The 72,089-nt window shown below is 38.4% G+C and overlaps 2 protein-coding genes, 1 long non-coding RNA gene and 2 pseudogenes across 12 annotated transcripts; 3 read left to right on the top strand and 2 right to left on the bottom strand.

Annotated features, from left to right (window-relative positions):
• Positions 1-503, top strand: part of LOC139042226 (uncharacterized) — an 865-nt pseudogene extending 362 nt beyond the window's left edge.
• A 4,597-nt stretch (positions 504-5,100) lies between these two features.
• Positions 5,101-30,059, bottom strand: ZNF461 (zinc finger protein 461). 4 transcript variants are annotated; one of them, XM_070499027.1, is made up of 6 exons: positions 29,922-30,059; positions 27,467-28,421; positions 25,826-25,917; positions 16,737-16,863; positions 15,839-15,934; positions 5,101-6,798 (listed from the first exon to the last, which is right to left on the bottom strand). In XM_070499027.1, the coding sequence occupies exons 3-6, from the start codon at positions 25,832-25,834 to the stop codon at positions 5,408-5,410; spliced, it is 1,623 nt and encodes a 540-aa protein (XP_070355128.1). In that variant the 5' UTR covers positions 25,835-25,917; positions 27,467-28,421; positions 29,922-30,059; the 3' UTR covers positions 5,101-5,407. The 4 variants fall into 4 exon arrangements, with proteins under 4 accessions (XP_070355128.1, XP_014704272.2, XP_070355129.1 ...); XM_014848786.3 differs by lacking the exon at positions 29,922-30,059 and adding an exon at positions 18,018-18,059 and having other exon boundaries at positions 27,467-27,612; XM_070499028.1 differs by lacking the exon at positions 25,826-25,917.
• Positions 29,881-32,741, top strand: LOC106836088 (uncharacterized; annotated as a pseudogene).
• A 5,788-nt stretch (positions 32,742-38,529) lies between these two features.
• Positions 38,530-42,790, bottom strand: LOC139042179 (uncharacterized). The gene is made up of 2 exons (XR_011498562.1): positions 42,580-42,790; positions 38,530-41,473 (listed from the first exon to the last, which is right to left on the bottom strand). It is a non-coding gene; the product is annotated as an uncharacterized lncRNA (long non-coding RNA).
• ZNF567 (zinc finger protein 567) lies at positions 42,723-68,109 on the top strand. 7 transcript variants are annotated; one of them, XM_014848740.3, is made up of 6 exons: positions 42,723-42,837; positions 43,897-43,994; positions 45,851-45,924; positions 59,256-59,382; positions 59,653-59,739; positions 63,430-68,109. In XM_014848740.3, exons 3-6 carry the CDS (start codon positions 45,916-45,918, stop codon positions 65,148-65,150), a joined length of 1,944 nt encoding a protein of 647 aa, XP_014704226.1. In that variant the 5' UTR covers positions 42,723-42,837; positions 43,897-43,994; positions 45,851-45,915; the 3' UTR covers positions 65,151-68,109. The 7 variants fall into 7 exon arrangements, with proteins under 7 accessions (XP_014704226.1, XP_014704225.1, XP_070355089.1 ...); XM_014848739.3 differs by having other exon boundaries at positions 43,897-44,216; XM_070498985.1 differs by having other exon boundaries at positions 42,827-43,211; positions 43,897-44,216.
• The last annotated feature ends 3,980 nt before the right edge of the window (positions 68,110-72,089 follow it).

Raw genomic sequence — 72,089 nt, 5'->3', positions numbered from 1 at the left:
ACCTGGCTACTTTGGCCTTCTCATGATTCTGAATTGACAAGCCAAGAAGAGGGTTACTGTACTGAATGAGTGATTGGCCCTGATTACCAAGAGGAAATTGGGTTGCTACTACACAATGGACATAAGGAAGATTATCTGTGAAATACAGGAGATCCCTTAGGGTGTCTCAGTCCTACCATGTCCTGTGATTAATGTTAATGGAAAACTACAACCTAGTTCAGGTAAGACTGCTAATGGCTCAGATGTGTCAGGACTATTTGAGTCATCCCGCCAGACAAGCACTACAACCAGCTAAAGTGTTTGCTAAGGGCAAAGTGGATATGAAATGTGCAGTGGAAGAAGGTAGTTATAAATACCAGCAATGATCACATGGCCAGTTGTAGGAATGTGGACAGTAATAGTATGAGTAATTCTTCCTTATTTGGTTATGAACATTTGTAGATATATAACCAAATATTATTTCCTTTCCTCTCTTATCCCCTATTGTCTAACTTTAGATGTATTAATAATAGTTAACTTCATATCACAGTGTTTGAATTACAGAATACAAAGGAAGAGTGAACCTCACCCAAAGACTCTATATCCTTTCCTGGGGAAAGAGCATATTTTCCGTTGTACGCGGGTTAATGTTTCATGTCAGGTGGAAGTATGACTTCGTTATTGTCTTTATTTGAAGAGTAAGTGTGATTTAAGGAACTGTGTGTGGGTGCCAAGTTGATAAGGGGTGACCTGTTATGGTCAGTTTTATGCATCAACTTGGCTGGACTACAGTTACTTAATCAAACACTAGGTGTTGCTGTGAAGATATTTTGTAGATGCAACCAAAATCCATATCAGTTAACTTTAAGTAAGGGAGATTAGCCTAGTTAATCTGGATGGGCCTGATTTAATCAGTTGAAAGGCCTTAAGAGTGGAGCTGAGGTTTCCCTGAAGAAGAAAAAATTCTGCCTGTAGATGGCAGTTTCAGCTCATGCCCGAGAATTCTAGCCTGCCCTTCCTGATTTCAGATTATCTGGACAGTCCACAATCACGTAAGTGATTCACTTCAGTGAATCTTTATATGTATTACTGTTTCTGTCCTCTGGTTAAACACTGACTGATGTAACAATCTTCAGCCTTTCCCCTTCCAGGCCTCTGACTAGACCAGTTACCCCAGGAGTATGATTATTCTTCTGTTCAACAACTTCTCCTTCCACATGAAGTGGATGACCAAATGCAATGCCTGAAGTCCCACCCATTAAGAAAAATGTCCCTTGCCAGTGCCTTTCAAAGCCAGCCCTGTGCGAAGCTGCTGTGTAACGCTGCTGCTTTCCATTTCAGTTTGCACCCACATAGAGAGCCAACAAACTGTAAGCCAAGCTCCGCCTTTTTCTCTCTCTCTCAGCTGGTTATATGGGACTACCATATGTCCCTATGAGTGATCTGAGAGAGGGACACTGGTGGAATTGTGATGGGTGACAAGCTCATGTAGATTGTGTGTGCCCTCTAGTACTTCTGTGTTCAATCCTGAGTGTATTATTCTCATTTTTTTTGAACATTGCAGTGAGATATCTGACGTTATCACTTTGTGGTTCTGACAGGACCTAGTTCACAATAAGCAACCGAGGATGCACGGTGACTTGATTTCACATGGCCGAGGATTCTATCTCCACAGGACCCAGCAGCATGCCAGGAGCTTATTTTCAAAAGGTGTGTAATTATCTGCTCTAGATGACATGTCCTTGCTCATTCTGTATTGGTTTCTCTGATTGGGGCTTGCCATGAGCTCCACACTCTATCGTTTTCCATCCGTCATATCTTCGACAGTATACAGAATTTCAGATCATATAGCTCAAGTGGCAGGGGTACTTCACCTCAGCCAGGACCTGCCTCACAGCCCTTTCCTGCACTAGGCTCTACTCAAACCTGGCAGCATTCTTTGTCACTCAGTATATGGGTATTCTAAGGTGTTGAATGTGTGGCTTTCAGATCACAAAGAAGTCTACCTGTGTACTTTCTTCTTAATACTAGAGGATTCATAATACAGCAATTTGTCTTTTGCTTTACTGAAGTGGCAAGTCTTTGAATCTTTGTAGGTTTTTCTTATCCTCTGGGGAACATCCTTTCCCCATGCTCTCTCATCAGATTAATGTCATTGATGTAATTAATTACTGTGATGGTCTGCAGGGTGTTTAGATGGTCCAGATCTCCTCATGCTATATTTTGACAGAGGTAGTAAAATCATGAACACATGTTTTGTCTCTCCTTTGCAAACTCTTTCTGATTCTCTTTCCTCACTGAGATAGAAAATAATCGTCATTAAAATCAATGACTGTATACTATATACTGGGATCCATATTAATCTACTATAGTAAAAATACCACTTCCAGAGGCTACTACTAATTGGTAGAGCTTGCAGTAGTCTACAGCCGTCTTCCAGTTACATTCACAGACTGGTGTATGAAACAGGCATATGATAGTGAGATATAATAGTGACCGCCAACTGTACGTCCTTTTGATCTTTAGGGTGGCACTATCTCTCCCATTTCCCTGGGACGTGATACAGTTTTTTATCACCGTTGTAGTTTGAGGGGACAGTGGGTAATCTCAGAGATTTTGACTTGGTCTTTTTCACTATGATAGCTCTTATACTACAGGCCAAGGACACAATATGTGGACTAACTCCAACTCCAAAGGAGGTCAATACTATAAATTCAGAGACCCATAAAATGACCGTCAGATGGTCTGTGGACCCAATAGACACACTGTAAGCTAGACTTTGGCCCAGAATCCATTTATTACCTGCCCTCACATATGCCTGTTCTAACACGTGGACCATGACAATGCTTTAAGGCTCTGGGTGTCATTGTCAACTCAGACCTTCTGTTTGGTAGTTTTTAGGATGTCTGGGTATTCTCCTTTCCAATGTACAGTTGATCAAGTAAATGGTCATAGGTGCCTGTGGCAGAAAGACTAAGATGTCCCTCAATGATCCCTGACTCCTCTTATTCATGCCCTTGTGTTATCCCCTTCCCTTGAGTGTGGGCTGACTTAGCAACTTATTTCTATGCAATGGAATATTGCAAAGGTCATAGGAAGTCACTTCCCTAACTTACAAAAGATTGTGACTTTTTTCTTTCTAGAAGCTTTTTTATTAACTCGCTTTTGCTGGCTTTGGTGTAGCAAGATGCCATATTGGAGAAGCTCAAACAGCAATGAACTGAGGGTGGCCCCTGGCCAACAACCAGCATGACACTGATGTCCTCAGTCTAATAGCCTGTAAGGGAGTAAATCCTTCAAATAATCATGTGAGCTTGAAAGTGATCCTTCTCCAGTTGTGCCTTCAGGTAAATCCTGGCCCAAACCTTGATAGGCAGCCTTATGAGAGACCTTGAAGTAAGAGGACCCATCAAGGCTATGCTTAGATCCTGAACCTCAGAAGCTGTGAGATAATGACTGTATGTTGCTCTAAGCTGCTAAGTTTGTGGTAGTTACACTGCAACAGATAATACAGTGTAATAAAGCGTCTGATACCATTTTTGATGTTTGCCTGATTGTCCCCTCTTTTGGTGCAGGTGAGAAGTTCAAACCACACAAATCCCAGCCTGTGCATGGGAACCCTTACATAACCGATCCCCTAAGCACAATAAAAACCCAAGTCAGTCTCCCCTCCCTGATCTCTCATTTTGAGACCAGCGTGGACTACAGCCTTGCTCTCCCCAGAAAGTCTCATTATGTGGGTAATAAACCTTTCCATACCCTCTTGGTGGCTCAGTTTTGGCACTCAAACCAAATTTTGGGTTGGGGGTCTATCCCACATCTTTAGGGCAGCTGCAAACTGGAGCAGTGAGCATAGCATCTAGGCAATGACCATTACTACCGGGGGTTTTTCTTCTCATGCTTTGGCTTGCTAACTAGCTGTGCTGCTTTTTGACAACTGTCCATTTTTAGTTGCTGCTGGCTAGAAAGCATGCTGTTTGACCTGTGCTGCTGTGTGCTGGAGAGTTTATGCTTTGAGCTTTGCGGATTTATGGCGTAGCTGCTGAGTCCTACAATCCTGTTATAGATTTAACTGACCTAAGTCACAATTTTTGATAATTGGCATTTACAGGAATGAGACTGAGGCCCTCCTTAAGTACCCCTGGGTCATGTGTCTTGCCCAAACCTATCTCAGATTCAATCAGATGTCTCAATTCCAGCATAAGTAATTACTGATGCTAGGCTCAGGGGAATGACTTGTACCCTGAGACCATTAATTTTGTTTCAACCACACATTGGCCCCCATTCTGAAGTTCACTCAAGAGAAAGACTGATACGCTGTGCAAGATTCAGGCCCACTGGTGATTGCTTCTGTACAGGAAGAGCAGTCACCATGTGGCATGCTAAAGTCTACACTCCAAAACCAGATGGCTCACTAAGACCCTGCAAAATACCTTTGCTGGTGCTGCTGCCTATGCCTCTGTCAGCAAAACAGATTCTGATCCTCAGGTTATAGGCAAAAAACACCCATGGAACCCTGTGGCAAAGTTCCTTATGAAAAGTGGCCCTGAAAGCTTTATCCTCACCCCTTTTAAAGGGCTGTAAGACAATATCACTCTACTAGAAAACTGTAAAATAAAACAAGAAAGACTCTGGGTTTGATTGAGGGCCACAGATTATCAACACTTAGAAAGGAGGGTGGGGAGATCAGTATCCAGAGTTGCTAAAACATGTTACCTAAGGTGTCTTTTTGCGTGTGTGTGTAAGGAAGATTGTCCCTGAGCTAACATCTATGCCAATCTTCCTCTATCTTGTATGTGGGACGCCGCCACAGGATGGCTTGGTGAGCGGTGTATAGGTCTGCGCCTGGGATCTGAACCTGCAAACCCCAGGCCGCTGAAGTGGAGCACACAAACTTAACCACTACACCACCAGGCCAGCCCCCTAAAGTGTCCATTTTAAACAAAAAACTATGAGACATACAAAGAAATAGGCCCCTCCATGACTATTTACTAAGTGACAAAGGCAAATTGCCATGAAGTATGTCACTATAGGAGGTAAAACCTCTTCCACACACATGCAGTAAACCTTCATATGTGCAGGTATGTCAGAGCACGAAGAAAGGAGCAACACACACATATTGGATATCTCAGGCATTTGTGGGATGGGGAGAAATTGTTTTCATTTTATTTTTGCCACACTTCACTGGTTTCCACAAAAACAAACAATTTTATAAAATTTATTTCCAATAGTGGTCACTACAATAACTCGGAAACAACATTGAAGATAGCAATTTTTATCTTTTAATAACTTTTCCATTTTCCCACTTGAAAAAATAAATTTGACCTTCAAGGTTTACTGAAATAAATCAATACTAATGAAATTCAGTATTTTACCAAGCTTTCCCTTAAAAAAAAAAAAAAGAAAATGTGTAATTCCAAAAATCATTTCAGGATGCTAGACTAGCATGGGGGGAGGAGAGAGGAAACCTTACTGGCATCTCAACAGTATGAAGTGTCTGATGTAGATTAAATTGTAAGCTATGATTAAAGGCCTTCCCACACTCATAAGGTCTCTTCCCAGAATGAATTCTCTGATGGTGTGAGAAGCTTGAATGATAGCTAAAGGCCTTCCCACATTCCTTACATTCATAGGGCTTCTCACCGGTATGAATTCTCTGATGTTGAATAAGGTGTGAATGAAGTCTAAAGGCCTTTCCACATATCATACATTCATGAGGTTTCTCACCAGTATGAATTCTCTGATGTCTTTTGAGGTGTGAGCACTGTCTAAAAGTCTTCCCACACTCCTTACACTCATAGGGTTTCTCACCAGTATGAATCCTCTGATGCAGGGTAAGCTGTAAGCCATCGCAAAAGGCCTTCCCACATTCACTACACTCATAAGGTTTTTTGCCAGAATGAATTTTCTGATGGTGAGAGAAACTTGAGTGATAGCTAAAGGTCTTTCCACATTCTCTACATTCATAGGGTTTCTCACCAGTATGAATTCTCTGATGTATGGTAAGGTGGGAGCGATGCCTAAAGGTCTTTCCACATTCTTTACATTCGTAGGGTTTCTCTCCAGTATGGAGCCGCAGATGTTCAGTAAGTTGAAAGCCACGAATAAAAGCCTTCCCACATTGCTTACATTCATAGGGTTTTTCACCAGTATGAAGTCTCTGATGTTGAGTAAGTTGTGATCGCTGCCTAAAGGCCTTCCCACATTCCTTACATTCATAGGGTTTCTCACCAGTGTGAATTCTCTGATGGAGAATAAGTTCTGAGCCATAATTAAAGGCCTTCCCACATTCTTTACATTCATAGCGTTTTCCACCATTATGAATTTTCAGATGTTTAAATTGTGAGCAATGAATAAAAGCCTTCCAGCATTCCTTACATTCACTGCACTTGTTACTATTTTGAATTCTCTGTTGTTCAGTAAGGTATGATGTATTAACAGTTTCTGCACATTCCTTACATTCAGAAAGTTTTTCGTTAGAATGAGTTCTTTTGTGATGACTAAAGAATAAATGGTAACTGAAGTTTCTTCTACATTCTGTACATTCAAAGATTTTCTGTCTATTATAAAATTCCTGAGTGAGTAAAGTATGTTGGCTAAATATGGGCACGTGTTCACGGTTGATAATAAACTGCCTGAAATAGCCCTCCTGTTGTCCCTGTTGTCTCTCAAACTGAATTTTGCATTCCCAAATATCTCTGAAAATGTACTTCTCAGGATTATGGCTTTTAAATTGTTCCATGATTGCCCACTGGGATGATTCTGTCTCATAAATTCTTTTTGGAGATAACTTCTTGGGCTTACACCTGGACACCAAGTCTGAAAGATAAGAAAGACAATTTAATTGTTGGTTTTGTGTTACAAGAGAAATAAAATATCTATGGTACAAAAGAGAGATAACTGAAAATAATTCACATAAGAAATGAAAGGTTTGGAGAGCTCTTAAATATCGTAATGCAATCGAATGAAAAAATGGTAAGGAGGACACAGAGAAATGAGAGCTCATGATAAAAGTGAGGGAGTTAGTTAACAAGTCAAGGCAATTATTCTGAAATTTTGATCTGCCTCAGAATCACCTTGGGAACTTGTTGCAAGTATGGATATTAAGGAAACATTCTAGATCAACTGAATCAGAATTGACCAGAGTCAGTTTTGGAATGAGATCAACTCACTCAGAATCTACAAGAGGCAGCCGGCCCCGTGGCCCAATGGCTAAGTTCGAGTGCTCCATTTTGGCAGCCCAGGGTTTCACCAGTTCGGATCCTGGGCACGGACATGGTACCGCTCATCAGGCCATGCTGAGGTGGCATCCCACATGCCACAACCAGAAGGACCCACAACTAAAATATGCAACTATGTACTGAGGGGATTTGGGGAGAAAAATAAAAAGCGGGGGAAAAAAAGAAGATTGGCAACAGTTGTTAGCTCAGGTGCCAATCTTTAAAAAACAAACATACATATGTATATATATATATATGGAATAGCCAAAACATTCCTGAAGAAAAACAAAGTCAGAGAACTTCTCTGACCTATGATAAAGAATTATCATCAAGACTTGTAAATTAAGACAGTGTGGTATTCACATAGGGCTTGACCCATGCAAAGACCAGATACAGACCCACATAGGATACACAGCAGAAGGGTGAGAAGAAAAAATAAATTATTTAATGAATGATATTAGAACAACTAGCTATAGATATGAAAAAACAATTACCTCTGATCCCTACCATACACCATAAATACATAAAGATAAACTCTAAATGGATTAAAGACTTAGAGAAGTTAAAGGAAAAACTGTAAAGCTTATGGGAAAAAATAAGGATATAAATATGAAAAACACCTCAAGGTAGAATGGATATCTTAAAGACAAAAAGGCTAACTAGAAAAGAGATAAACTAAAAGAAAAATGGGAATAAAATCTGAATAGGCATTTCACAGAAGAGGAAACACCAATGTTAAATAATCATACGCAAAAATGCTCAAACTCAGGAAGCAAAGGAATTCAAATTAAAATATAATGAAATACAATTTCATATTCATTACAGTGGTAAAAATTAAAATGTCTAAGAATTTCATCTGTTGTTAAGATGAACCACCAGAATTATCACACACAGCCAGCAGTAACATAAATTAGTACCAACACTGAGGAAAAGAATTTAGTGTAATATAACGTTGAAGATGTACATGTTCTATGATGTGGCAATTCTAATTCTAGTAAATAGCCTGAAGAAAATCTTGTAGGGAGACATGTGTAAGAATAGTCATAGCACCATTGTATATATTAGCAAAATTTACAAACAATCCAAATTATAACAGCCAGAAAATTGTGGGATGGAGTATTAAACAGCTGTGAAAATAAACTCAGGCATAAAACAGTATGGGAAAATTATTAGAAACCATGTGGTACGAAATAACCAAATCACAGAAGAGACATAAGCATTATCATTTTTAAAAACTCAAAAACAAGCAAAACACAATAAGATAGTGTTTAAGGGCATACACAAGTGTGGTAAACTATTAAAAAACAGAATAGTCATAACAAAATTCAAGATTATGGTTATCTCTGGAGATGTAGCAGGGGATGGGATCAAGGAGAAGCATGCAGGTAGCTTCCTGGCACTGATAACACTCAGCTCTTAACAACTCACCAGACAGATAAGATACCTCAGATTAAATGAAACATTCCATTCTCTCTGGAAAACACCATGACAAGACACAGAAAGCTCCGTGGTACCAGCTAGTGGGCTACACGCATTCCAAGCTGATCTTAATAGCCAAGTTGCGTGTCTGCCAGAAGTCAGTTGTATTTGTTCCCCTCCTTGTTTATACCACTAGATGAAATGAGTGTGAAAACCAGCTGTTTCACTAAGCTTACTTCTTTGGAAAGACCGGATAATGGCAATTACTTAAGAAAAAGCAAAAATAAAAACTGCTACAAGAAAAAGACTGGCTTTGGGAGGAACAAAAATGAAGTGCTGTCTATATGATCTTCCTCTTTAGAGAAATCAAAGCAAATCAAAGCAAATATCACAGAAAATGCATATTCTAAGGTTCATTTTATTTATTATTTTACTGAGGTCATATTGGCCTATAGCATTGTGTAAATTTCAGGTGTACATTATTATATTTCAGCTTCTCTATAGACTGCGTCACGTTCACCACCAATTGTCTAGTTTTCATCCGTGACCATACATATGTGCCCCTTTACCCCTTTCTTCCTTCTGCCTCCCCCTTCCCCGCTGGTAACCAACAATCTGTTTCTCCTTATCTATGTGTTTATCTTCCACTTGTGAGTGAAATCATACAGTATTTGTTTTTCTCTGACTGATCTAAGGGTAATTTAAAAAAGATTTAAAATCTCAACCACACAGATTGTGTAGACTCACATTCCCCTGCTTCTTCCCCTAAATATAACTAAAAATCCTAGAAATTACCTACCAGACAAGAACAAAGGAACTTTAAAAGATGGAATGAAGAAGGTAGACTGGTTAGGATTCTCTGGACTTGAGGAATTACCACATGATAAGTTCCGTGGGATTTCTTTTTATCTCCCATATACCCCTATAACAGGCACTGAAGAGGCCTACACACACACACACACACACACACACACACACACACAAATCAAGATATAAGTCTGTTCTCTTCAGCCAAATGACCAGGAACATGCAAGCCCTACAGACCTAGTAGGATCCCCGGCCCCTCTGCACAACCTGGGCCCCAGCAACAGTTTCATCAGCCAGCTGCAGGAGCAGCAAGAAGTCCCAGTGCCTGATCCACCAGTAGCAGCAGCAAGAGGAAGTCTCTCGCTGTCCCAGCCCCCACTTCACAACCAGGGCATTGGCTGACAGATCAATCCACTCAGAAGGGCAGCATTAGCAGAGTCTTGCATCTCCCCACTCGCCACTCAGTGGCATAAGGAAATCCATGCCCAGTGGTGTCTATATCTGCCTCTCCCATTCTGCAGAAAGTGGCCCAGCTACAGTGGGTGTCTGTGGAAGCTTTCTGTCCTTGCAGACAACACCATCAGGGATTGAGTAGGAGCTCCAGCAGTACCAGAGGTATGAAGATCAGAATAACATTGCAAGGGCTCTGAAAACTAAGCTGCCATTAGAACTAAAACCTGCAAAAGTAGGCCAGATCTATACACTAAGCCTAACAGGGTGACCACCTGCTAAAATAGAAGATTTAAATAAAATCAAGACTCTCTGAACATGGTAACTAAAATGTCCAGACACACTGAAAATCATACCGAAAGCCAGGAAAACCAAAGTCTGAAGGAGAAAAGATAATCAACTGATACCAATACCAAGATGAATCAGATGTTGGAATTATCTGAAGGATTTTAAAGCAGTCTTCATAAAAAGGCATTGACATTCCAAACTCTCTTGAAACAAATGAAAAAACAGAATATCTCAGAAAAAATAGTGGTTATAAAAGGAACTAAATGGAATGAAAAATATAATAACCATTATAAAAGACACACTGAATGATCTTAAGAGCAGAGCAGAGATGACAGAGGCTAAATTCAGTGAACTTAAAGACAGAATTCACTTAATCTGAACAACAATTTAAAAAACACACTTAAAGAAAAAGAACAGAACCTCAATCCCTGTGGGACAATAACATATCATATGATTACCAGAAAGAGAAGAGAAAAACTGTGGGACTGAAAAAGTATTCAAAGAAATAATGGTTAAAAACTTCTCAAATTTTGTACAAGACACATATCTATAGATTTAAGAAAGTGAGTAAATTCCTAATAAGAAAAATCCAAAGAAACCAAAACCAAGATATACATTTCTGAAAGCTGGACAAAGAAAAAATCTTAAAAAATAGAGAGAAACATACATTATATATTGATAAGAAAGAAACATCAATTTGAAAGACTATGGATTTCTCATGTGAAACCATGGAGACCAAAAGGAAGTGACACAATACTTTCTTAAGTGCTGAAAGAAAAGAACTGTCAATCTCAAATTTCACACCCAGTGAAACTATCCTTAAGGAATGAAGAAGAAACAAAAGGCATTCTCAGACAGAGGAAAACTAAGAGAATTTGTTTTTGCAGACTTGCCCTTAAAGAGTGGCTAAAGGAAGCTCCCCAACACAAAGAAAATTATAATAGAAGAAGGTTGAGACCTTCAGATAGAAAAGAACAATAAGGGCTGGCCTGGTGGTGCAACAGTTAAGTGCGCACGTTCCACTTCTCGGCGGCCTGGGGTTCTCTGGTTTGGATCCCGGGTGCAGACACGGCACTGCTTGGCAAAAGCCATGCTGTGGCAGGCGTCCCATGTATAAAGTAGAGGAAGATGGGCATGGATATTAGCTCAGGGCCAGTCTTCCTCAGCAAAAAGAGGAAGATTGGCAGTAGTTAGCTCAGGGGTAATCTTCCTCAAAGAAAAGAAAAGAAAAGAAAAGAACAATCGAATAGGCAGAAATAGAAGTAAACATAATAGACTATCCTTCATCCCATGAGTTTCTTTAATCCTATTTTATAATTGAAACAAAAATTATAACACTATCTCATGTGGTGATCAATGTCTGTAGAAGAAATACTTAAAACAATTATACTAAAATTGGGCAGGGTAAAGAGACCTAATGGATGTAAGGTTTCTGCACTTCACTTGAAGTGGTAAAATGTCAACACCAGCAGATTATGATTAAGTATGTATACATATGGTAATACCTAGAACAGACACTAAAAACAACAACAAAAAACCCCAAAGCAATATATTAAAAACATTATAAATACATAAAAATGGAACTCTAAAAATATTTGAGTAATTCATAGGTAGGAAAAAAAAAAAAAGAAACAGAAGAACAGGAAATAGAAGGAACCAGTAGAAAACAACAAAAAGGCAGACTTAAGCCCTAACATATCAATAATTACTTTAAATGCAGATGGTCTAAATCACCAATTAAAAGACAAATTGGCAAAATGGACAAAAACCATGGTGACTACAAGAAACTCCTTTCAAACATAATGATACAGTGAAGTTGAAAGTAAAAGGATGGAAAAATATACATCATGTAAACATTACTCAAAAGAAAGTAGAAATAGCTATATTAATATCAGATAAAGTAGACTTTGGAGTAAAGAAAACTAATAACCACCACCAACAGAGCTTCAAAATGCATGAAGCAAAAACTGATACAGCTGAAAGAAGAAATACACAAATTACAGTTATAGCTGGGGACTCAAGTATCCTACTCTCAGCAATTGACAGAACTACTACACAGAAAATCCACAAGGATACAGAAGAGCTGAACAAGACCATCAACCAATAGGATGTAATTAACATTTATGGAACGTGCTGCCCAACAGCAGAATACACAATGTTTTTAAGCACACACTGAACATTCCCCAAGACAGACCATGTTCTGGGTCATGAAGCAAACCTTAAATTTAAAAGAATCAAAATCATATTGAGTATGTTCTGCAATGTATATAGTAAAGAATTTAACCTTACTTAAAGAGAGGTCTGGGTTTTGTCTTCATCTCCAGGGAAGTAATCTCTACAAAGAGTGTCTTTGTTTATGTGGAGCCATGGCCACCAGACATTCTAATAATGGGATTTATGTTGGAGGCTTGGAGCCATGTGGCAGGAATTCTCCTCTGGAGAGACTGAGACTAAAGGTATCAGCTCTACCTCCTCAAGGGCTGGAAATTATAAGTCAGCTACATGGACAGCCAGCAAGGAGCCCCAATAAAAATTCTAGATATCAAGGCTCAGGTGAGCTTCCCTATTTGGCAATACTCCATGCATACTATCACACACAGTTGATGGGAAAAGTCAGCACTGTCCATGACCCCACTGGGAGAGGACAACTGGAAGCTCTGCATTCAGAACTCTCGCAGGCTCAGCCCTATGTACTTCTTCCCTTGGCTGATTATAATCTGTATCCTTTTGCTGTAATAAACTGTAACTGTGAGGATGACAACTGTCTCTGAGTTCTATGAATCCTTCTAGTGAATTATCAAAGCTGAAGACGGTCTTGGGAACACCTGAAATTGCAATTGGTGTCAGAAGTGAAAGACTCTTGTGGAAAGCTCCCTCTAACCTTCACATGAGACCATAATGGAATCAAACTATAAATCAATAAAAGAAAGACAACAGGAAAATTTCCAAACACTTCCAAATAACATTTCTACATAATCCATGGGTGAAAGAGAAAATCTCAAAGAAAAAAATTGTTAAAGGATTATAATGACATATATATATCCTCTATATGCAGGGATATATATATATCTATCTAGAGAACCTAAAGAACTCTGAAAATTCAACAGTAAAAAACCAATCAGATTTGAAAATGGGCAAAAGATATGAATAGACATTTCAGTGAAGAGGATATACAGATGGCAAATAAACACATGAAAAGATGTTCAACATAATTTTCCATTAAGGAAATTCAAATTAAAACCACAATGAAATATCACTATCCGCCTATAGTATGGCTAAAATGAGAAACAGATATAACATGAAATGCTGGCTAGGATTCAGTGCAACTTGGGACCACTCACACATTGCTGATGGGAATGTAAAATGGTACAACCATTGTGGAAAACAGTGTGGCAGCTTACCATACCACCCAGCAATTACATGCTTGAGCTTTATCCCAGACTTATTTACACACACAAACTTTTACATGAATGTAAGGAACATATATATATATATATATATGTATGTTTATGTTCATATATACGTGTGTGTGTTCATTACATTCATGTACTATATATATACATGAGAGAGAAAAAAGTCAATCTCAAAAGGACACATTCTGCAGGATTCCATTTGCGTAACATTCATGAAATAACATAATAATATAGATGTAGAACAGATTAGTGGCTGCCAAGGGCTAAGAATAAGGGAGGATGGGTGTAGCTATAAAGAGGTAACACGAGGGAGTCATGTGGTGATGGTACTGTCTAGCATTTTGACTACTGCAGTGGTGATACAAATCTCTATGTGATAAAACTGCACAGAGCTATACACACACACAGACACATACACAACTGAGTGCATGTATAACTAGTGAATTCTGAATAAGTTTCTATGGATTGTACCAATGTCAGTTTCTCAGTATGATATTGTATTGTAGTGTGTAAGATGTTAACATTGTGGGAGGCCAGAGGAAGGGCACATGGGACGTCCCTGTTCATTTCTTTGCAATCTCCTCTGAATCTAAAATTATTTCAAAATAAAAGTTTTAAAAAAGAAATCATCACACCTATGCAAAAGGAAAGGCCTGGCCAGGCATCAAAAATTGATAAAGGAATGACATCTTTAAATGAAAACAAAACACTTAGGAGAGTATGTATCAGTTTTCCATGACTCTGTATTCATTTCTTAGCGCTGCCATAACAAAGTACCACAAACTGCTGGCTTAAAACAATAGAAATATACTCTCTCACAGTTCTGGAGTACTACAACGAGTCACAGACGTCATCAAAGACCTCTAAACTGTAGAATGAACCTGCTCTTGGCCTCCAGGACCCTACATCTTCCTAGATGAACTCCTTCCTTCTGATCATCCCTCTGCCATCTCTACCTCCTCAATGTAGTAATTTTCTTTGACTTTCCCAATTTCCAATCAATCTTAGTTTTCATAAGTATTCCATTAGAACATCTATTCACATGTTCTTGATCCATTGAAAATGTCTTTATAACACTTTAAAAAAATGTATTCCCATCACCTAGCAAAGCAAAACTTGCATGATTTTTTTTTAAAAAGATAAGAGGGCTGGCCCGGTGGTGTAGTGGTTAAATTTGTATGTTCCACTTTGGATACCCAGGGTTCCCGGGTTCAGATCCTGGGCACAAACCTACACACTGCTCATCAAGCCATGCTGTGGTGGTGTCCCACATACAAAACAGAGGAAGACTGGCACAGATGTTAGCTCAGTGACAATCTTCCTCAAGTAAAAAGAGGAAGATTGGCAACAGATATTAGTTCAGGGCCAATCTTCCTCACCAAAAAAAAGAGAGAGAGAGAGCGAGCGAGAGAAAGAAAAGAAAAATTAAACATTCTGTTGATTGCATCCTTTGATGAACAGAAGTGTTTAATTTTTTTTAAAGATTGGCACCTGAGCTAACATCTGTTGCCAATCTTTTTTTTTCTTTCCTTCTTCTTCTCCCCAAAGACCCCCAGTACATAGTTGTATATTCTAGTTGTGAGTGCCTCTGGTGGTGTTATATGGGATGCTGCCTCAGCATGGCCTGATGAGTGGTGCCATGTCCACACCCAGGATCCAAACCAGTGAAACCCCGGGCCGCCAAAGTGGAGTGTGTGAACTTAACCACTCGGCCATGGGGCCAGCCCCCAGAAGTTCTTAAATGTGAGGTACTCTCATTTGTCTATTTTGCTCTGGTTACCTGTGTCTTGGTGTCATATCCTAGAAATCAGTGCCAAATCCAACGTCATGAAGCTTTCCATTTTCTTCTAGGTTTTTTATAGTTTTGAGTCTTACATTTAGTTCTTGATCCATTTTGAGTTAATTTTTATGTATAGCATAAGGTAAGGATCCAACTTTATTCCTTTGCACGTGGATATCCAGTTTTCTCAACAGTGTTTATTAAAGATAGTTATTTCCCCCATTGAATGGTCTTGGCACTCTTGTCTAAAATCATTTGGTGATATATCTGAGTTTATTTCTGGGCTCTCTAGTCTATCTCACTGATCTATATGTCTCTCTGTATGCCAGTACCACACTGTTTGATTACTACAGCTTTGTAATTAAGTTTTAAAATCAGGTTTTCCCTCCTAATCCGTCTAAAATAACCTTACCAGCCCAACATTCTGAGCAGCTGGCCTACTCCTTGAACAGCTTCCTGCTTCCTGATCAATGCTCACTCACCTGGGCACCGTCCTCCTGTCACTTCCCTCACAACCATCCAGGGCTCCTTCCCTTGCTCCAAGGAGGAGATCACAGCTGGCTTACAAACAGAAAGTCCTGGTTATAAGAAAAGAAATGGAGATCAGGTGGAAATGGAAATACCCCAATACTGTGATTTAAAATTGATTTTAAAAAATAAACTATAGGTCAAAATGGTACTTGATAAGGTCTACAGAAGAAAGGAGAAAGGATGAAATATTCATATCAGGTAAACTCAGAATCATAAGAAACAAAGCAAACAAATAGGTAAGAAATGTTATTTAAATTTATTTAAGCTTTCTCTCTTTATTTTGCTATGAGGAAAAAAGAAACTTCCTGAGATACTTATTCTCAGATATTTTTCAATGTTAAATATTTTCCAAGTCACAAAGTTCTTAGAATGTAACTTTCAAATGCAAACTGTTTAAAAGAGAGTACATTTGTTGTAGGAAATGGAAGTGTTCATTTGAGCTGTAACTAGTGACACTTCTTCATCCAGCCCATCATGACATTAATTTGGAAAACTAAAGAGGTTCACATCCAGGACCCATATGATTAGTTTTAACTAGGCTAGTACACCTGCAGCTTTAGGGGCAGTGAAACAAAAGAGAAAGCCTGGTTTCTTTGACCACATCGTGCTTTAATGGTACAGAATTCCAATTCTGCTCCTGAATCATCTGGAAGAAAGTCAGTTATAAGAAAGGACCAGAGGAAGGTGTGAGGATGAGGAAAATGAAGGTGCACATCCATTTAGCTGTGCTCATTTCTACACAAAGAGAAAATTCATCTAGTTATTTGAAAGGTAGCCCTGAAATCTATAGGGGAGAAAGCAGAAATTCCAAGAAACAGCTTCTGAATTATTAGAGGCAGCTAACTTTACCCAGTGAAACCAAGTTGCTGTAGTTCTCCAACATCACGTCTTTGTACAAATTCCTCTGTGCGGGGTTCAGGCACTCCCACTCCTCCTGAGACACATCTATAGCCACATCTTGGAACATCACCAACCCCTGAAATGGCAAATCGCAGTCATGTTTTTGAAATTATAAGAAACATTTTACAAAAGGAAGAAGAGGTGCTAAAGGAGGCAGTGCAGGAAAGCACGGGATAGTGAGTGTTATACACTAAGGCTGGGTGACACGGGCGAAAGAGGAACTTAAGGAGACTGAAGCAGAGTGCCTACGTGCTCTTAAACAATTAAGACACATCCTCTTGCACAGAGTGGAAAACTTCTGTTTATCAGTCATCTAGAAATTAAGAAAATAAGCAGAGATTTCCAACTAAGTTAAATAGTTGGAAAATTTGAATCTTTCCAGAATATCTTACAAAAATATCCATATTGAGAAAAAGGACTTGAAGATTTTTTTTTCATCATTATGACTATCATGTCAAAACCATTTTTACTTTTCATGCAAATTCTTACGTAAACATCTGGTGCAGATTGTATTTTCCAAAAACAGACAGAGCAACATCTCCCACCCCATATGCTCTTCTTCAATGTAATCTTGTCCTGCCCCCTACCCACCCACCATTGGTGTGGGGTCGATGTCCTCTGCCCTCGAACCTGAACCTGGGAGAACACTTGTGACTTACTGAACTTGTAGAGTATAGCAGAAGTGACTATGTGACTTGTGACGCTAGATTACAAAAATGTCTCATACTTCTGTCTTACTCTCTTGGGACGCTTGTTCTTGAAGCCCAGTCACCATGCTCCTAGGAAGCCCAAGCAGCCCATGGAATAGCTCATGTGAAAAGGAAGGACAGCCGCCAAACCGCAGCCCTGACTGAGCTCCTAGCTCACATGCAGCAACAACTTGCAAGCAGGTGAGGGAGCCAGCTTGAAAGTGGATCATCCAGCTCCCAGTCAGGCCATCACAGCTGATCCCATGTCAGAACAGCAGTGAGCCATCCCTACTCAGTCCTGTTCAGACTGCAGATTTGAGAGCCAAACTATGATTATTGTTATTTTAATCTACTAAGTTTTGGGGCGGTGATGTAGCAAAAATAGTAGCTTAACATCTTTTTTCCTTAATTGGTAGCATAACATTTGATCTTATAAATAAAGATCTCATAAACTTGGACTTGTACGGTGGACAAAATCTCTCAGGTCTTTTCTAAGGCATATATCATTCCACTTTTTGCAATTACACCTGGGAGAGCTTACCTGTTATCATCCAGCACTCTTCCTTGTACACTTTCCATGTTCCTAAGTTAGAGAATACTGATGTAGAATGATCCAGACTCACATAGACGTGACCTAAGTCTAGCATATCCAGTTCAATATAAAATTTGGTTTTGTAACTGGTGCTCATTTATTTCCTGGAAAGACCTTCAATCTTTCTATATGGAAGCACCAATCATATCTCCACCAAATCCTAATGCCTCACAAAACAAAAAGTCTCTCCACCCATGAGATCAACCTACACCAATTCTCATAATGTCTAATTGAAAAACTCAAAATTGTGGAGAAGTTCAAAGTTTCCCATGTGTAACTGATTAATCATTTTCCCCTGAGGACACCATTTCCTGGGAGGACATCTCAGGTGTGTGGCTGTTTTTCCTCCTACAATCTTCATACCACTGTCCTCCCTGCCCCTTTGCTTGTATCAGACAACTGTCCCTCAGTCTCTAAAATCTAATGTCATCACTGCATCAGACTATACTATGCATTCTCTCTCCCTGTTGCAGTGATTTGTTGACATCCAGATTTCTGCCCCTCAGGAATTTTAGCTCCTGGCTCAGTGTCCCTATCTCCAACACTACTGCTACCTTAATTCTCAGTGATTCAAATATCCACATACCTATTCCTTCTAGTATCCTGGCCTCCCAGTTCCCTGACTTCCTCTCTACTTCAATGATCTTGTCTTCCACCATAGTTCACTCACTTCTTATGTCACTACTCTAGACCTCATCATTAGTAGTAACTGCAACATCTGCAAAATATCGAGTAATCCTTCTTTCTGGTCACCTTTATGCTGTCACTCACCACTCTCATACCTCTTCTCCCCTTAAATTCTGTGTTCAGCTAATCACCCAACTTTACAATCACTCCCAATGTGAACTCTCCCTCTAGAGGGCCCAGAAATAAACCCACACATATATGGTCAACTAATTTACAACAAAGGAGCCAAGAATATACAATGAGAAAGGACAATCTCTTCAATAAATGGTATTGGGAAAACTGGACAGCCACATGCCAAAGAATGAAACTTCACCACTGTCTTACATCACACACAAAAATCAACTCAAAATGGATTAAAGACTTGAAAATAAAACCTGAAGCCACAAAACTCCTAGAAGAAAATATAGGTAGTAAGCTCCTTGACATTTGTCTTGGTGATCATTTTTTTGCGTGTGTGAGGAAGACTGGCCCTGAGCTAACATCTGTTGCCAATCCTCTTTTTGCTGGAGGAAGACTGTCGCTGAGCTAACATCTGTGTCAGTCTTCCTCTATTTTGTATGTGGGATGCTGCCACAGCATGGCTTGATGAGCATGTGTAGGTCTGCCCCCAGGAACTGAACCTGGGCCACCGAAGTGGAGCACACGAACTCAACCACTACACCACCAGGCCGGCTCCCAATGATGATCTTTTTGAATTTGACACCAAGAGCAAAAATAAATAAGTGGGACTACATCAAACTAAAAAGATTTTTCACAGCAAAGGAAACCACCAAGAAAATGAAAAGGCAACCTACAGAATGGGAGAAAAATTTGCAAAACATGTATCTGATAAGGAGCTAACATCCAAAATATGTAACTCATACAACTCAATAGGAAAAAAAAAATCTGATTAAAAAATGGATAGAGAATCAAATAGACATTTTTCCAAAGAAGCCATACAGATGACCCACAGGTACACGAAAAGGTGCTCAACGTCACTAATCACCAGGGAAATGGAAACCAAAACCACAGTGAGATATCACCTCACGCCTGTTAGAACAGCTGTTATCAAAAAGACAAGACATAACAAGTGTTGGTAAGGATGTGGAGAAAAGGGAACCCCTGTGCACCATTGGTGGGAATGTAAATTGGTCCAGCCACTATGGAAAACAGAATAGAGGTTTTTCAAAAAATTAAAAATAGAACTACCATGTGATCCAGCAGTTCCACTTCTGAGTATTTATCTGAAGAAAATGAAAACAATAACTCAAAAGATATCTGCACTCCATGTTCACTGCAGCATTATTTACAACAGCCAAGACGTGGAAACAAGCTAAGTATAATCCTGCCATTTGCAACAACATGGATGGACCTTGAGGCCACTATGCTAGGTGAAATAATTCAGAAAGAAAAAGACAAATACCATATGATCTCACTTATATGGGGAATCTAAAAACAGAAAACAAAAAGTCAAACTTATAGATACAGAGAATAGATTGGTGGTTGCCAGAACTGGGAGGAGGTGGGTGGGTGAAATGGATGAAAGTGGTCAAAAAGTATAAACTTCCAGCTATAAAATTAATAAGCCCTGAGGATACAATGTACAGCATGGTGACTATAGTTATTAATACTGTACAGTATATTCGAAAGTTGCTAAAAGAGTAGATCTTAAAAGTTCTCATCACAAGAAAAAATAATTTTAAGTATGTGTGGTGATGGATGTTAACTAGACTTACTGTGGTGATCACTTCATAAGTGACAATATATATATTAAAGCATTATGTTGCATACCTGAAACTAACATAATGTTATGTGTCAATTATATCTCAGTTAAAAAAAATCCCTATCTTTAGCTTACTGATTTGAAATGTCACTTTTATCACAGGTTAAATTACCGTATTTCTGGATGTTCTATTCTGTTCCCTTGATCTATTTATGCTCCAGTGCCATAATGCTTTAAGTATTATGCTTTACATTATGTATAATTATAAGTAATTATCTGATAAAGCTAATTTCTTTTCTTCAGAAGAGATTAACAGAATCCAGAGTCAACAATATACAATGTTTAGTATATAATAAAAGATTAATAGAAATGATTACTAGTAAAGATTACTAGAAATGAAAAAAAGGAAATGTGACCCATACTCAAGCAAAAATCACTTGGGCCAGCCCTGGTTGCTTAGTGGTTAAGTTTGGAGTGCTCTGCTTTGGCAGCACGGGTTCGGTTCCTGGGTGCAGACCTACACCACTCATCTGTCAGTGGCCACATGTTAGCTCAGGGTGAATCTTCCTCAGCAAAAAGTAAAGAAAAGAAAAGAAAAGAAATCACTTAATATAAAATATCCACAAATGATTCAGACGCTGAAATTAGCAGACAAAGACTTGTGAAATTTAGGTATTTTAAAAAAGAACCAAAGGCAAATCCTGAAATTGATAAATGAACTATCTGAAATAAAAAATTAGTTTGATGGGATCTATAGCAGATTAAACACAGTAAAAGAAAAGATCACTAAACTTCAGGACAGGTCTCTAGGAATCACCCACTGAAGCCCAGAGAAAAAAGATTCAAAAAAGAAGTGAACAGAGCCATAATGACCTATGACCCAAGTTACATAAATACAAAGAAACTACACCTATGCTCATTATAATAAAACTTCTGAACACCAAGGATAAGGAAAAAAATCTTAAAAGCAGCCAGACCTTCTCCCCCAAAAAAGATACATCACACAGAGGGGAACAACAATACAAATCAAAGATTAATTCTCATTAATAACAATGGGGGCAAGAAGACAACAAAACACTATCTATAAAATGCTGAAAAAAAGCTGTCAACCTATAATTCTATAGCCAACTAAAATCCTTTAAAATGAAAGTGAAATAAAGTTTGGGGTATTTTGGTTTGTTTTTGAGACCAAAAAAATAGCTGAGAGGATTCTTCACCAGAAGCTATGTCCTACAAAAAATGTTAAAGGAAGTTCTTTGGGTGGAAAAAAAATTGATACTAGGTAAACATTTCCATCCACAGGGAATGAAGAGTGCCAGAAATGGTAAATTTGGATGTAAATAAAGATATTATTTTCATTTCATGATTTATTTAAAAGATAACTGACTATGTAAAGGAGAAAAAGCATGTGTGGTTTAAACATATTTATAAATACAATATACAACAATAATAGCAAAGAAGATGGGAGCGGGAAATAGAAGTATTCAGCTGTAAGATTTCTGCGTTATATGTGAAATTGTATAAAATTACTGGAAGACTCTAGTAAGATTGTTTCTTTAAAGGCACACTGGATACTTTAGAACAAGCCCTAAAACAGTAAAAACAGTACAGCTAATAATGCTATGATGGAGATAAATGAAATACTAAAAAATACAAGACTAATGTAAGAGAAAGCAGGAAAATAGAAAAAAAAGGAAGAAAGAAGGGATGACAAGATGATCGATTAAAACCTAATAATTACATTCAATTTAAAGTCAATCTAGAGGTCAGCAAACTTTTTCTGAAGAGTCAGACAATAAATATTTTAGGCTCTGTGAGTCACATACAGTCCCTATCACATATTTTTCTGTTGGTTTATCTATTTATAACCCTTCAGAAATGCCAAACCATTTTTAGCTTGAGGGCGGTACAGAAACAGGCTGTGGACTGGCTGTGGCTGGCATGCTATAGTTTGCCAGCCCCTGGTCTAGATACTTGAAGGCAGAGAGTGTCTGACTGGATAAAAAAGTAGAATCAAACTATATGGTCTTACTTGAGATATAGTTAAAGCAGGTTAAAATAACAGGATGAAAAAAAAGATATGCCATGAAACAACAGTAAAAGGAAGCTGAAGCACTTACACTAATGAAGAGAGTAGAATTCAAGAAAAATAATATCACCAAAAGGAATATTTCATGATAAAGGGGTCAAATCATCAAGAAGACAGCAATCCTAAATATGCATGTACCTAATAACAGAGCTTCAAAATACATAAAGCAAAAACTGACAGAACTGTAACAGACGAATTCACAATGTTTCAACAGTTCTCTCTCAGTAATTCATACGCCAAGTGATAAAAAATCAGTGAAGACACAGAATAGTGTCTCATCACTACAAACAACTTGACCTAACTGATAAAAAGTCTACCCAATAACAGTATAATACCAACTTTTTTTTCAAGTGCACATGGAATATTCACCAAGATAGTCCACATTTTGGGCCATAAAACAAGTCGCAATAAATTTAGAAGAATTGAAATTACACAATATGTTTTCTAACCACAAAAGAAATAAGTTATAAATGAATTATCAGAAAAATCTGATAAAGTCCCCAAATATTCGGAAGTTAAAGAACACTCTTCTAAATAACCTATGGGGAAAAGAGGAAAGGGAATTTTAAGCTGGAAAGAGAAGGGAAAATTAACCCAAAGTATGCAGAAGGAAAGAATAAATAAGGTCAGTAATCAATGAAATAGCAAGGGCAAACTAGAAAGAAAAATCAGTAAAACTAAAAGTTAGTTCTTTGAGAAGATCAATAAAATTGATAAAGTGCTGGTATACTGATCAAGAAAAAAAGACAAATTATCAATATCAGGAATTAAAAAGAGTACCTCACTACATTATATGACAGGCATTTTAAGGATAATAAAGGAATATTATGAACTCTATGCCAATAAATTTGACATCTAAGTTGAAGTAAACTAATTCCTTGAAAGACAAATTACTAAACTGATTCAAGAAGAAATAAAAATCCCCAAAACCCTATATCTATTAAAGAAATTAAAATATCCCCATGAAGAAAACTCCAAACTCAGATGGTAGACTAGTTTTCTACTGCTGCTGCAACAAATCACTACAAATGTTGTAGCTTAAAACAACAAATTTATTACTTTACGGTGCTATAAGTTAGAGGTGCAACAAGGGTTTCAGTGGACTATATCAAGGCGCGCGCCTTTCTGGCATTTCCTGGGAGAGTCCATTTCCTTGCCTTTTCTACCTTCCAGAGGCCACTTATATTCCCTGGCTTGTGGCCCCCTTCTTCAATCTTCAAAGCCAGTAAGGTTGCATTTCTCTAACAGAAGTATGCGTATTCCATCCTCACATCTCCCTCTGACACTGGCTCTTCAGATAATCCAAGATAATCTCCCTACCTCAAAACTCTTAACCACATTTGTGAAGTCTCTTTTGCCACGTAAGGTAACATATTCACAGGTTCCAGGATTAGCATGTAGACATCTTTGGGGGGTCATTATTGCCTACCACAGATGCCTTTACTGGTGAATTCTATCAGACAATAAAGGAAGAAATTATACTAATTCTACAAAAAACTCTTTCATAAAATAGAGGAAGAAAGCCCGTTTTCAGATTTACTTTCTAAATTAAGGTAGGATAAAGACATTTTCACATAAAGACAGCTGAGAAGCTTTGTCACTAGATGATATAAACTATAGGGAATGCTAAGGGAATATCTTCAGGCTAAAGAGAAATGACAACAAACAGAAATTCAGATCTCAAAAAGAGAGAGCAATTGAAAATGGTATATTTGTGCTTTCTCCCATTTCTTTCCTGATTCAAGGGTTAGTGATTTATCTTATAGATTTATCTTATTAGTTATAATTATTTCCTATTCTCTAAAGCCTATAATTTTTATCTTTGTAAATCCTTTCCATATTTCCTTTTAACATATATTTTCATTATTTTTTGTTGGAAGAATTTAAAGCTATAACTTTCCTTTAGAGTCTTGCTTTCACTAAATCCCATGGCTTCCAATATGTATTGCTATCACTGATTACTAGAAATTCTTTACTTTTAGATTCTATTTCTTCTTTGATCTAGGAGTTATTAAAACAGATTTTATAAATTGTTGGCAAGAGTAACTTTATTTTTTCTGATTTTGTTATTAAATTCTAGTTGTATTTCACCGTGTTCAGAGGATAGTGTTTATCATTTCTACTTTTTACTTTACTGTGGCTTAATATTTTGTCATTTTTTTCCAAATGATTCATGGACACTTGACAAGAATGCACAGTCACTATTATTAGGATACAGAATTTTCTATATTATCAATAAGGTACATTTCATGGAGTATATTATTTAGTACTTCTATATCCTTACTAAATTTTGTCCACTTGGCTTGACTTTGACTGAGAGAGTAAATTAATGTCCCCTACTGCTGGCAAGTGTCAATTTCTTCTTCTATCTGCTCTTCTATTTGCTTTAGGAAGGTTGCTGCTATAATATTTGATGCAAGTGTATTCATAACTATTACATCTTCATTTTGAAATTTACACCTTAGAATTATATAGTGCCCTTCTTTGCCATGTTTAATGGTGTGATAGAGCCTGAATTTTAGTCTGTTTTCTTTTAGTTTCCATTTACCTGATGTAATTTGTCCATTTTTTTATTATCCTTTCTGAATCACGTAAATGTCGGATGTAGAGAGTTAAGTTTTTCTTTATGACTCAATCTGAAAGCCTTTTTCTTTTAATAGGTGAGCTAAAGCTTATATACATTTATTGATAAGACATATATTTGCTCTTTGGTCTTAGTTTTATCATATAATTATTTTGTGTTTATAAGTATACATATATCTATCTATGTAAGTATATATATATCAGTGTGTCTTAAGTCTTGCACTATATAAGTTAGTTATTTTGTGACTCTCTCTCTACAAGTTAAGTTCCACTAGGGATGATTTGTATGTGTCTGATTTTTTTTCCCCACTGATTTATTCCTAGTTACCCAGAAGAGTGCCTATCACATAGTAGGTACTCAATAAATATGTTAATATTTCAAACCAAAGTTCTGACAAGAGAAACATTAATATTTCCCTCAAAAGAAGTATTTCTGTTCTCTCCTTGTGCCTGGCAGAAGACAGCATATGAGAAATGAGGAATGATTAATTGACTAAGTAGATGAACGGTGGTTAGAGAAGAAAGGAGCAAAACAAGGAAAAACCTGAATTTCTGGCACCATCACTTACTCACTCACTAGTAAGTTATTGTAGAAGATCCAGTTAGGTAACAACATCAGGATAAAAAATGCAAATATTCATATGAACTACAGAAAAAAAGAATACTTCAGTTAGGAACAAGAAAATACCAACTTACATGGTCCATGGCTTTTTTTAGAATTCAATGTATTTATTAGTTCTCTTCTTGGTTCCACTTTAGAAGAAAATCAGAGTCCAAAGAAAGTGTTGCTGGATGAGAGCAGTTTAAAAAAAAAAACATAAGATGGTTTTGTCTCTGAGTTCCCAAAGTGCTAATTTAGACTGGCAGTTTTCTTGCCCCTTCATGTCTCCTATTCCTGGTCCCTATACACACATATGTAATAAATCAGAGAGAAGTTGGACAAATCCCAACTTTACTCCAAACAAGGAGGGAACCCAGCGACAGCAGGATGGATTCAGGGAAGACCGGGCCCAAGCTCTTTAGCAGGAGGGATTTAGAGAGGCAGACCAGGGTCCCCACACTACGATGAAATGGACCCAAGTGACCTGCTCAGACCTATCCTGACCAGATCCTCACAGAATTAGGAGGAAAAAGAAAAGGAAATGGATATTATGAAAATATCAGGGAAACAGGAAATGACCCAAAATACCTAATATACCTGTAACAGGAATTTAAAAAATAGAGACTAAAACAACAAAGAAGGAAAAGAAGAAATAAATAGAACAAAAATTTCCGGAGCAAAATAAATAGTGAGTTTTTAGTTTGAAGTACCAGTGAGAATTAAAGAATCAGACCTGGAAGCATCCTGGAAAATCTTTGGCAGTTTAATCCCTGAACACAGACAAAAAGATCTAAATATCTTCTAATAAAAATTACAAAACAATTTGTATTGTAGTCTAATCTTTGGGGAAAAAATTCCTATGTACATAAGCATATATATGCATGTTAAAGAGGGTGAAAGCATTTGCAGTAAAATGTTCAGAGTGGTTGAGAACTATAGATAACTTCTACTTTAAATAATGTAACAAAGGAATGTTAAAACTTAATATGAACATTTCAGATAAGCAGCACCTGATCATTTTAGACACTGTTTTTGAATGTGCAACAGTGCCATTCTTTACTCCTGTTCTAGGCGTTTCTAAGAGGAACGGCAGAAGTAGTGACTTAGAGAATTATGAGACACGAGGCCTTTCTAGGAGCTCAAACTTTGTGTGACCTTGAGTGTGGTGTCGAGCAGACGTTGTCTGTGACCACGGTAACAATGTTTCTATGATTCCTGGTGATATGTGTAAGATCTTCGGGTAACTATTGGGGATGAGTACTAAGTGGGTAGTTTTTTTACCGTATATGTGGCTTTGTCTGGGGCTGTGAGATGATGATACACATGGGATGGATTTTGAGATTTTGGCTTTGTGTCGTGTGTATGAATCTACAGGTGCTACTGGAATGTCTCCCTAACTGCCTGATTGCGTGAGCCTGGGGGTAACGTTTGTGTAAATGCGCTTTTCTTTTATGTAAGTAAATGGGGCTTACACAAATAACCACCCGCAGTCGTGGTCACAATCACATACGAACTCCATTCACACAAACGGTCACGCACACAATTATAGTCACAAAAGCACGATCACGAATCCAGGCGCTGTCACAACAAACACACGAACACTTAGTGCGGGCACAAACTCGAGTTTCTCACGCACTCACAGCAACTCAGTCCACCTCCCCCGGGCTGCCCCCGCACTTAGAGGCCTAATAGTCCACACTCCTCCTGCCCGGCCCTGGGGCTCCCGGATTCCTCACCTTCAGCATCCCCAGGAAGGGCTCTGGGCTGAGTCCTGATTCGACTCCAGGTGAGGCTGCAGGCCGAGCCCTGCCTACGAGACAGGACCAGGGTAGCACCTGCCTCTGCAGACCACTCCGCCGCCGGCCCCACCGGAAGTAGGTGCACAGCTGCGGCCTCTGGGAAACGTAGTCCAGGGGAAGGAGGCGGGAGCGAGCGACGTAGGTCCTCTGCCGCTCTTCGGACTGCACCTCAGCAGTTTCACTCCGGTCTGGAGTGACGCCGCGACCTCCCCGTCTCCGCGGCTTAGGTCCTGGTTTTCCGTCTCACCTGGGGACCTCGGATCTCTCTGAGGACAGATTTCAGGCTTGGCACAATGGCTGTCCCAGCACCTCAAAGGGGACGCGCGCGTGCGCTGGCTCGGAGTTGTCTGCTGCGGAAGGATCCGGCTCAGGGCGCGCGGTTGCCCTAGATTTGTTTTCTAAGTCCACACGTGTTTTCTAAGTGTGGCCGAGGGTGAGTCTGCTCGAGAGGGAGAGGATGTGTGTCACCGACTGTGCAGGTGGGCAAGCGTGAGCAAATCCGTATGTTAAACGGGTTTGAGACCGTTAGGGATAGCGGATGCGCGGTATGGCCGGGCGGGTTCAGGCGGTGGGCTCGGCCGCCTCGGTGACTGTGACGTGGTGTGACGTGACGAGCCCGTGAGGCCGGGGGGCTGAGGACGCGTGCTTGCCGGCGGCGCCACGCGGCGGCGACCTTGAAACCTCCAGTGGGAGACTGCGCTGGCGCTGCCTGTGACTGGCCGACGGGTTTAGCTGTGGCGTGTGTCCGTAAGTTCCATGGGAGAAGGGGGGAAGCTGGTCTTTCGGGACCGGGAGGGGCCCAGGTGGATGAATCACAGATCCCTGGGGAAGGGCCAGCTGGTCCTGAGCCTTACACGTGTGCTCGGGAGAGGTGTGCGGTGACATTGTGTGCCTGTGTCGGGGAGAGAGAGACCAGTATTGACTGAGAGGGGTGGAAGCTAGTCCAGATTATCTGCCAGAAGGGACAAGTCTATGGGAAAGATTTTTAACCTCGTTGAGAGGCCAGGAACTGCACCTCTAAGTACGATGGGAGCAAATGTATCTGTGAGAACAAGTGGTCGTGTTTGTGTGTGTGAGTCTTGGTCACCTGTGTGAGGTGGTTTGCACCTGAGACTACTGTCCCTGGAAGAGGGCGTTGAGTGAAACAGGTGCAGTATGTGACAGTGGTTTGTGACTGTACCCAAGTCTCCGGATGAACTGTATGACAGTGAAAGAGCAGGTGATTATAACGTTATGACTTTGAAGTTGATATGTGAGGTTTAACTGAGTGTGATTGAGTGGGAGATCATGTGAGAGATTTGGTGTGTTTTTGTGTGTTTGCAACTTAGGCAAGTTAAAATCTCGATGGAAGATTGTGATTGTGATCTGAATGTAGTAACTATATGAGACTGAAATATTATGAATGTGTGAGGTTGAGGATGAGGAGATACCTACTCTAAACCTCACTTTACTTACCTCTAAAAAGATAAGGGTTAAGCTTCTTGAAGTATCAGTTTTACTTGAAAATTAAATTTTCAGCGGAAATTTTAAAAAATCTAAGACTAAAACATGATTTTTAAAATATGAAATAGTAATTTATTGTGATAAAGAATGCAAAATGACCATGAAAGAAGGTTTCAAAAAAAAAAATCTCTGTTATAGGGTAACTGGGAATATGGTTGGTATTCTTTGGTGGAGGTGAAATAGATGGGCAATTTACTAAATTCTTACTCCATCTGTATAAGCAGAAGAGTTCTAGGTCAAGTGAACAAAAACCTAACATGAATAATAAAAACAGAGTGTCATGGCCCCTCAGTCAGCTCCCAGACTTGACCCTGTGTACAGACCCAGAACCCCTTAAATGAAAGACCCTGCTACATTGCCAAAAATTAATTTAATTTTTCCCCAAGCCTTCCCAAAGGAACCTATCCCCTTTACCAGGGTGACTGTACATTGAGGAAAAGGAAATAATCTGAACTTTCAGGTACTGAAAGGACGCTGGCTCTGAACTGACACTAATTGCAGGAGACCCAGAACATCACTGTGGCCTACCAGTCAGAGTAGGGGCTTATGGAGGTCAGATGATCAATGGAAGTTTAGCTCAGGTCCATCTACTGGTGGGCCCAATGGTGCTCCAACCCATCCTGTGTTTTTTCCCCCTAGTTCTAGAATGGATAATGGAATAGGCATACTCGGCAACTGTCAGAATCCCCACATTAGTTCTCTCACCTGTTGAGTGAGGGCTGTTATGGTGGAAAAAGACACATGGAAGCTACTAGAACTGCCTCTATCTAGAACACTAGTAAAGTAAAAGAAATACTGCATTCCTGGAGGGACTGCAGAGATTGCTGCCACCATTAAGCACTTAAAAGATGCAGAGAGGTGATTCCCACCACATCCCCATGCAACTTGCCTGTCTGGCTTGTGCAGAAGACAGATGGCTCTTGGAGAATGAAGATGGATTATCGTACCAGGTGGTGACTCCAATTGCAGCTGCTGTAACACATATGACTTCATTGCTTGAGCAAATTAACACATCCTCTGGTACCTGGTATGCAACTGTTGGTCTGGGAAATGTTTTTTTCCCTCCATCTCTGTTAATAAAGACAACCAGAAGCAGTTTGCTTTCAGCTGGCAAGGTGAAGTACAGCACTACACCTTTAATGTCCTGCCTCAGGGGTACATCAGCTCTCCAGCTATATGTCACAAATTAGTTCACAGGGATCTTGATTACCTTTCTCTTCCAGATGTCACACTGGTCCATTACACTGATGGCATTATGCTGATTGGACCTATCAAACCTAGGGGACCTTTGCTCGTGTAGTGAGCAAAAAGTGGCCACTACTCTAGACTTATTGGTAAGACATTTGTGTGTCAGAGGGTGAGAAATAAATCCAAGAAAAACTCGGGCCTTCTACCTCTGAAATCTCTAGGGATCCAGTGGTGTAGGGTATGTCACGATATCCTTTCTGAGGTGAGGGATAAGTTGTTGTTGCATCTCGCCCCCCCACAACTAAAAAAAAAAGGCGCAAAGTTTCGTGGGCCTTTTGGAGGCAACATATTCCTCATTTGGGTGTGTTACTCTGGCCTAATTACTGAGTGACCTGAAAAGCTGCTAGTTTTAAGTAGGGCCCAGAACAAGAGAAGGCTCTGCAACTCTGCAACAGGTCGAGACTACTGTACGTGCTGCTTTGCCACTTGGCCATATGGCCCAGCAGATCTATTGGTGCTTGAAGTATCAGTGGCAGATAGGGATGCTGTCTGGAGCCTTTGGCAGGCCCCTATAGGTGAATCACACAGAGCAGGCCCTTAGGCTTTTGAAGCAAAGCCCTGCCAAAAGAAACAGATTTTGATGTGCTACTGGGCCTTAGTAGAGACTGAACACTTAACCATGCGCCGCCAAGTTACCATGTGACTTGAGCTGCCCATCATGAACTGGAGGTTATCTGACCCAAGAAGCCATTAAGTTGGGTGCACATAGCATCACTCCACCCTTAAATGGAAATAGTATAAACGTGATCAGGCTGAGAAGGCCCTGAAAGCACAAGCAGTTCTCTTGTTGGGCGGAACTTGAAGGAATGCACCTGGTTGTTTATTTTGCTTGGAAGGAGAAATGGCCAAATTTGTGATTATATAGCTGTTCATGGGCTGTGGCCAGTGGTTTGGCTGGATGGCCAGGGAGTTGGAAGGAACATGATTGGAAAATCGGTGTCAAGGAAGTCTGGGAAAGAGGTATGGACCTCTCTGGGTAAAAGTGAAGATATTTGAAAAAAAAAAAGTGAAGATATTTGTGTCCCATGTATGCTCACCAAAGGAGGATTTTTATAAAGTGGATAGGATGACCCATTCTGTGAATACCACTCAAATTCTTTCCTCAGCCACCCGTCATCACCCAGGGGGCTCATGAACAAAGTGGCTGTGGTGGCAGTAATGGAGGACACATATGGGTTCAGCAACATAGGCTTCCATTCACCAAGGCTGACATCCCTACGGCCACTGTTGAATGCCCAGTCTGCCAGCAGCAGAGACCAACACTGAGTCCCTGATACGGCATCATTCCCTGGTGGCAGGTTGATTACATTGGACTGCTTCATCATGGAAGGGGCAGCATTTTGTTCTTGCTGGAATAGACACTCTAGATACAAATTTGTCTTTACTGCACATAATGCTTCTGCCCAAACTACTATCCGTGAACCTGCAGAATGGCTTATCCATTATCCTGGTATTCCCTGCAGCTTTGCTTCTGATCAAGGAACTCCTGTCACAGAAAATGAAGTGCAGCAATGGGCCCATCCTCATGGAATTCACTAGTCTTACTATGTTCCCCACCATCCTAAAGCCGCTGACTTGATGGAAGAGTGGAATGATCTTTAGAAGACTCAGTTACAATGCCAGCTAGATGCCAGTACCTTGCAGGGCTGGGGCAAGGTTCTCCAGAAAGCTGTATATGCTCTGGATCAGTGTCCAATATCTGGAGCTGTTTCTCACATTGCCACGATTCATGAGGCCAGGAATCAAGGGGTAGAAATGGGAGTGACAGCACTCATTATTACCCCTAGTGACCCAGCAGCAAAATTTTGCTACCTGTCCCCACAGCCTATGCTCTGCTGCCCCAGAGCTGTTGGTTCCAAAGGGAGAGATGCTTCTCCCAGGAGATACAATGATTCCATTGAACTGGAAGTTAAGACTGCTGCCCGGCCACTCTGGGCTCCTCGTCCCTCTGAATCAATAGGCAAAGAAGGGAGTTACTCTGCTGACTGGAGTTACTGATCCTTACTAACAAGGGAAGTTGGACTGCTGCTCCATGGGGAGGTAAGGAAGAGTATGCCTGGAGTACAGGAGATTCTTTGGGCATCTCTTAGTATTACTGTGCCCTTGATAACAGTGAATGGAAAACTACAACTCTATTCAGGCAGGATTACTGATGGGCCAGATCCTTCAAGAATGAATGTTTGGGTCATCTCACCAAGTAAGAAGCACAGCCAGCTGAGGCGCTTGCTGAGGGCAAAGGGAATACGGAATGGGTCGTGGAAGAAGGTAGCTATAAATGCCAACTATTACCATGTGACCAGCTTCAGAAGTAAGGACTGTAACTGTCATGAATTTTTTCCCTTATTTTCTTGTGTGTGTGTATATATATATATCAAATATCTCTGTTTTCTTCCCTTTTTATCCATTTATCATGTAACATAAAATGTACTTACCTTATATCATAGTATTTAAGTATTGTTAACTTTACAGCATGATACTTAAGTTATGGGATATCAAGGAGAAGAGTAAACATCACCCAAGGACTCTGCATCCTCTTCTGGGGATAGGGTTCGTGTGTTTTTTGGTTGCATGCAGGACAGTTGTATCATGTTAGGTCATGGAAGTATGACCTTGTTACTGTCTTTATTTGGAGATAAAATAAGGTTTAAGGAGATGCGTATAGGTGCCAAGTTGACAAGGAGTGGACCTATGATGATTAATTTTATGTGTCAACTTGGCTGGGCCACAACGTCCAGATATTTGGTCAAACATCATTCTGGATGCTTCTGTGAAGGTGTTTTTGGATGAAATTAAGTCAGTAGACTCTAAGTAGAGTTTACCCTCCATAATTTTAGTGGGCCTCATCCAATCAGTTGAAGACCTTAATAAAACAAAGACTGACCTCTCCCAGAGCAAGAAGGAACTCTGCTAGCAGACAACTTTTGGACTGGAACTGCACCTGTTCAACCTGCTGACCTGCCCTGCAGATTTTGGACTCACCAAGTCTCCAAAGTCTCATGAGCTGATTCCTTAAAATCCCTCTCTCTCTGTCTAGATTTATAGATAGATATAGACATATACATACACATGTGCACACACCCACGTCCTGTTGGTTCTGTTTCTCTGGAGAACACTAATACACTATTCTAAGTATTTTATGTATTGTCTCATTTAATCCTCATGCAAACCCTCTGTTTTCCCAGTAAACTGATTAGGTAAGTGAGGCACCAGGACCTGAAATAACTTGTGAAATGTCACAGAGGTCCTGAGAGATGGAACCAGAATTCCAAAGCCCTCAGTCTTTACTTAACTACTAGATTATATCATTTTCCAACTCTGTACCTTCTGCTGTGCATCCTGTCTGCTTCACTAAGCCATTCCTGATGAGTATCTCTCTTTGACAATTAATTTGGAACCAAAATCATGATTATAATGTGGTCTATTTTTTAACACATTGTTTATTCCTATCTTTTTTTTTTTTAACTAATTATTGATTATCAGGAATTCCTCTTCGGTGAACATCTTTGTGATACTTTTTTGTTCATTTTTATAATTTCTTCCTAAGACAAACTGTCCTAGAAGTGTGATTTGTCTGTAAGACGTTGGACATGTCCACAATTTGCAAGAAGCTATGCCTATGTACTTGGAAGAAACACAGACTAATAAGATATAATTGCTACGTTAATTGTTCATAATTCAACAGGGGTATAAAAGTAAGTCAAAGGCAGAGCATGACAAAGACCTGGAGAAGTACAATGATAAACCATGGGAGTTGATAGGAAAGAATTCTAACTACAGCAACTTGTCCAATTATTGCGAATTCACAGCAACTGTGGGTGTGAACGAATTTTCTCTGGGCAAGTTTACGCCCTACAGTTTTGATTCTCTTGATGTTGGGTCCAAAGAGAAACTAATGGAGCAAGGTGCTTCTCTCACTGGTTGCAGGGCCTGATGGCTAATATTTCAGAAGTGAAATAAATCCTTCTGTCAAGAAGACATAAAACAAAGCGGCAAGACCAACGTTTGAGCCTCTTAGCTCTTCTTTTCTAGTCAGAAAAGCACGTCACAGGCATGCTTGGAACTAACAGTTTGCTGTAAGGGAACATAAGAGAAATCATTCATAGCCAACTGTATTTAGAATATTCTGAGCAGTAAATCTAACCTAAAGACTTATAACAGTTTCTTTTACCTATTTGTTTAAGAACTTCCATTTAATAAAATTCCTTAAAACATATATTCTAAAATCAATATGTGGTTTTTGTAAAGAAAATAGGAAGCATACTTAACTTTAAATTTATGTAAGTTATGGAAGTATACTTAAACAAAAAATCAGTATCACAGCCTACAAATCACCAATGTTAACATTTACAGTATAAATCTAGCTATTTGTTTTTCTATTGCTGATGTCTGACATTCCATCTGTAATGGCGTATGTGTACATTTTGATAAACGGAATAGTTGTACATATTGTGTAGTAACCTGCTTTAGCCACTGTCAGTATATTTTGAGTTTTCATATATTTTTTGGTTATTCTACAACTTAATTTTTAATGACCACTTAAAATCTCATTGTGAGGCAGTTCTGGAATTTATTAAACTAGTATATTCTTGCTGGATTCACAAAACTGAACCATGCCAGAAAAATTCCTTCTATATGCTGCCTAGCTCCCATGTCTGCCCCACCTTCCCCTTTCCCACAGGGTCATATGGGACTAGACTTTGTAGAGTTGGAGTGTTTTTGTCATTTGCAGGACTGTCATTTCCAAGGATGTCCATCAAGTTCTCCCAGGTGGAGGGTGAGTGCCTGAACCCTGCTCAGAGGGACGTAATTACAAGGATGTGATGTTGGAGCCTGGTCTTGCCAGTTAAGAACATTTTCCCTTGTTATTTATAATCTGCTTGCTGGAAGTATCTTCCTTCATTATGAATCTCTGGAGAGCCTTTGAAGAACTGATTTGACGTTTGTATAATTGGAAACAAACAACTGTATTTTATCATTACTGAGACTTCATTTTCTCGACACCTAAGGTGACCTTATCTTCCTTTGGCCCTTCTGTTCCTCTTCCCTGATTACATCACTACAGCAGACCTAAGTCCCATTTCTTTTCCTATATGTAGGATTTTATATCTAAGCCAGATGTGATTTCCCCATTGCAGGAAAGGAGACAGCCCTGAGTGGTGGAGAGAGCAGTGAGTAAATGGGCTCCAGGAAGAGGCAAGCCATTGCAGGTAAAGCTCAGCTAGTGTGAACAGTCAGAACATTTAAGATGTTTGAGAAGCTTCTTTCTCAGAGGCCAGAGGAGACAACTGAGGTCGCCTCAGCCTGAATTCCCAAAGACTGCTTAATCCCTTGCATATTAGTTTTCTGTGGCTGATGTAACAAATTATCACAAACTGTGTAGCTTAAAACAATAGATATTTATTCTCTGTCACAGTTCTGGGGCCAGTAGTCTAAAATCAAGGTGTCAGCAGGGCCATTTTTTTTCTGTCAAGTTTTTTCATCTTTCCTTCAATTTTAAGAGGTATTTTTAAATTGAGGTATAATTGACATAGAACATTATATTAGAATCATGCATTGCTTAATGACGGGGATACAATCTGACAAATGCATTGTTAGGCAATGTCCTCGTTGTGCAAACATCATACAGTGTACTTACACAAACCTAGATGGTATAGCCAGTACACACCTAGGCTATATGGTACTAATCTTATGGGACCACCATCATGTATGCGGTCCATTGTTGACTGAAACATCATTATGCAGTTCATGACTGTACAGTGTAACAGCAAAGAACAAGACTTGAGGCATGTGACTGTAGTTTCAGATGTACAACATAATGATTCGATACTTGTATATATTGTGAAACAAAGAGTTTTTCTGTTTTTTGTTCTTGTGTTTTTTTTGGTGAGGGAGACTGGCCCTGAGCTAACATCTGATGCCAGTTTCCCTCTATTTTGTATATGGGATGCTGCCACAGCATGGCTTGATGAGTGGTGTGTAGGTCCACACCCCAGATCCAAACCCGCAAACCCTGGTCCGCTGAAGTGGAGCACACGAACTTAACCACTACACCACCAGGCTGGTCCCAAGAGTCTCTTTCAATGTTAGTAAGTCTTATGGACTGATTTATGTCCTCCTCCTGCAGATTCATATGTTGAAGCCCTAACGTGGTTGTATTTGGAGACAGGGCCTTTAAAGAGGTAATGGAGTTAAAATGAAGCTCTTGGGGTGGGCCCTCATCCAGTCTAACCAGTGTCCTTAAAACAGGAGATAAGGACATAGAGAGAGAGAAACACAAGAAAGATGTGTGCATACAGAGAAAAGGCCATCTGCAAGCTTGACCTTCCAGTCTCCGGAATTATGAGAAAATTAATTTCTGTTGCTTAAACCACCCAGTCTGTGGTACTTTGTTATGGCAGCTCTAGCAGAGTAACACAGCAATGTTAGCCCTTTATCTGTGATCCATCTTGCAAATATTTTTTTCCCAATTTGTAAGTTGTCTTTTGATTTGTTTTTTTGATGTAGTCAAATCTTTGAATATTTCAAATTCATCAATATTTTATTGCATCTGTTTTCTGAGTCATAGCCAGAAAGTTCTTTCTTAAACTGAAATTAAAGACGAATTTACCAATGCTTTCTTCTAGGACCTGTATAGTTTCTCTTTTTTTTTTTTTGAGGAAGATTAGCCCTGAGCTAACTACTGCCAATCCTCCTCTTTTTGCTGAGGAAGACTGGCCCTGAGCTAACATCCATGCCCATCTTCTTCTACTTTATATGTGGAATGCCTACCACAGCATGGCTTTTGCCAAGTGGTGCCATGTCCGCACCCGGGATCTGAACCAGTGAACCCCTGGCCGCTGAGAAGCAGAACGTGTGCACTTAACCGCTGCACCACCAGGCCGGCCCATAGAGTTTCATTTTTTATGTTTACATCCCTGATCTATTTGGAGTTTATTCTTGTGGTATGATGTGAGGTATAGATATAATTTTATTTTTTCCAAATGGCAAACTGCTTATCCCAGCTATGTGCTTATATTTTAACTTTTTATTTTGAGATCACTATAAATTTATATGCAGTTGTAAGAAATAATATAGAGAGATCCCACATAACCTTCACCCAGTTTCCCTCAATGGCAACTTCTTGTAAAACTACAGTACAATATCATGGCCAGGACATCAATATTGCTACAACCCACAGACCTTATTCACATTTTGCCAGTTTTACATGCACCCATTTATGTATGTATCTCTGTGTATATTTAGTTCTGTGCAATTTTATCACATGTAGAGTCATGTGACCACCACCACCATCACGATTCAGAACAGTTCTATCAAAGGATCCCTTGTGCTTCCCTTTCATGGCCACCGCCACCTCCTCTCCACCCCCCAATCCCTGGCAGCCTCTGATCTGTCCTCCATCTCTCTAGTTTTGTCATTTTAAAAATGTTATATAAATGGAATCACACAGTTTGTAACTTTGAGATTGGCTCTTTTTCACTCAGCATAATTGCCTTGAGATCCATCCAAGTTGTTGTATGTTTCAATGTTTCATTCCTTTTTATTGCCGAGTGTTTTTCCATGGTATAGATATACCCTAGTTTGTTTAACCATTTACCTATTGAAGGACATTTGGGTTATTTCCAGTTTTTGGTTACTACAAATAAAGCTGCTATGAACATTCACGTACAGGTGTTTGTGTAAATATAAGTTTTCATTTTTCTGGGATAAATGGCCAAGGGTGCGGTTGCTGGGTTGTATGGTAAGCTATGCACTTACTTTTTATTGTGAAACTTAACTTATTTCAATTTTGTTCATTCCCAGCTCTGTGGATAATAGGATTTTTCCATTGTCCATAGGAACTGATGGTTGCAACATCATTAGTCATAAGGGGAATGCAAATTAAATCCAAATGTACCACTGCATACTCACTAGAATGGCTAAAATTCAAAAGGCTGACAATAATAATCCCAATAACGTGGAGCAACTAGAATTCTCAAACATTGCAAGTGGGAGTGTAAAATGGAACAACCACTTTCAAACACTATTTTGCAATATTTGTTAAAGCTAAATATATGTGTAATTTCTAACCCAGCAGTTCTATTTTGTGGTACACAACACAAACAGAATTGATTTCATATGTACACCAAAAGACTGGTACAAGAATATTCATAACAGCTTGACTCATAATAGCCAAAAATTGGAAAAACCACCCAAATATTCCATCAACAGGAGAATGGATACATAAATTATGGCACATTCAGACAATATAATACTATACAACAATGTTTAATTACAAAATACTGCTATGGACAACAACATGGATGATTCATAGATACAACATTGAGTAAAAGGAGCCAGACACAAAAGTACATACTGTATGATTCCATTTATAGAAGATTCAAAGTCAGACAAAATTAATCTATTGTGATAGAGGTCAAAATAATGATTAACTTTTGGGTATAATGATTGGGAAGAGACATGAGGGAGCTTTCTGGGATGTTGAAAAGTTTATCAAATGGTGGTTGTATGGGTTTATAAAACAAATCATCAAGTTATGATTTTAAGATCTTTGCTCTATATTGTACAAAAGTCTTATTAAAAATGAAAGAAAAGAAATCACACATGCTCAAAGTAAATGGCAGATCTTAAGTTTTGTTTGTTTGTTTTGCTGAGAAAGATTAGGCCTGAGCTGACACCTGTGCCAATCTTCCCTCACTTTGTATGTGGGTCACCACCACAGCATGGCTGACAGTGGTGCAGGTCCGAGCCCGGGATCTGAACCTGTGAACCTGGGCTGCTGAAGGGGTGTTGAAGTCAAGCACTACACAAAGGGGCTGGCCCCAGCAGATCTATGTTTTGAATCCACATTTCTCTAACTACAAAACCAATTCTCTTTCAATTCTGGTTTTTGCCTCAGAAGCCTAGATTTTATTCCACTGAGTGAAAACTGAGCATGGATAATTCATTTAAACAAACACAACTTCCACTAGAAATTGCTACATTTAAAAGACTGATGATAGCCTATATTAGTAGAATTGACACTTTCATTGTATGTTGAATATTGGTGAAAATTTAAGCAGGGCAACTGATAAAGATGTACAATCAGGTTTTAACTATGAAAGCCTCATTCTCAACAATATTTCTGAGACTTTGTCCAAAAGATGTAACTATACATGTACACAAAAAGGAGTGTGCAGTAAAACACTGCATAATAATGAGGAAAAGCCAGAAAGAACTTAAATATTCTACAATAGGGAAATGGTTAAATAAATTATAGTATATCCAGACAATGTAGTTAAAAAATTATAACAGTTTGTAATTTGATGACATGAAAATCTATATGCACCTATATTTTGTTAGATGAAGAAGGCAGATTACAAGGCAGTATGATTTTGTTTTGAATGAAAGAATCCTATTTACCTATATCCATGTGCTAATTCACAGAGAAACAGGTGAAATGATTTGGAATAACATGTTCAAAAAAGCTGTTTCTAGGTGAGCTTTACTTTAAGCTTTTCCATATTCACTAAATTTCTGAATTAAGAAGCTACTAATTTTACAATCAGAAAATATAACAGAGCTAATTCTTCCATCTTTGAAGGCAGAAGACATAATAGGAGATGTGTATATGATACGTGATGTACAGTGTTGTGGTTTGAATTCTGGCTGAAGAGGCCTCAGCTTTCTTCATAGACATGAAATCTGTCAGATGAGTAACACGAGTACTACCTTAAAGTAGTACCAATACTACATTGAGTCCTAAGGTTTTATACACAAGGATTCCCTCTTACTGCTTGCCCCTCACCTACCTAGGCTCAGCTCTCTCACTGCCAACCTCTCCACCAGCCATTGTTCCAACAAGGAAATCAAATCTGCCTCGGAAATTAATTAATTAATAATAAATCCTACACAGAGGAGAAGAAATGGGACTTAGGCCTGATGTGGCTATGCAGAAATCCAGACCATTCCCTTGATCATCAGGCAGAAAAGGAAGTAAAAAGTAATCTGAAGGATCAGGATGATGACACTTTAGAAATAACACAGCACAGAGGCCCATTTCCACCTCTAGGAATCTTAAAGCAATCCTTCAGAAAATTAGCTAAGCACCCTAAAGAGTCACATTCCCCAGTGAGTCATGGTGAAGAAAGTAAGATGGCTCCAGAATGCAGATTTTGAATTGGAAAAGGAAAAAGAGATATTGTAATCAGGGAGACCCAGTTGATTAAATAAATGTGTAAATGTATATAGGTCCTATATCACACACTTGAATAAATTCCTCTGAGTGGGGGGAGTCACCTATACTCCACTCAGCAGAAGTCAATGCCACATTCCTGAGTCTACATGCTCCTGAAATGACATGAACCCATGTCCCTATAAGGTCCTGGAATGGAATGTAAAGTTGGTGAAGACATGGGAAGTTGGACAGCAAAGATGAGTTGCTCAGGAAAGTTATTAGTTAAATAAATTACAAAATATCCATGTTATAGAATACTAAGACAAATGCAAAATTGCAGAAAATAATTAAGGATATGGAATATTTTCAAGCTATAATAGCAGAGAAATCACTTTACAAAACAAGTTGACCAATACAATTACATCAATATAGAGTGACAGAAAAGTCTAGAAAGTCTTATACCTGTTTCAGTTATCTATTACTATGTAACTACACCAAAAGTGTGTGGCTTAAAACAAAAAACAGTAATTAGCTCATTATTCTGGGGGTCGGCAATTTGCACTTGGCTTGGCTAAACGGTTCTTCTGCTGATCTCCCTTAAGTTATAGCAGCCTGCTGGTGGCTTGGTGGGGGCTGGATGGTCCAAGATGGTCTCACTGAAATAGCCGGCAGTTGTTGATGACTGTCAGCTGGGCCACTGTCTCCAAGTGACGTTTCATCTTCAAGCAAGCTAGTCTTAGCCTTCAGCACATGGTGTTCTCAGGGCAGGAGGAGGGAAAGGACAAAAGCTGCAAGCCGTCCTAAGGCTTTGTCTGGGAAGTTTCACAGTGTCACTTCCACCACATTCTGTTAGTCAAAGTACATCTCAAGGCCCTGCCTGATAGTTACCTAACCATTTCAATAGAAGGAGAGCAAAAACTTCCTGTTCTGAAAAACAAAAACAACAAGTACAACAACAAAATCCCTGACCTTGAGCTTAGTTTTCAGATATGCTCAGTAATGTTTTCCTTTCCTCGGGGTTCTTCATCCAGAGAACTGCACTGTAAGGGGAGGGAGGGGGGAAGGGTAAGAAATCATGAGACATCAGACCTTTCTTGGAGCACAGAATGGCTAAATTGGAAGAAATTCTTCAACACCACACAAGCTCCCATTATCTACCACATACATGCTCAGATGGAAATAAAAGGGAGATGGAAGGTCTGCTAACCTTCTTAATAACAAAGGGAAAGGCCAGGGTCACTGATATCCAGGGCTGAAACTTTAAGTTCACAGCAAGTTTCCTAGGGAGACAGCTTTGGGAATGATGTGGTTCTGAAATATGGAACTTGACCTCAGCTCCCAAGGGAGATGCTCTGAGGAATGAATCCTACTCCTGGGCTCTCCCCATGTCTTCCTAGGACTCTGCCCTAAGGGACACTACCAACCCTGAAATTCATTCCAAAAACAGCTTTTTGCTTTTTTGCTTGCAAGTACCCTTTATCCTACCACTCAAATATCTGACTCCCGATTTGGTGACCATTTCTCTGCAGCTAGCGTCCACGGCTATAAAGCAGGAGAAAAGACGCAGCAGCAGGGAGCCCACGGATACAGATCCTAAGAAAGGAAAGACCCTAAAATTGGCCCTTAGGCGGGCAGCACGCTACTCATACCCCTCTGTGTTAAGCACCAGGCTGGGCGCTGGAGGTGGCGGTGCCCTAACAAGGAGCCCAGGCCAGGCTTCAGTGCAGGGCGACCCTGGTCAACACAGGCATCGTAGTCTTTACAGGCACAGATACACTTTTAGGGGAGATATTTAAAAAGCGCCTCATGCCAACGTTAAACCCAGAACTGCAAAAATGAAGCTCTACTCGGTAATACAACCCTATGCGGTCACAGAATTAAAAGCCTCTCCCATCACATTAGGTAACAACAGCAATGTCGTCTCAAACCCCACAGTGTCACATAGCCCGCATCAGAGCCGACCACAGTCACCCCAAAGGTCCCGCATCCGAGCAGGGACACACAGCACAATCACGCACCTGTCATGGCCTCATCACAGCGCACACAGCCGTCTCGTCCCCGCCACAAACGCTCACACTTAAACACGCATACATACGCCTGAGCTCCGCACGCCCGTCTGCGTCATGGGGGCTCGGGGATTCCTCACCTGAGCGCCCGCCGCGCCCAGACTCCCTTGCCCACTCGGAGCGCGACGACTTTTGAGGGTTTCGCAGGAGAACCAGACAGGCAAAGTTGTTTCCAAAAGCGGCCGGGGGGCTGTGGGAAATGTAGTTCAAGGCCGGAAAAACCCGGATGTCGAGAAGGCGCGCCGAGGCCGCGGCCGCGAAGACGGAGCCGCGGAGACACTTGGGAGGTGCAGCCAGCGCCGAGTACGCAGGCGCAAGCGGCTGGCCAGTGGTCCAAGGTGAGGCTGGTCGGCCGGGTGGGCTCTGAGGAGGCGGGTGGTGGCGGGACCCGCGGGGATGCTGAGGAGGGACCGTGGGCTGGAGAAAACGACGAGGAAGGAAGAGGGAACCTGGGCGGAGAAGGACGAGGAGGAAAGCGAGAGTCTGGGCCCTAGAGAAAGCGAGGAGTGAAGCTAGAACCCAGGCAGGGCAGGGAACCGGGAGCCAGGGCCGGGGAGCGCCCGAGAGGGAACGGGAGTCCAGGCTGGGGAGCGCCGAGGAGGGACCTGGAAGTCCGAGGCGGGTGGGAGCTCGCCGGGCAGGAATTGTCTGATTTTTCCCGGTGAGGAATCCCAGCTCTCGGAGGGCGGCCTGGCACGCACAAGCACACACAGTTCGTATAGCTTTTTGTGCCTGTGCTTGTGTGTGTTTGGGCATGTGATGCTCCGTGTAACGTTGTGGAACCGATTGTTTATGAAAGTCGTAGGTCTCTGCCTGTGTCTGATTTTTAAATTAGGTGCCAGTCGATTTGTGTTTGAGACTGCAGCTTTGGAGAAGCGACGATAAGGGCTTTATAAGTAAAACTTTGTTACTTTGTGTAGAAGTATGTATGGGCTGTGTGAGATTATGCGTGACATGCGTGCCTGTGGGATTGTGATTGTGTAGTGGATGATATAACTGAATATGTCTAATTTTTGAAGTATTTTGTGTGCACAATCCAAAGTGACTATGATTGTGGCTCCTTGTGTGGGATGAAGTGCTTGAGAAATTGGATGTGTGACTAGTTAAGTATGTATTGTTTAGATTATCTAAACATGAGCCATTTTATATGCTTCAGAATTTTACTCTGTGGCAATTAGACAAGTAGAATAAATAGAGATTTTAAAAATGGAGGGGATGAGATAAAATTAAAATGATTTTCAGATGGCAGGATAGTATATTGGGAAACCCCATATGGACTATCCAGAATGTTCACTGTAGTAATCAGTACTTCAAACTCTCTCTCCTCCTGGAAGCTTGCAGTGCTTCCAGTTTCTTCTCTAATTTCTCAACCTCTATTTTGTCTCTACTTCCTCTAGGTGGGTAGTCTCCAGCTGGAATGGATTGAGAACTGGAAAAGGGAAGAGACGTCAGGGACAAGAAGAGGCTAACATGACTGGTACTATTATAATTTAGTGTAAGTCGTCTTTTACCTTCTGAAAGAACCTCCTGCTGGGAACTTCCGGAGATACACTGCCCTTCTCCTGGGCACAGACACTTCTCCAGCTGCCTCTTCAGTGCTTCCTCTGGGCATGCAGTGGCTCACCTGGCTGGTCTGGTCTCTCCAGTTAGTCCTCTTGGATAGGATCCAAGCCAGCCTAGGCAGGCTTCATCCATGGGTTCCCCATCCAGAGCTCAGGTGAGAATTCACCACCTCAGCCACTTTGCCCTCCCAAATCCTGGAAGCATGTACTTTTCCCCCACAATTCTCCCACCACTTTGGTTCCTACTGGCATGAGGGTCTGAAAGGCCTCTTATTTATTATAAGGAAGGGAGAAGCACTCACTTTTCTTCCCTCTGTAAAGCTATGTTCTAAAAACCATTTACTCCTTTACTGAGATATTCCCTTCTCTCAGCCTCTCCAGCCTCTTGAAGTAGGAGTGAAACTAATGGTAGCAAAACTTTATAGTTTAGTTAGCTGCTCTACAAGACTTCATTTTCGAATGAGGAACACTTAGAAACTTGTTTTGCTCACCATCTTTGGGACATCTGCTGAAACAGGCCGAAAGATTTCTATGTTACCATTCTGTTAAAAACAAACGATGCTAGCAATTAGAAAACTCAGTTTTGCTGGAAAAAAAAAAGTTAAATCAGTAGGCTTCACAGATATGTGTTTGTGCATATGTGTATATATATGTATCAGAAAACTATGGCAAGTGGCCAGTGGCCATCAAAAATATGAGATACAAAGGATGTATAAAAAAATTTGTTTTAATTAATCCTAAGGGACTCAAAAATCAAGACTTTGATAAAAGAACAGGAAGACACAATATAATAAAATGTCAAAACTCCCTAACATTTCATGCAGTTCCAGTAAAATTTTTGAACTTTCTAAAGTTCTTAGGAGAAAGTGAACAAGCCAGAAATTCTGAGAGAAAAATAATGGAGGGAGAAGTAGGCCTAGTTGATATTAAAATTGTTTGAAAACTGTAATAACTACAGAGTAATCTTGGCAATTAAATGCACAGATCAGTGGAACTAAATATGAAGTCCAGATCTACTCAAATGTATAAAGGAAATAAAGTATATGATAAAGATGGCAGTTTTGATGAGTGGAGGAAATATAGATTACTGAATACCGGATGGTACTAAACCAGATGGCCCAATAATCTTTTTTTTAAGTTATTTTTGCATGGGAAGAATGCAAATTCAAATGAGAAACTATAAAAAATTAAGTAAATACAGGATTAATCTCCTTCTTTTAAATAAGATCAATCCAGAAAATAAAAATAACCTAACAGAAAAGTGAAAGAATTAGACCTTTCACAGATAAGAAACTAAAGATGTTTTGTGACTTATGAAAAGCAGCCTATCTTCTTCCATAATAAAAAAAATAAAAATTAGAACCACAATTTATACCTAGTAGATAGGCAGGCATCAAGAAGTTTGTATCATAGTATATATTAGCATATAGAGTGACAGGTATTCCGATATATTGCAGATGGTGGTATAAATGGTAGAGCCCTAATGGAGAGCAGGTTGGAGGTAGTTAATAACAGTAGTCTGCTTAGGAGAGAAAAGATGGTGCTGGAGAGGAGGGGAGCTTGCCCAGAACCTAACCTGTTGCCCCAAGAGCCTGTATCTCTGGCTTTGGGGATAAAATAAGATTTGCCTGGCTCATTCTCCCCACTGTATTTATGTGGGATGTGCAGAGTGGACGAGGGCCAAAGCAAGGGAAACGGAGCCAATTTTAATTGAGTCGTAAATCATAAGAGAGCTATAAGGCATGTGGGGTGCATGTGGCTTCTTTTCATCTTGGCTTTGCCTTCTTAGGAACTGCCCCTTTTCTAAAGAGGAGCCCAGAGGAAGACTGGTCATCTTTTGCAAATCTCAAAACCATGGCTCAGGTGAGGTGATGGTTCCTCTCTCTTTTCTTTTTTTTTTTTTAAAGGACATTTGAGCATTTGCCTTTCTTGTTCTGAAATCCTCCTGGCCTATCTTCCCCTTCAGGCACGTGGTCCCATTTCTTCCCATATTGGCCAAATAAGCCTTTACCTTCCACAAGTGCTCCTTCTAATTTTAATCAGCGTTCACACATTAAGTGGGTGTATCATTCAACATCTTTCTCAATCTTCTCCCGGAAGCAATGCTGGGACAAAAGTGCATTTCCTCAAATTTAATGAGAATGTATTACCACATGACCTTATCTAGATAAAAACAGTCAAGATGGAGAGGGAATTGATAGATTGCTATTAAGCAGTGGCGAGAAGTCCTATCTTGAGGCTTCGAGAATAGAGCTATGCTTGGCAGATTGTACAAAGAACTGAGAATTCTGTATTTCTCCTGTCTGCTCCTTCAGTTTTGCTCATAGCTGCCAACAATTCCTAAAAATCTGTGGCCTGCCGGTAACACTCCCCCAGTATGCTAATTGTGTTAAGATTTATTCCTATTTTTAAATTTCCTCTAATTTTTTTATTTGGATGCATGGGAAGTAAATATATATGCTTAAATCACCATACTTAAGTAGGAGTGTAACTCCTGAAATATTCTGCTCTTGGTTCATACTCTCTCCTGGTTCTTTCTTTCAGAAAATTTATCTTTATATCTGGACCTCTTAAATACTGGTGTTCTTATTCTGTATTGGTTCTCTTCTCTTTACAGTCGCGTCTTCCTATTCACAATCTACCACTATTATTCTAATGATGCTCAAGTAATTTTAATCCTAAACCTCTGGCCTGAGTGTCAAAATCATGTCCATCTTCCAACGAAATATCCCCACCTGATGTTCCACAGGTACTTCAGGCACATGGTCAAGATTTACCTCATTATGTCCTGCCCGTCCTATTTTATTTTTGTTTTTTTCCCAACCTGCTTATGTCCCCAGCCCCTACCCACCTGCTAGTACAGCTAACTTGAGTTAGATGTCTCCTCTTTCACCACACAATCATTTAGTGGAGGATCTTATTCCTATACCACAGGTCCCTTCATCCCCACTGATACCATCTTTATTTGGGTGCCTCGCTCATAGTGGTCATTCATCTTCTCATTTAACACCTTTGCCCCTTTTCCAGTCCTCCACGTGCTCACCCCAGTGCTCACTTACAGATCTTTGTGTTTCTTGTGCTTTTCTGTTTAACTTTTGTGTGTGTGGTAAAATATACATAACAAAATTTTACCATTTTAACCATTTTTAAGTGTGTACTTCACTGCTACTAGGTATAGTCACAGTGTTGTGTAACAGTCACCACTGTCTAGTTCCCAAACTTTTTCAGCATCCCAAACAGAAACTCTGTACCAATAACATTAAATAATTACTCTTACGGTTTTTATAGCATGAGACCCAAAGCACATTAAAGGAATGTATAAAAACAATCCATTACGGGAGAAGAAAATGTTAAAATGCTCAAGTTTAAATTCAAGAATAGGAATTATTAATAATAGTTTTCCAGGGGCTGGCCCCGTGGCCGAGTGGTTAAGTTCATGCCCTCTGCTGCAGGTGGCCCAGTGTTTCATTGGTTTGAATCCTGGGCGCGGACATGGCACTGCTCATCAAACCACGCTGAGGCAGCGTCCCACATGCCACAACTAGAAGGACCCACAACGAAGAATATACAACTATGTACCGGGGGGCTTTGGGGAGAAAAAGGAAAAAAATAAAATGAATAAATAAATAAATAAATAATAGTTTTCCAACTCGCATCTCCTTTTATTTAGATCTTTAAATTCTCTTAGTAATATTTTGTTGTTTCACTGTAAGAGTGTTGCAAATATTTTGTTATTTTAAGGTTTTTTTTATGCTATTGCAAATGCTACTCATTTTTATCTCAAAGTTCCATCATTTATTGCTAGTATATGAAAATGCAATTGATTTTTGTATATTGATCAGTCTTTCTAAATTCACGTAATAGTTTTAGTAATTTTTTTATAGATGCTTTAGGATTTTCTACATAGACAATCATGTCATATGTGAATAATGACTATTTTCCTTCTTGCTTTTGAATCCATATTCCTTTTATTTCTGTCTTGCTTTACTACATTGTTTAGAACCAGTGCAATGTTGAGTAGAAGTGTGAGAACAGACGTTTTTGCCGTGTTGCTGACTTAGGGGAAAAGCATTCAGTCTTTCACTATTAAGTATGATATTAGCAAAAGGTTTTACATAGATGCTCTTTATCAGGTAAAAGAAGTGCTAGTTTGCTGATAGTTTTTATCACGAATGGGTGCTGAATTTTGTCAGACGTTTTTCTACATGTATTGGTTTTTCTGCATGATATATGGCTTTTTTCTTTTTTCTAATAACATGAATTATATTGATTGATTTTGAAGTGTTAAACCAACTTAGTAGCCCTAGTATTATTTTTTTATACATTGTTTGAGGAATTTGTTAGTACGTTGTTAAGGATTCTTTTGTCTGTTGTTCGTAAAGAATTTGGTCTGTAGTTTTTCTTTTAATATCTTTGTTTAGTTTTGGTATCAGCGTAATGCTGTCTTATAAAATGAGTTGGAAAGTATTCTCTCATCTTATTTTCTGAAAGAATTTGTGCAGAAGTGGTATTATTTCTTCATTAAATGTTTGTTAGAATTCACCAGTGAAGTCGTCTGAGCCTGGAGATTTCTTCGTGAGAAGGTGTTTAACTAGCAGTTCAATTTCCTTAATAGAATTAGGGCTATTCAGGTTATCAATTTTTTTATTCAGTGAGCTTTTATAATTTGTGTCTTTCAAAGAATTTGTCCATTTCATCTAAGTTATAAATTTATTGGCATAAAGTTGTTCAAAATATATTCTTTTTACCCTTTTGATGTTTGTAAAAATAGGTAGCAATGCCCCTCTTTCGTTCCTGTTATTGACAGTTTGTGTCTCTTACCTTTTTCATTGGTCAGTTGGCTAGAGGTTTATCAATTTCATTGATCTTTTCAAAGTACCAGCTTTTGGTTTCATTGATTCCCTGCATTGTGTTCCTGTTTCCTGTTTCTTCCCTCCTGCTGTTACATTTTTTATTTCCTTTCCTTTTCGCCACTTTGGGTTTAATTAACTCTTTTTCTAGTTTTGTGAATAGAAGCTTATATCATTGATATAAGATCTTTATTTTTTTCTAATAGAACATTTAATGTTATAAATTTCCCTCTAAGCACTATTTAAGTAGCCTTCAACAAATTTTGACATGTTGTATTTTCATTTTCTTTTAGTTGAAAATATCTTCTAATTTCTCATGATTTCTTTCTTGACCCATTGGTTTTTTAGAAGTTATATTTAATTTCCAGATATTTGAGGATTTTCCAAATATCTGTCTGTTACTGATTTCTAGTTTAATTCTGTTGCGATCGGACAACATACCCTATATAAATCTTCTTAAATTTGTGGAGACTTCTTTTGTAACACAGATTATGGTTTAACTTGAATGTTCTGTGTGCACTTATAAAAAATGTATTCTAGTATTATTAGGTGGAGTATTTTCTAAATAATCAGGTCAAATTGGTTGATTCTGATGGTCTTCTATCTCCTTATTGATTTTCAGTCTATTTGTTATAGCAATGAGTGAGAGAGGAAAGTTGAAATCTTCAATTATAATCGTGGCTTTGTTTATTTTTCCTTTTCAATCTATCAGTTTTTACTTACCGTATTTTGAAGTTCTGTTTCTTTCCTATTTTCCCAATTTTTTTTATTGTTGTTCCTTTTTTCTCTTTTCTTGTTTTCTTTTGGATTGAGAAACTTTTTTATGATTCCATTTTTTCTCTATTATTCACTTATTAGAAGTATATCTTTGTTTTATTTTTTTAGTGGTTGCCCTAGGCCTAGGGGTTGGCAAGCTATCATCTGAGGGCTCAATCAGGCATGCCACTTGGTTTTGTAACTAAAGTTTCATTGGGACGCAGCCAGTTGCCAAAGCATTTTGGATAGCTTATGTTGCTCTCTTTCAAGTACCCTGCTCTTTCCTTCTTCAATGGCTAATGTGTTGTTGCTCCCATCTATTGGATTTTTCATATCTCATATTTTTCTTCTCTACAAGTTCTATATGATCCTTTTTCATATCTTCAGTTTCTCTCGTCATGTTCATCTTTTCCTCTACATTCTTGAGCTTATGGAGCAAGACCCAGTTTAACATCTTTATTTGCTAAATCCATCACCTCTGTTATTTCTGGTTTTGTTTTTGTTTGTTTTTTTCTTCCTCCTGAATATAGATCCCATTTTCCTGCTTCTTTGCTTGCCTGGAAATTTTTTACTTGAATTTTAAATTGCTGCATGCTGTATTTTGTTGTGTTCCTTTAAAGAGTTCAGTTACCTCATATCGTTTTGACCCTTTTAAGGCTTGCATTTAAGCTTTTGTTGGTGTAGAGCAGCATTTGGTCTAAGGCTAATTTAGTCCCATTACTGAGGTCAGCAACCTATACCCCATGCGCCAGATCCAGCCTGCTGCCTGTTTTTTAAATAAAAGTTATATTGGAACACAGTCACACTTACTTGCTTATATATTGTTCATGACTGCTTTTGCCCTACAGTTACAGAGTGGTTGTAGCAGAGACGATATGGCCCACAAAGCCTGGAATATTTGCTATCTGGCCCTTTACATGAATAGTTTGCCAACCCCTGCTCTGCCAAAGCCTGTGTAGTATCAGGTCCCTCTACTCTGGCTGGTGGGAGAACAAACTGTTCCCACGCCTGTTTGAGCTCTGGGAATTGTTCGCCCTATTACTTTCCTCTGATTCTTTCCCCCGCTTCATGGAGTTTCACTCCCTGTCGTTGCAGGTCAGTCTTCAGCCGTAGATTCATGGGGATCACTCTGCAGCTGTCTAAAGTGGTCTCTCTCTGCTGCTTCCTCCTCTTCAGTATTTTGCCTGGCAGTTCTTGCCATCTTGGACTCTTCAAATTCTCATTTATGTTTCTTTAACTCAGGGTGACTGCCGGGCTCTGTTTCTGGTTCCCCTCCCTGGCCTGGGACCCAGAAACTACTTTTAGGCAGGAAGCTGGGGCAGTCATAGAACCTACTTTGTTTCCCTTCTTTCAGGGGTCACCATTCTATGCTGTCAGCTGGCCAGTACTTGAAAACAGATGTTTAATCTATTTTATACAGTTCTTTAGTTGTTTATGGCAAAAGAGAATCTCTTTAGCAGTTAAATTCCATAGAAATGGAAGTGAGTATTGATTTGTTTTGTTTTATTGGATAGTAAAATTGGCTGAAAGCAAACCTCAAACTGTAGACTGTCAGATTTGTAGCAGCTTGAATCCCTGCTCTGTTTCTTTCACGTTTAGTCAGGGTGCTTGGATTCTGGCCCGTGCATGCCTAACTGAGATATCAGCCAAAGGTGTGAACAAAGTCTATTCAAAGTCCTTGGGGCCCCCTCTCTGGCTTCCGTTTCTGTGGGATTTCCCTACTTCCTTTCCAGCTGCTCCTGTTGCACTAAACTCGGTCTTTTGGTTCTTCAAGCCTGTAAGACCATGGATTGATTTCCACCTGAATTTTATTTGCCACACAGGGTGTCTCCTTGGGACCTGCCCTCAGGCTACAAGTGGTGTGAATTGACAGTTCTCCTGTTGCTCTTCTGTTCTCCCAAGTGTAAACCCTCCTCTCCAGTTTCTGTCTGTTTGGGTCACTTTGCAGTGCTTTCAGATTGTTGCTTTTTATATTTTATCTGGAGTTTATAGGTGTTATCTGCAGTAACAGTCAAGTAAGAGCTACTCTGCCATTCTCGAGGCAGAACCCCAAACTCACCCATATTTTTTAATCAACTTTATTGAGGTATAATTTACATACAATAAAAAGCACCCACATTAAGTGCAGAGTTCATGAACTTTGAAAAGTGTATAGATCTATGTAATCACCACAACGGTCAAGATTACAAAATTTCCAGTACTCCCAAAAGTTCCCACATGCCCCCAGTTGCTCCATTGCCACACCCAGCCTTCAGTAATTATGTGTCTTTCTTCTTCTAAAGTTCATATAAATGGGATAATAGAATATGTACTTTTTGGGGGATTGGCCTATTTAACTCAACATAATGTTTTTGAAATTCATTTATGTTATTGTGTATATTAAAACATTCCTTGTATTGCTGAGGAGTATTCCAGTATGTGAATATCCCACAACTTCTTTACTCACTTTTTGATAGATTTTTTTTCCTACTTTTAGACTATTTAAATGATACTACTGTGAGCATTTACATAGAAATCTTTGGGTGGACTATATTTTCATTTCTTGTGGGTAAATACCTAGGTGTGGAATCAGTGGGTTGTATAAAAAAATGTGTGTTTAACTTTACAAGAAAGTGCCAAACTGTTATGCAAAGTGGTTGTGCCATTTTACATTCCCACTGGCAATGTATGAAAGTTACAGCAGCTTTGTATCCTCACCAATATTTGGTATGGTCATTTTTTAATTTCATTTATTCTAGTGGGTGTGTAATGGTATTTCATTATTGTTTTAATTTTCATTTCCCTGGTATGATTTAAAATGGTGAGCATTTTTTATTTTGCTTATTTGTCATTTATATATCTTCTGAGTTTCTTCAGATCTTTTGCCAATTTTTAATTGGATTGGTTGTCTTGTGCTGTGAGAGTTCTTTATATTTTCTAGACGTAGGTCTTTTGTCAGATAAAAGTACTGTGAATGTATTTTCCCAGTCTATGACTTGATTTTTTATTTTCTTAATGGTGTCTTTCAGAGCTGAAGTTTTAAATTTTGACAAAAATCCAGTTCATCAGGTTTTTGAATTTTATGATCCATGCTTTTTGTGTTCTACCTCAGAAATCTTTGCATACTCCATGGTGGACATATTTTAATCTTTGTTTATAAGAATGCTTAAAAGAATATAAGTATTATGGTTTTAGGTTTCCTTTTAAGTGGTGAATGATCCATTTCAACATAATTCTTTTGTATACTATAAGGTAAGAGTTGAGGTTCCTTGTTTTTGTTTTAATGGATATCCAGTTTTTCCAGAGTCATTTGTGAAAAGACATCCTTTCTCTACTGAATTATCCTAGAGCCTTTGTTGACAGTCATTTGACCATATATCCATAGTTGTATTTCTGTAGTATGTTTCATTGATTTGTATATTTTTGCTTTCCCTAGTATAACACAGTTTTGATTAGTGTATTAAGTCCTGATATTCGGTAATGTGAATCTTCCAACTCTGTCTTTTTTGGACTGGTGTTAGATTTGCTAGGTGTTTTATATTTCCATGTAAATTTTAGAATCAACTTGTCGATTTCTGTAAAACAAGCTACTTGGATTCCGATTGGTTTTCAAAGACTTTATAGATTGGTTGGAGATAATTGATGTGTTAATGGTAGTAAATCTTCCAGTCTGTAAACCTGGTGTATCTCCATGTTTATTTAGGTCTTTCTCTATTTTTCTCAGCGGTGTTTTGTAGTTTTCAGTGTACAGGTCTTGCAAATATTCGTTAATTTTATTCTTTAATTTCATTTTCAATTGTTTATTGTTAGTATATAAAAAAATTGATTTTTGTATTTTGATGTAAGTATTCTATGACCTTGCTAAATTCACTTATTGTTTCTAGTACTCTTTGCTGTATATTCCTTGGGACTTTCTACATATCTGGTCATGTTATCTGTAAGTACAGTTTGCCTTCTCCCCTTCCAGTCTGTAGCCTTCTATTTCTTTTTCATTCTTTATGTATTGTCTACAGTGTTGAATAGAATTGGTGAGACACCCTTTTCTTGATCCAGATTTTAGGGGGAAAACAGTCGTTCACCATTAAGTACAATGTTAGCTGTAAGTGTTTTGTAGTTGCATTTCATCAGGTTGAAGAAATTCTTTTTTTTTTTTAATTTATTTTATTTAATATTTAAAAAAAAATTTTTGTGAGGCAGATTGTCCCTGAGCTAACGTCTGTGCCAGTATTCCTCTATTTTGTATGTGGGACACTTCCACAGCATGGCCCAGTGAGCACTGTGTAGGTCTGTGCCTGGGATCTGAACCCACAAACCCCAGGCTGCAAAAGCAGAGCGTACGAACTTAACCACTATACCACCGGGCCAGCCCTGTTTCCATTTTTACTTTTGGGAGTTTTTGATATAAATAGATGTTAAATTTTATCTAATGCTTTTTCTTCATTTGAAATGATTATATAGTTTTTCTCCTGCTTTATTCTAATATTATGATGATTACATTATTGATTTTCAGATGTTATACCAACTGTGCATTCCAGGGATAAGCACCAGTTGGTCATAATGTGTTGTGCTTTTTATATATCACCTTACTCAATTTGCTAATATTTTATGGTTTTTTATCAGTATTCTTCAAGGATACTGGTCTATAATTTTCTTTGAATGTCTTTTCCTGGTTTTGGTAACAGTGTAACATTCCCCTCATAAAATGAATTGGAAAGTGCTACCCAGTCTACTGTTTGTTTTTTCCCCCCCACTGTTTTTTTTAAGAGTTAGTGTAATATTCTCATTACCTCTTAAATGTTTGATAGAATTTACCTTGAAGTCTTTTGAGCCTGGAAAATCTTTGTGGGAACTTTTTAAATTGCAAATTCAATATCTTTAATAGTTGAGTTTTCAGGTTTTTTTCTTCTGGTGTAACATGTTTTTTAAGTGAATATTTGTCTGTTTCATCTACATTGTATAATTTATTGCCTTTAATTTGTTTATAATCTTGTTATCTATTTAATATCTGTAGGATCTCAGAGTGGGCATATATGACATCCTTCTTAATTTCTTAATCCATCTAACTAGAGGTTTTTAAATTTTATTGATACTTTCAAGGATTTGGCTTCAGGTTTCATTGATTTTTCCCTTTTTCTTATTCATTTCCTATTTCACTGATTTTTGCTTTTATCTTTACTATTTCCTTCTACTTGCTTTAGGTTTAATTTACTCTTTTTTAAAGCTCAAGATAAAAGTTTAAATTATTGATGTTAGATGTTTCTTGTTTTCTAATATAAGCATTTAAACCTACAAGTTTCTCTCTTAGCCTGTTTTAATTGCATCTTCAAATTTTGATCTATTTTTATTTAGTTGAAAATAGTTCATGAAAATTTTCTTTTCAATTATTCTTTGGCCCAAGATTGGTTACTTGGAAAAGGATAGTTTAATGTCCAAACGTTTGGGGCTTGTCTAGATGTGTTATTTTTATTGATATCTAATTTAGTTCAATTGTGGTCAGAGAACATACTTTGTATGATTTGTCTTTAATCCATCAAGATTTGTTTACGTTCTGTCTTGGTGTATAGTCCATTTGCTCTTGAAAAATGTATGTGTTATGAAATTATTGAAAATTTTGGTCTATAAATATCAAATGAGTTAGGTGGTTGTCAGTATTCTAGAGTTTCTAAATCTTTACAGATTTTTTTCCCATTTTGGTCTAGTTCTTTCAGTTCCTGACAAACATTAACTGTGATTTTGGACTTTAAAATCTTATTCCAACTTTTGTCAATTTTTGCTTCATGTGTTTTGAAACTCTCTTATTTAAGTACATATACATTTGTAATTGTTAGATTTTCCTGATGTATTTACTCTTTTATCATTATGAAGTGTCCCTTTCTTGTCTGTAGTAGTAATACTCATCAACTTGAAATCTGTTTTGTCTACTTTTACTATAGCCACATCAGCTGTTCCATATTTAGTGTTTGAATATCTTTTTCCATCCTTTTACTTTCAGCATATTTGTGTCTATGGTATTTAAAATATGTCTCTTGTAGATAGAATATATTTGTCTTGCTTTTTTATACATTCTAATAATCTTGGCCTTTTTACTGGAGTGTTTAGTCCATTTATATTAATACAGTTAAAGGTATAGTTAGATTTAGGGCAGCCATTTTGTTATTTGTTTTCTGATTGCCTAACCTGTTGTGTTTGTGTGTTTATTTTTATCCTTTTACTTATATTTTAGGGAAATTTTAGGTTCACAGCAAAATTGACTAGAAAGTACAGAGTGTTTCCATTTACCCCCTACTCCTACATATTCGTAGCCTCTCCCATACCAACATCTCGCCTCAGAGTGGTACATTTCTTACAATCAATAAATCTACATTGACACATCATTATCACCCAAAGTCTGTAGTTTCCATTAGGGTTCACTCTTGATATTGTTTATTCTGTGGATTTTGACAAATATGACATGTATCCACCATTATAGAATTACACAGAATAGTTGCACTGCCCTAAAAATCCTCCCTACTCCACCTTTCATCCCTCCCTCTCCCCTAATCTTTGGCAGTGGCAACCACTGATCTTTTTACTATCTCTATAGTTTTGCCTTTTCCAGAATGTCGTATAGTTGAAATCATACAGTCTGTAGCCTTTTCAGATTGGTTTCTTATAGCTAGAAATATGCATTTAAGGTTCCTCCTAACCTGTTTATGTTCATCTGTTCCTACATCTTCTTGTATTTTATGTCAGTCAAATATATTTTAATAATTCACTTTGATTCCTGTGTTGCCTTTTTAGTTATATCTGTTTGCATTGTTTTTTTTTTTTTGGTTGCTTTAGGGATTGCAATATGCACCTTTAACTTATTGTGATTTACTTAGAGATGATACTGAATTACTTAAGGTAAAATACCTCAATCTTGCAACATTATATTTCTAATTACTGACCTCTCCATCTTCTGTTCTTTTGTTTGCCATGTATGTGATATTTATGCTTGTAATAAATGGTGCTAGAATGCTTATTCTAAGCGAAGAGTCTACAACTCACAGGCCAAATCCAACCTGCTGCCTGCTTTTGTACAGATTATGAGTTAGGAATGGTTTTTATAGTTCAAATGTTTGAAAAAAATGCAAAAGCAAAATATTTCTGACCTATGAAAGTTTTATGAAATTCACATTTTAGTGTCCATGCATGCAGTTTTATAGAAACAGAACTTTGGTCATTCATTTTGCATACTACTGTGGTTGCTTTCGTGCTAAAACAACATAAAATGTTGACCAACCCCTGCCTGAAACAGTGGTGTCTTTTAAAGAAGGAAGGAAATGAGTATTTATGTTCTTTTATATGTAACTTTTCTCATCCTCTTCATTCCTTCCTAAAGACCTTAGTTATCATCTGATGTCATTTGTACATTCAGCCTGAAGCAATTCCTTTACTGTTTTTGATGGTACAGTTTGATAGTGGTGAATTCTCTCAGATTTTATCTGAAAATAGCTTTATGTTGCCTTTGTTTGTAATAGATAATTTTGTTGAATATACAATTCTTGGTTGACGTTATCTTTGGCTTTTAGCTATTTGATTAGGATTTTCTAAGTGTGGTTTCTTTGGTTTTTATCCTTTTGGGGTTCATTAAGCTTTTTCAGTATGTAACTTAAAGTTTTTAGTAACTGTAAATGTGTTGGGCCATTATTTCCTTAAAAGTTTTTCAGACCCTTTCTTTTTCTCTCTTTCAGGGATTCCAATTACATCTGTATTGGATTACTTTGAAATTGACCCACAGATCTGTGGGTGAATAGATCTGCGTAATTCTATTAGTTTTTTCTTATTCTTTTTTCTTTCTGTTCAGATTGCGTAATTTCTGTAGATCTATTTACAAAGTTACTGGTTCTTCCTTTTTCTATTTCTGGTCTGCTGTTGAGCCTATTTAGTGAATTTTCCATTGCAGTTCTTGTACTTTTCAGGTCTAGAATTTTCATTTGGTGCTATTTGCATAGTTTACATTTTGAGGTCCCATGCCAAGTTTTCTGTTACTTTTTTGAACACATTTAGAATATTTGAAGGCTTTTCTGACAAAATCCAACATCAGGACCCACTAGGATTTAGTTTCCATGATTGACATTTTCTTATTATGGGTCATATTCCCTCTCCTTTTTTGTTTTGTTTGTAGGCCTAGTAATTTTTGCTAGAAACCTAGACATCATGAATAATATATTATAGTAATCTGAATTCTTTTATGTCTGTTTTTCAGAGGATTATTGTTTTTTTTGTTCTAGTAGGCAATTAACTTGCTTGGAATCAAACTTCACACTCTGCCCTCTGTCCCCCCTCCTCAAGTGTGAGGCAGCTGACATATCTGCTTGGTTTTTTAAGCTTCCAGCTGCTGCTTTTTGCCCTGGCCCCCAAGGGGAGGTGGGTTTTCCTTGTCTTTAAGTACCTTAACTCTCAGTCAAGGAATTGGTGCGTGTTTATACTTGATTTTTGGGGCTAATTTTCTTTAGTTCTCTTTCATCCAGGACTTCATCCCTTATACTTCCTGCTGCTTTTTCAGCCCCAACTTCTAACACGTTGATCCAGTAAGCCTTCAATTTTCTTCTGCTTGAGCTGTGAGAAGGTTGTGGAATGCTGTTAATCAAAAATGCAGACATCTCAGAATCTCACTAGGTGCACTTTTGTTTTTCAAGACTCTTCTGGTATCTTTCTGTCTGCTTTTTGCTAAGCCCTCTGTGATCTCACCAACAGTTGCTTAGTTTAACTATCAACCTGGAGTTCTGGCAGAGTTTATACTCAGATCCTTTCTGTAGTTCTCTCACTTCCAGAATTTATCCCTGAATCTCCAGCTCATCTGCCAGTCCTAAATTCTGTCCACCACCACCTTTGAGGAAGTAATCCATGGGGTTTTGGGTACCTTCATGCAAAAAAAGCCACAAACTTAACAATTCTTACCCATTGCAGTTTCTGTCCCTTAAGGATAAACTCTCTTCCAGTTTCTGCTTGCTTTGATTGCTTTCCAGTGTCTTCTGTTAGTTGTTTGTTATATATTGTGTTCAGATTTCATATTATCTGAGGGATTATCTGAGGGATTGTTTTCCTGACCAGTTCACTCTATTTTTGCTGGATGCCGAAACTCTCTCCCATGCATTTTATAGTCTTCCTGTATAAACACATTGATCTCAAAGGGGAAAAATTTGCCTCCTCAGTGAAGCCTGAGAAATTTTTCTGCCCTGTGACACACTGCATCCTGTAAATACTTGTGTTGTACCTGTAACACTTTCTTGCAGGTTTGTGTTTACACATACTTTCTTGAAGGTATGTATTAACATGCTTTGAGGCTGTAGCTACTCATGAGCAGGGACAGTGTTTTGTATGTCTTGGCACCCCAGTAAACGAATACAGTTTTGGGTACAAAGTGACTTCACAGTAAATACTTTTAGAATATGAGTTATTAAGTAAATTTGTTGTTCTGTACATCTACCTTGATTTTTGTTTTCCTTGCAATGTAAATCACAAAACAAGAAAAATGATAGGTTTTCTTTACAACTTTTCATATGACTGCCACAAAGGAATAGGATTAAAACTAGTCTCCAGTATCTCATCACCTTGTTCTGATCACAGTCCAATCCATTTCAGGGATCCGTGTCATTCAAGGATGTGACTGTGGACTTCTCTCGGGAGGAGTGGCAGCACCTGGATCCTGCTCAGAAGACTCTATACATGGATGTGATGTTGGAAAACTATTGCCACCTTGTTTCTGTGGGTGAGAAAACTCTCTGTGAAACTTTAGTAGCATGCATTTCCTTTCAAAGTGCCTAAAGAATGTGTGATCTTGAATTTTAGGGATAAGAGGTGATGAATTCTTTTTGGTTATCAGGAAGGATGAATATGTCTTCACTTGCCCACTGCTAGGTGTTAAGTTTACTGTTACACAAAGGAGGAGTATCTTAAATTGTATTACTGAACATGCACCTTACTAATTTTTCAAATGTACTGAAGCCTAAGCAACTTAATCCAAATCTTCCCTTATCAGGGTGTCACATGACCAAGCCTGAGGTGATCCTCAAGTTGGAACGAGGAGAAGAGCCATGGACATCATTTACAGGTCATACCTGCTTAGGTGAGTTTCTGGCTCTCAGGCACGTGAAATCTAGTGGAAAATAACTTTTAACTTTTAAAGTGGTCATGTGGTGAATGGCACCTTTGAGATATTTTGGGAGTATTTTTTAAAACCTTTGAAAAGACCTTCGTGCCTGCAAAACTTAAGTCAAACTTTCAAATATTACCCTTCCCATGTAATGCTTTTTTCCTGGGGCTGGCCCCGTGGCCAAGTGGTTAAGTTCGTGCACTCCACTGCAGGCGGCCCAGTGTTTCATTGGTTCGAATCCTGGGCGCGGACATGGCACTGCTCATCAGACCACGCTGAGGCAGCGTCCCACATGCCACAACTAGAAGGACCCACAACGAAGAATATACAACTATGTACCAGGGGGCTTTGGGGAGAAAAAGGAAAAAAATAAAGTAAAATCTTATTTTTTTCCTGAGTTTTCTTAATGTTATCAAAGGTAGTTCCCACTCTTAACTTAATCAAAATGTACTATAAGCCTTCCTTCTTTTAGATCTTTTTTCTTGATTTGTGTCTTTTTCTAGCATTCTCAGTCCTTTATCTCCTTGGATAGATTTCTTTCAGGCATTCTTAAGTCTGTCTTTAAAAAAGAGAAAATTTTTGGTTAATGTTTCTCTCCTTAGTTGCTTTCTATTTTCTTTCTTTCTCTTTGTTTTATGTTACCTCAGATTTGTTTTCTGTACTAAGTCTAAGTTCCCATTCTTAACTACACATCTAGTCATTAATTTTAAAACTTGCTTGTCTTGGCCCAGACTGATAATTCCACAGTTACCATTTTCTTCCATTAAACTTTCATGGTTCATTTTGTATGGCTGATCATTCCTGAAATCAGCTGTTGGTTTGGGTAAAACACTAACTCACTCTTTTCCTGATTCCCTGAGTGATTACTGTTTCCAGCTTGGTCTGTTTTCTTCAGCACTGTGGCCATATTGCCTGGAACAAAGCCTGCACATAATAGTCAACACATTTTTTTTTTAATGAATATTGTTTCACTGGACTCTCACTCTTATTTCTCTGATTTGTCCTCAAGGGATCTGCTCTTAAATTATAGTAATCTCATCCATTCTCAGCACGTAAGGTCTTTGTTTTATGTAGATGCCTCTGACACTGGCATATTCAGCCCATTTTCCCCACCTTTAATCCTTTAGGAATTCTACACTCTAATGTCTCACCTATTTTGTGACAATATGTTGAAAATGAAAATTACTAACTTTCCTAGCTCTTAAATTCTTTCCCATTATCTATTTCCAAATTATTTTTTCTTGCCGTGATATCAGCTTGATTCTTCTGTCTCTGTCGTCATCTCATGTGGATCTCTTCACAATTTGTATTGTTTATCAGCCTGTGAAACATATTTTACATCCTCTCATATTTTTATTTCTCACATCATACAAAATGACAGCTATCTTATTTCATATCTTGACTACTGTAATAACAATTTGGCTTTGCTAGAATTTGTCCTAATTCTTTCTCTTTATATTGTTACTTTCCTGACATGATATATCATCATTTGTTCCCTAATATATGAAATTGAAATTCTTCTTCATTCAAGGACTACCATAATAAGCCCTCATCTGGGCTTTTTGAGTTTATTTCTCTCTCTCTTTGGAAAACTCGTGCTAATTTCCACTTTGTATAGTCTCCTAATGTTCTCCATACATGTAGGATTTGTCGTGATATCTATATTTGTCATTGTGTTGTGTTCTGACTGCCATATACTGTATATCTTTTAAGTTAAGTCTTGAGATTTCTTCTCCATGAACTATTCTTTGACTATTCCACATCATATCCACCTTTTCTTTTTCTGAATTCCCATGCTGCTTGCTAATTACAGCACATACAATTCTTGGATATGATTATATAATTTGATACATGATTATGCATGGTTTATGCTTAAGGATTCTTTCTTCCAAAGACAACAGACAAGATCCTCTGTTTGAATCTTCTTTGCTTATTATATAATATGTTAGATATTCAGTAGTTGCTTCATTAACTGTTTGTGGGGCTAAGGGAGATATCTTTTTCCTCCATTCAGAAAGCATATACTGGTAAGTTCCTTTCAGATGTACCTGCTCAGGCCATGGCCCTATACATTGTGATGGAATGGGTGAATTCTACCAAATACTACCTATCTGTGATACATGGTGTTAATGTAAACTCAGAAGTGTTCAAAGGAGATAACCGATAAAGTATTCCTTTCAATGAGAAAGGATTACTATCAAAGTCTGCATTTTCACAAAATATTTATGACACAGTGTAAGCTTGTAAAAAGATTTGTCAAAATGATTTTTCTAGACCACAGTTATTTTCATGTTATAAAGAAATAGTGCTTAAGGTGATGGGAAATATGTGAAGGGCTTTTGAGATCATAAAACGGTAGCATTTTCTTGAAGATTCTCTAAATATGAGTAGAAATAAGACTGGAAGACAAGCCAACTGACTAAAAGAACATGAGCAAAAAGCATGTGATTAGGAATAAGTGAGGTATTTATAGGGCAATCAATCAATCAGTCAAACTTGTTACAGGTGAGATTTGTCAGATATGTGGACAACCCTGAAAACTTGTTTGAAGACAAAAAGTGAATCTAGGTGATGTAAAGTTTTGTTTACAAGAGAAATTCCTTGTATGTTAATATTGGAGGCAATGGAGTCAAGAAAAATATCAATTTTTGAGCCTAGATTTAACATTGTTCCAGTAGATGTGGGTGATTACAAAGTAAGAGAAGTCAGATATAGTTAAAAATTTATAAGAGAAATGAAGGTCAAGGTTAATGATGATTTAGAACTAGAATGAACAGTCTGCTCTTTCTAGTCCACCATATAGAAAACTGGAGTTAAGAAATGTTATCATATTGGGGTAAGACTTGAACCAGTTTTTCTTTAAACCTAAACAAATAAGCCAGCAATTAAAACAAGGAACAGTTATAGTTGATGGTCATGAGAGTTTTGTTATTGAACAATTCTGAAAGAATTGATAGTAACAGCGATCTGAATACACCAGTGAATATACCCCTAGTCAGTTTTAAAGTTCCTGTTGGAGATGTTTTCCTAGTTCTTCCCTCACAAGAGAAAATGATTCCCAGCCATATGGAGGATTAGAACCCAGACTGTTGGATCGTTTTTCTTAACACTAGGAAATTAATTGAATCATAGAAAGATTAATTAGCCATTGATGGCTACATAGTAGGGAGTGGTGAAACAACTGGAAGTGTTCCACCTCGCAATCAAGGGATGAGTGTATATAAGTATAGGCACTGATCTGTGTGCTCCAAAAGTAGTCGTTCCTCTAATATTTCCCCTGAACAAGCTTTTTTACTAATCTTTCTTGTCTCTCCTACTTAAAGCTTAATGCCCTGGATAGGTTCACTTCGTCACCTCTGAATCCACCTATCCAGGCATCAGTCCCTCTGCCACCAGTCTTTGTCTTCTCACTGCTTCTTTTTCATTTTGCTTTCTGCATGAAGTTCTGGTGCAAAGTGCAAAAGTTACTAGCATCCATTGCTTATTTTTTCATCCTTTTCTGCACTGAAGCATAGTTTTTATTTAGGTTCTTTGTCTTTTCCCAGGCTTGGAGGCATTTGTCTTGGGTCTTTTTTGGCCTCATATGCTAGACCCTAGTACAATTACTTTCCATAGCAAATGTGTGCAGATTCACAAATTGTTATTAATTATATTCTTTTCTAGAAGAAAATTGGAAAGCTGAAGACTTTTTAGTGAAATTCAAGGAACATCAAGATAAGTATTCTAGATCAGTTGTATTCATCAACCAGAAAAAGCTGATTAAGGAAAACAGTAATGCACATGAGAAGACATTTACTATAAGCAAAAACTCTGTTAATTCAAAAAATCTACCTCCTGAATATGATACTCATGGGAAGATTTTTAAAAATGTTTCAGAATTAATCATCAGTAATCTAAGTCCTTCAAGAAAGAGACTTAGTGAGTATAATGGATATGGGAAATCACTCCTCAGTAGTAAGCCAGAGACAGCTCACCCTGGAGTCAGATCCCATAATCAGCATGGCAGGGTTGTCAGTCATAATGAAGTGCTTATGCAGTATCATAAGATGGAAACTCCAGCACAGTCATTTGGGTGTAATGACTGTGAGAAATCTTTCCTTAAAAAAGGAGACTTAATTACACCTAATAGAGCTTACAGAAGGGAAAACCCATCTGAATATAATAAAAGGAGAAGAGCAACAAATATTGAAAAAAAACATACATGCACTGAATGTGGAAAGTCCTTCTGCAGGAAGTCAGTATTGATTCTACATCAGGGAATTCACACAGAAGAAAAACCCTATCAATGTCATCAATGTGGAAATTCATTTAGAAGAAAGTCATATCTCATTGATCATCAGAGAACTCACACAGGAGAGAAACCCTTTGTTTGTAATGAATGTGGTAAGTCCTTCCGCCTAAAGACAGCCCTCACTGATCATCAGAGAACACATACAGGGGAGAAATCATACGAATGTCCACAATGTAGGAATGCCTTCAGATTGAAGTCACACCTGATTCGTCATCAGAGAACTCATACAGGAGAGAAACCATATGAGTGTAATGACTGTGGGAAGTCCTTCCGCCAGAAGACAACACTCTCTCTCCATCAGAGAATTCATACAGGAGAGAAACCCTATATTTGTAAAGAATGTGGGAAGTCCTTTCACCAGAAGGCAAACCTTACTGTACATCAGAGAACTCATACAGGGGAAAAGCCCTATATTTGTAATGAATGTGGGAAATCCTTCTCCCAGAAGACAACCCTTGCTCTTCATGAGAAAACTCATAATGAAGAGAAACCCTACATTTGTAATGAATGTGGGAAGTCCTTCCGCCAGAAGACAACCCTCGTAGCACACCAGAGAACACATACAGGAGAAAAATCTTATGAATGTCCTCACTGTGGGAAGGCCTTTAGAATGAAGTCATACCTCATTGACCACCACAGAACTCACACAGGAGAGAAACCCTATGAATGTAATGAATGTGGGAAATCCTTCAGTCAGAAGACAAATCTCAATCTACATCAGAGAATTCATACAGGGGAGAAACCCTATATTTGTAATGAATGTGGGAAGTCCTTTCGCCAGAAAGCAACCCTCACTGTACATGAGAAAATACATACAGGGCAGAAATCCTATGAATGTCCTCAGTGTGGGAAGGCCTTTAGCAGGAAGTCATATCTTATTCATCATCAAAGAACTCATACAGGAGAGAAACCATATAAGTGTAATGAATGTGGGAAGTGCTTTCGCCAGAAGACAAATCTCATTGTACATCAGAGAACTCACACAGGGGAGAAACCCTATATTTGTAATGAGTGTGGTAAGTCCTTCAGTTATAAGAGAAACCTCATTGTCCATCAGAGAACTCACAAGGGAGAAAACATGGAAATGCAATAAATGGTGTGATTTCTTTGTGAAGCCTTTCCAAGTTATTATAACCCTTTAGTTTTTTTTTTAAAGCATGCTTAAACATGTTTATAAGGTAACTTTAATCACAAATGTAATGAGTTATTTATTTAAATTGCCATACCATGTAACTATCTGCTGTTTACTAGCATATAAAATGGGTATGATCATTGTTATTGAATGCTATCAGCAATGAAGCTAATTTTTTAAGTTTTCAAGTTCTGCTGACTCAGTTTATAAAAAAAATACTTCTATAATATATCCAGAGGCAAGATACAAAATGGTTATAATCATCAGTCTCAATAAGAGAAAGAAAATAGGAAGTATATTTCTCATTGCAGTCTGTAGAATAAAAAGTAGTTATTACTTCCCCAAAGATTACCACTTCTCTGGCTTAAACATCATGAAGTAGTTTTTGCATGTCTTTAAACTTTATATATATTTTATCATACATCGTGAATTCTTTTGTGTCTTGTTTCACTCAACATTTTTAAGATTCAGACATTATTGCATGTGGCAGTAGTGTATTCATTTCCATTCTGTATACTATTCCATTTTAAGAATATAATGCTATTTATCTATCCTCTTGATGGATATTTGTATTTTTTATAATTTTGTGTTGTAATAAAAATACTACTATAAATATTCTTGTATGTGTCTTTGTGTGTGTGTATGTAATTCTGTTGAATTTATACTAAGACTGGAAATACTCAGTCCAAGGGTGTATTTAAGTTTTTTCAGCTATGGTAGAACCACCAAACCTCTCAGACCTTTCTTAGCATGAGATGATTCACTTTGGGAAGTAACAGCCCTGATTGTAATCAATGTAGAGAAAGGTCTTTAGGTCATTCAGCTGGAGAATTCCTACTGAAACAAAATCCTCATAATGTATAATCCTTATAATGTGAGAACGCTGTTAGTCATCAATACATGAATATAATAAACGTAGAAGGACCTTTAGCTGTGGCTTAAACCTTACACAAAACCAGAGAATTCATACTGGAGGGAATCCTATAGTTGTCATGATTACAGGGGTACTTCTAGCCATAGCTTACACCTTATTCAATATCAGAGAATTCATACTAAAGAAAGGGAGATTAAGAAGGGACATAGATAAGGAAAATTTGGGAGTATAGGAGTCACAGTAGACAGAATTATGAAATATATATATATAAGTAAGCCTATGTGTAAAATAAGCTTTTTATGACTTGATTTAATTCATAAGAAATGTGGGTCTGTGAAAATCCCAAATGAAAAGTCACTGGAGATATTTTGATGTTTGAGAATTAGAAATCTGCTAGAATAATAACATCTATAGCATCTTTTCTGTGAAAATAGTAAGCTCAGCTGCAAGTTGAACAGTTACTGAAGGCCCTTCTTGGGGAGGATAACTCATAACAAATATTCACTACATACATGAAGTTGTCATATGTAATAAACATATTTAAATAAGCTGAGTTTTTTACCAGTTGAGTAGAGCTGTAAACCGGTTCTAAGTAAGCAGGAAAATGGTTGGTGGTTCAAGTATCTGACAATTAAAAATGTTAAACAGGCCTTCTGGCCTATGGAAAGGGACAGTAATCACCAGTGGATCGTAAATGGAAACCTGCTCATCAGTCCTGGTCTTGCAGATAATTTCAGAGCAAAAAAAAGAGCAGTGAGTGATGAGGAAAGTCAGACATGATAAAAATTGAGACTTGAAAGTGGCATAATGTAAAAGAATTCCTTATCTAACTGGACAGAACTTTGTGAAATTTAGCCTTAACTAATAATTACATCCATGCTTAGAGATTTTTCTTTTTTCTTTTTCTTAGAGTGCAGGCAGGATGAGCATATTAGAATAAAATAACTACAACAGTAGGTAAGATTACATGATCAATATTCAGAACTATGAGAACCTAGGAATTATTTTATTTGAATAAATCTGTATTTGTAGGTGAGTAAATACTATTATATGCAAACAAAGGTGAGTAACAAAAGAATTGTACTCACGACCAAGGATGCAAGCCTACCTCTTTTTTCCTGGGTATGTAGTGCATGGAGAGGTGTGGCCTAGCTGAATCTGTTTCTTCCAATCTTGACCCACCAAACATGTTGGGACTGTGAGAGTCATTCTCTTGGATATTCTGCTCGCCCTTGTTTCTGCTCTCCTAGGCATTTCCATGGCCGTCACAAAAATATAAGTCATATGGCATCCCTATATGTGCTATCCTGCCTTCTGATTGTATTATGAAGTAGCCATGATTTGCTTGTGGTATAACATTGTACACATTTGCTTGTTTTAGTTGTATACAATAGGACATAATCGTGTTTTATAGGTCTTGTGTATGAGGTACTAGAAAGTATGGTGTACTAAAGGACAGTTTTTTAAATGGCTAAACTTAAAAGTCCAATTATGAACTCACAGATGGTTAGGCTGTTTTCTTACCTAAGAGAACTCACAGTATAGGAGGTTATATAAACAAGTCATAAAAGTATTTGTATAGTAATCACTGGCCATCTCTCCTTATTTGTGCTCTTAGCTATTTACCAAGATCTCCCCAATTTCCACTCTCCTATCATAATAGCTAGAGCCACAAAACTATATATCACTTACAGGCGATGGAATGGTGTGTTGCTAGAAGAGTCACATTGTTACTATATTCATTGTAACGAAAACTTTTAAACTCAAGTAGGCCAGTCCCAGACTCCTTTGGCATCCTAGGGCAAATGGCAAATATGTTAAACCTACATTTTACATTTTGTATTTCCATTATTTCCCAAATCCTATATTTAGCCCTCATGTAAATCTCTGGAATTTAACATATATATTTTATCTCGGTTGGCTGAAGGGGAAAAGAGCAATGAAAAGACAATATGCAAATATTTGGCCACAGAAAGTTACCCTACTTGAAGTGTCCCTGCAAAAATTCAAAGTGGCAGATGAAAAGTGTTCTGTATGATTTTTCCTTTTTTTAAAAAAAAAAAAATGTATTGAGTTAATGATAGGTTACAATCTTGTGAAATTTCAGATGTACAATATTGTTTGTCAGTCGTGTTGTAGGTGCAACCCTTCACCCTTTGTGCCCACCCCCCACCCCCACTTTCCCCTGGTAGCCGCTAATCTGTTCTCTTTGTCCACATGTTTACATTCCTCATATGAGTGGAGTCATACAAAGATTGTCCTTCTCTAACTGGCTTATTTCACTTAACATAATTCCCTCAAGTTCCATCCAAGTTGTTGCAAATGGGACGATTTTGTTCTTTTTTTTACGGCTGAGTAGTATTCCATTGTATATATATCCGACATCTTCTTTATCCAATCCTGTGTTGATGGGCACTTAGGTTGCTTCCACGTCTTGGCTATTGTAAATAATGCTGCAATGAACATTGGGGTGCGTGGGACTTTTGGAATTGCTGACTTCAAGCTCTTTGGATAGATACCCAGTAGTGGGATAGCTGGATCGTATGGTAGTTCTATTTTTAATTTTTTGAGGAATCTCCATACTGTTTTCCATAGTTGCTGCACCAGTCCGCACTCTCACCATCAGTGTATGAGGGTTCCTTTTTCTCCACAACCTCTCCAACATTTGTTACTATTTGTTTTAGTTATTTTTGTCATTCTAATGGGTGTATGGTGATATCTTAGTGTAGTTTGATTTGCATTTCCCTGATGATCAGTGACGATGAACATCTTTTCATGTGCCTATTGGCCATCCATGTATCTTCTTTGGAGAAATGTCTGTTCATGTCTCCTGCCCATTTTTTTATCGGGTTGTTTAATTTTTTGTTGTTGAGTTGTGTGAGTTCTTTATATATTATGGATATTAAGCCTTTGTCGGATGTATTACTTGCAAATATTTTTTCCCAGTTAGTGGATTTTTTTTTGTTTCAATCCTGTTTTCATTTGCCTTGAAGAAGCTCTTTGGTCTGATGAAATCCCATTTGTTTATTCTTTCTATTGTTTCCCTTGTCTGAGAAGACGTGGTGTCTGAAAAGGTCCTTTTAATACAGATGTCAAAGAGTGTACTGCGTACATTTTCTTCTAGAAGCCTTATGGTTTCAGGTCTCAGCTTTAGGTCCTTGATCCATTTTGAGTTTATTTTGGTGAATGGTGAAAAGGAATGGTCAATTTTCATTCTCTTACATGTGGCTTTCCAGTTTTCCCAGCACCATTTGTTGAAAAGACTTTCTTTTCTCCATTGTATGCCCTCAGCTCTTTTGTCAAAGATTACCTGTCCATAGATGTGTGGTTTTATTTCTAGGCTTTCAATTCTGTTCCATTGATCTGTGCACCAGTTTTTGTACCAGTACCATGCTGTTTTGATTACTGTAGCTTTGTAGTATGTTTTGAAGTCAGGGATTGTGATGCCTACCAGCTGTGTTCTTTTTTCTCAGGATTGCTTTAGCAATTCAGAGTCTTTTGTTGCCCCATATGAATTTTAGGATTCTTTGTCCTATTTCTGTAAAGAATATCCTTGGGATTCTGATTGGGATGGGGTTGAATCTGTACATTGCTTTAGGTAGAATGGACATTTTAACTAGGTTTATTCTTCCAATCCATGTGCATGGAATGTCTTTCCATCTCTTTATGTCGTCATCCATTTCTTTCAGAAAAGCCTTGTAATTTGCATTGTATAGGTCTTTCACTTCCTTAGTTAAATTCACCCCTTGGTATTTTATTCTTTTTGTTGCAATTGTGAATGGTATTGTGTTCTTGAGTTCTTTTTCTGTTAGTTCGTTATTAGAGTATAGAAATGCTATTGATTTATGTAAATTGATTTTATACCCTGCAACTTTGCTGTAGTTGTTGATTACTTCTAAAAGTTTTCCAATGGATTCTTTGGGGTTTTCTATATATAAGATCATGTCGTCTGCAAACAGCAAGAGTTTCACTTCTTCCCTCCCTATTTGGATTCCCTTTATTCCTTTTTCTTGCCTGATTGCTCTGGCCAGGACCTTCAGTACTATGTTAAATAAGAGTGGTGATAGAGGGCATCCTTGTCTCCTTCCTGTTCTCAGGGGGATGACGCTCAGTTTCTGCCCATTGAGTCTGATGTTGGCTGTGGGTTTGTCATATATGGCCTTTATTAGGTTGAGGTAGTTCCCTTCTATCCCCGTTTTGTTCAGAGTTTTTATCATAAATGGCTGTTGGATCTTGTCAAATGCTTTCTCTGCATCTATTGAGATGATCATGTTGTTTTTATTCCTCAGTTTGTTGATGTGGTGTATCACGTTGATTGATTTGCAGATGTTGAACCATCCCTGTGTCCCTGGTATGAATCCCACTTGATCATGATGTATGATCCTTTTGATGAATTGCTGTATTCGGATTGCCAAAATTTTGTTGAGAATTTTTGCATCTATGTTCATCAGCAATATTGGCCTGTAGTTCTTTTTCATGCTGTCCGTGTCAGGCTTTGGTATCAGCGTGATGTTGGCCTCATAGAATGTGTTAGGAAGTGTTCCATCCTCCCTAATTTTTTGGAATAGCTTGAAAAGGATAGGAATCCTCTCTGAAAGTTTGGTAGAATTCCCCAGGAAAGCCATCTGGTCCTGTGGTTTTATTCTTTGGGATGATTTTGATAGCTGTTTCAATCTCTCTCCTTGTGATTGGTCTGTTCAAATTGCTGCTTCTCGAGTGAGCTTTGGGAGATTGTAGGAGTCCAAGAATTTATCCATTTCCTCCAGGTTATCCATTTTGCTGGCATATAGTTTTTCATAGTATTCTCTTATAATCTGTAGTATTTCTGCAGAGTCTGTTGTTATTACTCTTCTTTCACTTCTGATTTTGTTTATTTGAGCTTTCTCTCTTTTTTTCTTTGTAAGTCTGGCTAGGGGTGTGTCAATTTTATTTATCTTCTCAAAGAAAAAGCTCTTTGTTTCATTGATCCTTTCTACTGCCTTTTTCGTTTCGATAGCATTTATTTCTGCTCTGATTTTTATTATTTCTCTCCTTCTGCTGACTTTGGGCTTTGTTTGTTCTTCTTTCTCTAATTCGGTTAGGTGTAGTTTAAGATTGCTGATTTGGGATTTTTCTGGTTTGTTAAGATGTGCCTGAATTGTGATGAATTTTCCTCTTAATACTGCTTTTGCTGCATCCCATATGAGTTGATATGGCATGTTATCATTTTCATTTGTCTCCAGGTATTTTTTGATTTCTTCTTTAATTTATTCAATGAGCCATTGCTTGTTCAATAGCATATTGTTTAGTCTCCACATCCTTGTGCCTTTCTCAGCTTTTTTCTTGTAATTAATTTCTAGCTTTACAGCATTATGATCGGAGAAGATGCTTGTTATTATTTCCATTTTTTTTAAATTTGTAGAGGCTTGCCTTGTTTCCCAACATATGGTCTATCCTTGAGAATGTTCCATGTGCGCTTGAGAAGAATGTGTATTCTGCTGTTTTTGGATGGAGTGTTCTATATATGTCTATTAAGTCCAACTGTTTTAGCTTTTTGTTTAGCTCCACTGTTTCTTTGTTGATTTTCTGTCTGGATGATCTGTCAATTGATGTGAGTGGTGTGTTGAGGTCCCCTAGTATTATTGTGTTATTTTTGATATCTTATTTTAGGTTTGTTAATAGTTGCTTTGTGAACTTTGGTGCTCTTGTGTTGGGTGCATAAATATTTATAAGCATTATTTCTTCCTGATGAAGTGTCCCTTTGATCATTATATATTGGTCCTCTATGTCTCTCTTTACCTGTCTTATCTTGAAGTCTGTTTTGTCTGATATAAGTATTGCGACACCTGCTTTCTTTTGTTTGCTATTAGCTTGGAGTATTGTCTTCCACCCATTCACTCTGAGCCTGTGTTTCTCCTTGGAGCTGAGGTGTGTTTCCTGGAGGCAACAAATTGTTGGATCTTGTTCTTTAATCCATTTTGCCACTCTGTGTCTTTTTATTGGAGAGTTCAATCCGTTTACATTGAGGGTGAGTATTGATGCATGAG

Source organism: Equus asinus, chromosome 26 (genome assembly GCF_041296235.1).
Source record: "Equus asinus isolate D_3611 breed Donkey chromosome 26, EquAss-T2T_v2, whole genome shotgun sequence".
NCBI lineage: Eukaryota > Metazoa > Chordata > Mammalia > Perissodactyla > Equidae > Equus > Equus asinus.
The sequence above is the reverse complement of the archived record's forward strand: the minus strand, read 5'-3'. Positions and strand labels throughout refer to the sequence as shown.

What these genes read in the sequence shown, in the direction of transcription:
- ZNF461 (XM_070499027.1), bottom strand. An exon ending in CAGCAACTTGGTTTCACTGG is followed by an intron (nt 15,935 to 16,736) that starts GTAAAGTTAGCT and finishes TCTTATAACCAG; the next exon opens with GACTTTCTGTTTGTAAGCCA. An exon ending in GACAGGAGGACGGTGCCCAG is followed by an intron (nt 6,799 to 15,838) that starts GTGAGTGAGCAT and finishes CTTATCTTTCAG; the next exon opens with ACTTGGTGTCCAGGTGTAAG.
- ZNF567 (XM_014848740.3), top strand. An exon ending in TTGCCACCTTGTTTCTGTGG is followed by an intron (nt 59,383 to 59,652) that starts GTGAGAAAACTC and finishes TTCCCTTATCAG; the next exon opens with GGTGTCACATGACCAAGCCT. An exon ending in TACAGGTCATACCTGCTTAG is followed by an intron (nt 59,740 to 63,429) that starts GTGAGTTTCTGG and finishes ATTCTTTTCTAG; the next exon opens with AAGAAAATTGGAAAGCTGAA.